General features: G+C 55.6%; 5 protein-coding genes across 7 annotated transcripts; 1 reads left to right on the top strand and 4 right to left on the bottom strand.

The window, feature by feature from the left end:
• The first annotated feature begins 14864 nt into the window (after positions 1 to 14864).
• IGLON5 (IgLON family member 5) lies at positions 14865 to 31358 on the top strand. Of its 2 annotated transcripts, none has more exons than XM_030847887.2 (8): positions 14865 to 14971; positions 23167 to 23245; positions 23942 to 24174; positions 26499 to 26618; positions 27932 to 28066; positions 28292 to 28412; positions 28998 to 29152; positions 29875 to 31358. In XM_030847887.2, exons 1-8 carry the CDS (start codon positions 14893 to 14895, stop codon positions 29961 to 29963), a joined length of 1011 nt encoding a protein of 336 aa, XP_030703747.2. In that variant the 5' UTR covers positions 14865 to 14892; the 3' UTR covers positions 29964 to 31358. The 2 variants fall into 2 exon arrangements, with proteins under 2 accessions (XP_030703747.2, XP_060145207.1); XM_060289224.1 differs by lacking the exon at positions 14865 to 14971 and adding an exon at positions 22172 to 22340.
• A 1958-nt stretch (positions 31359 to 33316) lies between these two features.
• On the bottom strand, positions 33317 to 42242 carry VSIG10L (V-set and immunoglobulin domain containing 10 like). Its single transcript, XM_030847842.3, has 10 exons — positions 41982 to 42242; positions 41115 to 41900; positions 40399 to 40692; positions 39956 to 40240; positions 38731 to 38985; positions 38035 to 38313; positions 37325 to 37618; positions 34755 to 34868; positions 34376 to 34530; positions 33317 to 33877 (listed from the first exon to the last, which is right to left on the bottom strand). The coding sequence occupies exons 1-10, from the start codon at positions 42073 to 42075 to the stop codon at positions 33806 to 33808; spliced, it is 2628 nt and encodes an 875-aa protein (XP_030703702.1). The 5' UTR covers positions 42076 to 42242; the 3' UTR covers positions 33317 to 33805.
• A 2638-nt stretch (positions 42243 to 44880) lies between these two features.
• ETFB (electron transfer flavoprotein subunit beta) lies at positions 44881 to 56851 on the bottom strand. Its single transcript, XM_030847843.2, has 6 exons — positions 56719 to 56851; positions 49510 to 49668; positions 49190 to 49348; positions 48400 to 48462; positions 46283 to 46441; positions 44881 to 45090 (listed from the first exon to the last, which is right to left on the bottom strand). Exons 1-6 carry the CDS (start codon positions 56773 to 56775, stop codon positions 44920 to 44922), a joined length of 768 nt encoding a protein of 255 aa, XP_030703703.1. The 5' UTR covers positions 56776 to 56851; the 3' UTR covers positions 44881 to 44919.
• Positions 56852 to 57545: 694 nt separating this feature from the next.
• On the bottom strand, positions 57546 to 58902 carry CLDND2 (claudin domain containing 2). The gene is made up of 4 exons (XM_060289261.1): positions 58734 to 58902; positions 58246 to 58383; positions 57909 to 58028; positions 57546 to 57654 (listed from the first exon to the last, which is right to left on the bottom strand). Exons 1-4 carry the CDS (start codon positions 58900 to 58902, stop codon positions 57581 to 57583), a joined length of 501 nt encoding a protein of 166 aa, XP_060145244.1. The 3' UTR covers positions 57546 to 57580.
• A 2149-nt stretch (positions 58903 to 61051) lies between these two features.
• NKG7 (natural killer cell granule protein 7) lies at positions 61052 to 61815 on the bottom strand. 2 transcript variants are annotated; one of them, XM_030847848.2, is made up of 4 exons: positions 61659 to 61815; positions 61436 to 61582; positions 61214 to 61348; positions 61052 to 61110 (listed from the first exon to the last, which is right to left on the bottom strand). In XM_030847848.2, the coding sequence occupies exons 1-4, from the start codon at positions 61813 to 61815 to the stop codon at positions 61052 to 61054; spliced, it is 498 nt and encodes a 165-aa protein (XP_030703708.1). The 2 variants fall into 2 exon arrangements, with proteins under 2 accessions (XP_030703708.1, XP_030703705.1); XM_030847845.2 differs by having other exon boundaries at positions 61062 to 61582.
• Between the last annotated feature and the right edge of the window lie 6046 nt (positions 61816 to 67861).

Genomic DNA, 67861 nt, shown 5'->3' with positions numbered 1-67861 from the left:
CTCTTTTTTTAAAAAAAATAAATTTATTTATTTTAGGCTACGTTGGGTCTTGGTGCGCGCACGGGCTTTCTCTAGTTGTGGCGAGTGGGGGCTGCTCTTCGTTGCACTGCACGGGCTTCTCCTTGCGGTGGCTTCTGTTGCTGCGGAGCACAGGCTCTAGGCACGCGGGCTTCAGTAGTTGTGGTGCACGGGCTCCGTAGCTGTGTCTCGTGGGCCCTACAGCACAGGCTCAGTAGTTGTGGCTCACGGACTCTAGAGTGCAGTCTCAGTAGTTGTGGTGCACGGGCTTAGTTGCTCTGCGGCATGTGGGATCTTCCCGGACCAGGGATCCAACCCGTGTCCCCTGCATTGGTGGAGGATTCTTAACCACTGAACCACCAGGGAAGTCCCTGTACCCATTTTTCTGATTTGAGAAACTACGCATCCGGAGCCTGTGCTCCGCAACGGGAGAGGCCACAACAGTGAGAGGCCCACGTACCACCAAAAAAAAAAAAAAAAAAAAATCAACAGCAAACCTTCCCCAAAGCCTACCACATTTATTTACATTCTTTATTTCCTTCCTTATGATTCTTCCAGTTAATTCAGCTCTGTCAGTTTTCTTGATACAGACGCTTACATCATTACATTTCAGCCATTCTTCTTTTCCAGTTTTCCATTTAAGGCTATAAATTTCCCTGTAAGCATGACTGTAGCTGACTCTCACAAGTTTTACTATAAAGTCTTTTATTATCTTTTGGTTTAAATATCGCGAATTTCCATTATTATTTTTTGACCCATAGAGGTTTTTTTAGCGGCATCAATATTTTCTAATAATCCTCTTATCTTTATTTCTATTTAAATCCAATAAGGTCAAAGAATATGCTATGCATGATTTCAGTTCTTTATTTCTTCGTGACAAAATTTTTGTTTAGTTTATATAAATAAATATTCCAATGTGGACTTGAAAAGACTATGCATTCTACGCTTGTGGAATGCAGTGTTTTATATAAATATTATATATATGTACATGTATATATGTGTATATATATATATATATATCCTTTAAAGCAAATTTATTAGTCATGTTGTTTAAATCTGCTCGAGCTGTACAGTGACTTCTGCCTGGTGCCCTTCCCTACACTTCATCTTCATCCCTGAACCCCTCTCTTACCTGGCTGACGTTTACTCATTGCTTAGGACTCAGCTCACAGCTCTTCCATCATGTGCTCCAGGAAACCTTCCCTGGTACCCGGGCTGGGTGCCTTTTCAGGGCCCTCATAGCCATCTGGGCCTTGGGGTATTAGCACTAAAGGTTTCACTCTGATATGACTAAGTGTGGATATCTTTTTTTGTCTGTTGTTATATTTGTTTGGCCTCTTTAATCTCTGCTTTGGTGTCTTTTATCAGTCCTGGAAAAGTCTCAAACATTCTTTCATATATGCCTCTGCCCTTTCCTTTCACTATGGGATTCTCATTTAATATTTGTCAAACCTTCTTTCTCTTTTTTTTCCCCTCTAACCTTGTCTCCTGTATTTTCCAAGGACATAGACAAGTAAACAAGTGCTGTGTTAGAGGCCGGCATAAGGAAGATACTAAGGGAAACTTACCCCATCTGTATCTCCTTATCCCTTGGGAGCAAGCATCAATACTGCCCAGAAATCCCTCAGCCTACCTCTAGTCAGCCCTTCCCAACATAGCACTCTGTCAGTACTACAAATGTTTTCCTTTTCCCCCCAACTCTCTTATCTCCTCCCCTCTCACTCTTAGCAATAATGTTTCCCTACTTCGCAGGAAAAAAGCAGCTCCCCAAACCTACAAAGTTATTTACCACTGGCACTGATGATTTGCTCCTTGCCCTTTTCAGAGAAAGAGGCATCCCTCTTCCCGTCCAAGGTTAGCCCTACCTCCTTTGCTTGGGAATCCATCTCGTCCACACTTCATTAATCATTCCTCCTGTCTCTTAAATTATCAATCACCCTCTCTTCACTGGCTCTTTCTCTGAATTATATAAGTATGTCCAAATCTCTCCCACCTCAGCCCCACAAACTCCTTCTACGTACCATCCAGTGTTTTGGGGTTTTTTTTTTTGGTTTTTTTTGAGAGAGAGAGAGAGAGCTGACGTCCACTTTCTGATTCTCATCACCCTCACATTCTCCAGTCCACGTCAATATGCTCTCCAGCACCATGCCCCTGAAATGACATTGTCTAAACCAACCAGTCATCCTTATTCTCAAAATCCAATAGCAGATGTTCTTTTTCTGGTTCACCTTTAAGTGACATTTATCACTGGGTGGCCATTTGTGATTGGCTCCTACCCAGTGGCTCCTCTCCGGAGAGAAGAAATACGGCAAAGCCATCTGCTGAAAGTGATGTGGGTGGGAGCAGGGGTGAGGGGTAGAGAATGAAGAAGACGGACAGTGTTAGGCGCGGTTAGGATAGCCACTGAGGAGAATCACTGGGATCTGTACAAGGACAAGGACAACACTTGGTGAGCAGCAGCAAAGGCCCAGCAGTGACTGGAGATTATTAATTTTTTTTGGAGATCATTGTTAGTGGCAGTAAGCGGCATTGCCCTGTGATGTTTCCTCCCACCAGTGGTCATCGGAAAGACAGAGTAGATGGTGGCATTGATCTAGGTTTGGGTCTTTGCAGGCAGGGTCCCATGGAAGGCTGATGGGGTGGGGGAAAGGGAGGCAGGGAGGCTGGAAGGACAGAGCACTTCAAGTGGGCAACCAGTTGTACCCTGTGGGGTTGGGAAGGAAGGGAAACCAAGAGGGTCTTCACAGGTGCTAGAGAACATGGTGTCTTGGCCTTGAAGTTTCCACCTGTGGGATCAAAGAAGAGGAACATGAGATTGGAATGAGAGCACAGGAAAGCTGATGGAGGAGAACCAGGGAGAGCATGGGGCATTGGGGTTCATATTTTCACAGGTGGAAATCTTTGGAGGATAACGGAAGCTTGGTGGTTACGAAGGGAGATAAGTCGCAGTAGTCAGAACTCTTCCAGTTGTGGGTGACAAGAGCTGAACTCGACACGTTCAAGAGAACTCGACAACAGTTCTGGTTGCTTTGTTGTCATAATCCCCCCGGCCCTACTGCTTAAGCCATGATTTTAAGCCATGATCGTTTTAACGTATCTTACAATTTCATGGATCAGGAATGTGGGTGGGACCCAGCTGGATGATTTTTCTGCCCTCCTGTGGCAGCTACTGAGGTCACGTGGTGGTAGTTAGCTAGCAGCTGGGCTGGGCTGTGGCATTTTGATGGGGACAGTCAGAAGATTGCTGGGCCCCTCCCCCTTTCCAAGGAGTCTCAGGGCCTCTCATCGTGGTCTCTTCCAAGGCGTACGTTGCCAGTCCCCTTTAGGGCTAGACCTGGAATTGACAGTGTCATTTCTGCCATATTCTTTTACAAAAAGTCGTAAGCTAGTCAAGATTCAAGGGGAGAGGAAATAAACCCCACCTCTCCATGGGAGGAGGGCCAAAAACTTACAACTGTGAAAAGACTAAGGGGACTCTCTGTACACTGATATGCACAAATATGCCAGGAATATTGAGAAAGAAAAGGGATGCAGAAGAGATTTCTCTAGGGAATGCCCTGATGGTCCAGTGGTTAGGACTCCGTGCTTTCACTGCCGAGGGTGTGGGTTCGATCCCTGGTCGGGGAATCCCACAAGCTGTGCAGCACAGCCAAAAAAATGTTTTTTTAATTAAAAAAAAAAAGATTTGTCTATAAAAAAAATTGCATACATATCGAGACTTTAGGGGGGCAGGAGAGAAGCAGAGGGAAGGCACAGTCATGAAGGGCCGCCAGGCTGGAGGGCTGGGGGACTTTGTGCCAGGGGACACCGGGGAGCCATGGGAGGGCTGTGAACAGGATGCTGGGAAGAGGGTCCAGGCCAAGAGAGTAGGGACTTGTATCCCCATTTGAGGGGAGGCGATGCTGCTCACAGAACCAGCAAACGGAGGGAAATTGGGTCTTCTGGCCCCCAGCCCAGGGCTCCTGCTGGGAACCAGGGGGAACTGAGCACAGCGTTAACCACGGGGCTCATTGCCTTAGAATGAAGATGCGTAAGTGGTGGGAGGAGAGCCATATTCCCATGGCCAATGAGGCCCTGATCTTCAAGAAACCAGAGCTGCTGGAGGAGCCAGAAACACCCAAGGAGTCTGAAGCTGAAACCTCACCTGCTTCTGTTACAGGTTAAGTCCCTGGGCTGGGCTGCTGCACAGCTGAGGCCACCAGAGGGCACTCGTTAGACACAAAGATTCCCAGAGCCCCCGGGTACCTGGCAACCGGCCGGGAGAACCAGGGCTCAGCCTTAGCAGAGCATCTGTCCGCTTCTTCAAGCCGAGGCCCCATTCCAGTAGCCAAGCCCCCTGTGCCCCAGATGGTGACGACCCTGAGGGGTCCCAGCCCCACCTGCTGCCCCGCCCACAGGCAGCCCTTGCCCCACCAGGAAAGGAGAGCAAAATCTAGAAAGGGGCTTATGAGTCCGCTTGTGCTGCCATAAGAAAGCACCACAGACTTGGGAGCTTAAACAACAGAAATTTATTTTTTCACTATTCTGGAAACTGCAAGTCCAAGATCAAGGTGTGGGCGGGGTTCATGCCTTCTGAGGCCTCTCCCCTTGGCTCGCAGACAGTCATCTTCCTCTTGTGTCCTCACGTGGTCATCCTTCGGTGCAGGTCTCTGTCCTATTCTCCTCCTTATGAGGGCACCAATCCTATTGGATTAGGGCCCACCCACGTGACCTCATTTCACCTCATCTCTTTAAAGGCCCTGTCTCCAAACAGAGTCACATTCTGAGGTGCTGGGGTCTAGGGCTTCAACGTACGGATGGGGTGAGGCGGGAAGGGACACAATTCAGCCCATGACAGAGGCTTCAAGGAGCTAATGGGATCCCTCCGTTTGTGGGAGACCCTTAAAGGGGAAGGGGCTTGCCCACGGCAGAGGGACGCCAGGATCTGTGTCTCCCACAGTCTAGGGCTCTTGAGAGCGAAAGAAGACCGCAGACACGTGAACTCCAGGACAGATCAAGCCCAGCGCGTGGCTCACAGCCGCCTAGATCCAGTGGCCCCGGGAAGACCTGCATAGACCCGCAGGGCAGGAGCGGCGGCTACCGTTCAGAAGCTAAGGCCAGAGGCCCTGCTCAGCATTCACCCATCCACTGGGCAGACACCCCCCTAGGCCTCCTGTCAGCCCACACACCTGCTCCCTGCCCTGGAGGAGCGAGGTCTGGACCGGCCTGAGTCACCCAGGAGCACAGGTGAAATACAAGAACCCTGTAGGGGACAGTACTAGGCTATGGACTGTTACCATGGCAGAGGCCCCATGGGGCCCTGTGAACCAGAGTGACAGTGGCCACCAACCACGTCCAGCCCCAGCATTCTACAGGGAGAGAAACCGAGACCCGTAGAAGGGAAATGAGACCCTATAGGTCTCTCTGCAGGGACTCTGGGGATACTCCCCATTCCCACATGGCAAACGGGGAAACTGAGGCTCACCGCGCCCCAGGCCACACAGCAAGACCTTGCCCTGCTCAGGACCCCTGGGTCCCTGGAACAGCTGTCCGGGTCCCTGATCATTTTCTCCTGACCTTATAAGCCTCCAGTGCAGAGGCTGCAAACTCAAGCCCACAGGAGCCAGGCAGCCTGGGGGGACCGCATCCACCTTGAGAGCAGGTGCCCCACCTGAAGGGGCCGCCCCGCAGCCGCCGTCTCCACTCCCACGCCTTCCACCACCCACCCGCCCCGAGCAGCTATAGGATCTCTATGGCCGGATCTGCGGGGGGGTTTTCCCCAGAGATCCAGATTTCCGTGGGAAATTTCTGGATTCAAACATGTTGGTAATCGAGACCGTGTTTTTTAAAGAACAGCATGGTCCCAGGAAAAGCCATATGTGGGCCTCTCATTTGCAAATCTCATCAGAAGCACAGACGCAGAGGGGTCTCCCTTGATCTCAACCCAACCCCTGCCAACAGGAGGTGTCCTTATTCAGAATTCAAACACCTCAGGCCAAGCGCAAACAGAACCCCGGGCTCAGGGCTGCGAGGATGAGAACGAATTCCCGGTGGAGAGGGAAGATCCAGGAAGTCACTCAGTCGTGCTGCCACAAACGTCCCCGGAGGCCTCCTGTGTGCCAGGCCCCGGAGTGAGGGCACGGCGATGAGTCGGATCCAGGTCCTTGCCCGCAACGAATACAGGTTGTCACAGCCTGCGTGGTCAGGGGCTGTGTACAGGGAGCCTCTGGGAGGGCGGGGGGCCGGCACTGGGGAAGGGGGGCTTGACCTCACCTGGGGAGCTGGAGCGTTGCCACCTGAGCTGGGAGGGGTGATGGCAGTCCAGGCACAGTAAGACACAGGATCAAAACCAGGGGGCTTGGAGCGCTCCAGCCAGGGCAGGGCAAGCAGAGTGTCTTGGCAGGGGGCAGACGACAGGGAGAAACAAGCCAGGAAAGGTGCCACTGGCTGGGCCTGGATGAGGCTCCCTGCAAACAGCCCTCAACCTTCACCCAAGCCACTCTCAGGCGAATCAAGGAGGGCTGTGCCTGGCCGGCTCCCCCCACCCTCCAGGACGAACCGGGTGGAGAAGCCAGAGCTGGGGTATTGCATTAAAAAAAAAATTATATATATGCAGCTTATGAGCTTATGACCTGCTAACTGGGGAGGCAGAAGCCACCCGTACGGGGCTGGCACATGGCTCCCTCAGCGTCCAACTCCCGCTTTGGGGAAGGTGCGGTTTCAACAGCACCCGCACAATGCTGAGTAGCGTCACAGGATTTTGGTGACTTACAGATCCTAGACGCAAGAGGGCGCGGTTGAGCCGGGGAAGGGCAGTCCTCCATCCCGGGGCACTGGCAAGCCCGAGATCGCAGGGTAGCAGCACCTATTACTTGTAAGGTGGTTGGGGCCAGGTCACTAACTGTTCACAGGCTTAACTCTAAGTGGTTATTTTTTTTTTATAAATTTATTTATTTATTATATTTGGCTGCGTTGGGTCTTCGTTGCTGCGCGCAGGCTTTCTCTAGTTGCGGTGAGCGGGGGCTACTCTTTATTGCGGTGCACGGGCTTCTCATTGCGGTGGCTTCTCTTGTTGCGGAGCATGGACTCTAGGCATGCGGGCTTCAGTAGTTGCAGCACGCGGGCTCAGTAGTTGTGGCTCGAGGGCTCTAGAGCTCAGGCTCAGTAGTTGTGGCGCACGGGCTTAGTTGCTCCGAGGCATGTGGGATCTTCCCGGACCAGAGCTCGAACCCGTGTCCCCTGCATTGGCAGGTAGACTCTTAACCACTGTGCCACCAGGGAAGCCCCCAAGTGGTTATATTAAAAGGTGTCTTGGGAAAAACAAAGCGTGAACTTATGGCGAGCATCCTACACTCAAGTCCTTATCTAATGTTCAGACTCCGGGTGTGAGCAGAGTTATCACACTATAAAACACCTAGACACAAGTGGGAAAAACAAAGGCATTTTCCTCAAAAGTTGTTTTTCTCATTGTAAGAACACACGTGGCAACATCCTTGAGTTCGACTTCAAAGACCCCACACTCCATCAGTTAGGGCCTCGTGGAGTCACGGAGACGGAATTCAGGAAAAATGAATTTTTCATTTTCCTCCTGAGTGGGCGGCAGGGTGGGGACAGCAGGGAGCCAGCAGCAGGTCCATGAATAAAGATGAGGTTGGAAAGTGGATCCTCTTCCAGGGCTAACCTTTTCCTCCAGAGTCAAGAGAGAGACACTAGAGGGCGCTAAGGGGTCAGGCACGGCTCCAACCCCAGGCTGTGTGACATGGGGCCAGGCACAGACTCTCTGCACCAGGATAAGAATCAAATGCTTGAAATGTAGTCGTGCACGGGGGGGGGCCCACGCAGAGGGCCCCCAGGAGCCTACAGCTCACCCCTTCTGAGCAGACATTTGCTGATGTCCACTGTTTTTCAACAATTCACGGGAAGGACTCACAGAACTCCGCAAAGCTCTCATACTCACGATTTATTGCAGCAAAAGGATAGAGATTAAAACTAGCCATGGGCGCTTCCCTGGTGGCGCGTGGTTCTAAGAATCCGCCTGCCAATACAGGGGACACGGGTTCAAGCCCTGGTCCAGGAAGATCCCACATGCCGTGAAGCAACTAAGCCCACCTGCCCCACATCTACTGAAGCCTGCGCACCTAGAGCCCGTGCTCCGCAGCAAGAGAAGCCACCGCAATGAGAAGCCCTCGCACCACAACGAAGAGTAGCCCCCGCTCGCCACAACCAGAGAAAAGCCTGCGCACAGCAACGAAGACCCAAGGCAGCCAAAAATAAATAAATTTTAAAAATTTACTTTGAAAAAAAGAGCTAGCCATGGGAAGAGCACGCAGGGCAGAGTCCCAGAGAGGCCAGGAGCCTCCAGTGGTCCTGTCCCAGCGGAGCGGGGAGTCTGCGTGATCTCCCAGCAGCAACGTGTGACAAGACACACAGAGTGTTGTCGACAAGGGGTGCTCACCTGAGCCTCGACGTCCAGGGTTTTATTGGAGGCTGGTTATGTAGCTCTTAGTTTCCAGGGCCACCGCCCACCAGGATATCAAGCTGATACCACATGACTCAAGGCATCTCCCATAAATCATACTGTTAGCATAGACTATCTGGTGTGGCCCCAGGTCCCCAGATAAACAAAGGCACCCTTATCAGGACATTCCAAGGGCTTAGAGGTTCCCTCCCAGGGGCCAGTCCTCTGTTTAAAATGGGCAGGGTTTGGACAACCCAGGCCTGCTGAGTTAACCCTTCACTGCACACCTGTCTGAGGCCAGTTGGAAGTGCAGGAGATGCAGGTGAGTCAGCCTAGATGAGGACAAGAGTATCCTCCTCTGAGAGATGATGGGACTCGGTGGTTTAGGCAGTTTAGTGCCGACCTCTGAGCCTTGGCATTTCCCACTCACAGGGCCCTTCCCTGCCCCTCCTACACCCCTGGGTTGACCTGGGTCCCAGTCTGGACAGGGGGAGGCCCGTCTCACCTCTGCATCCATGCAGTGCTCAGCACGGAGTGTGGCACCCGGGGGGCTCGGGGAAACATTTGCTACATGAGCAACAGAAGGAAGGAATGAGAAACAGTGAGGGAGAGACAGAAAGGTGGAGACAGAGACGGAAAGAGACAGATGGCAACTGAGGTGGAGAATGACAAGAAGGCGGAGACAGGGACATAAACCAGAGAGAAAGAAGGATGAAGGGGAGATGCACAGAGGGAGAGAAAGAGGAGATCACAGGAAGACAGATTTGTATAAACCTCCTCTGTCCCTTCAGGAGGTGATGGCAACAGCCATGATCATGGCACTGGCCAGGACTGAGTGACCCAAGCCCTCAGCCCTTATTCACTTAACCCAGCGGCCCTGCGGTCCGGTCATTGTGACCCTTTCACAGAGGAGGAAACTGAGGCCCAGAGAGGTTCAGAAGCCTCCCTATGGTCACACTGCAAACTTGTGAGATGGGAGCTAGGCCCTCGAGGATGAGGACGCTGAGCTTCAGAAAGGGGAGGCTCCTTCCCAGGGGCTCACAGCCTGAGAGGCAAAGCCAAGTCCATTCGGGTGCACTGCCGTCTCCTGGCTGCTCCTAGGAGCTGGGCCCATTAGGGCCACTTCTCCGCATCTCCGAGACAGGCTGGAGCTTGGTCCTCCTCCCCAGAGACGAACACGTTCTGGTGCCTCGTGTTTCCTCCCAGACAGGTGGGTCTCAACCAGGATCCATGCTGCCCTTCCCAGGGGACCGTCTGGGTTGCCACGACATCTAGTGCGTGGAGTCCTGGGATGCTGCTTAACACCCTTCAACTCACGGGGCAGCCCCCACCATAAAGAATCACCCAGCCCCAGATGTCAGCGATGCCAAGACTGAGAAAGCCTGTTCTAGAGGAATAGGATGGACCTACAAGCACATGTGTGTGTTACACATTTGCATGATGTACTTTGCTTCCTTTCACTCACAGAACACCACACCGTCTGTATCATTCACCTCACTCTTTACCAGCTGCCTATCAATGCATACAATGTATCAAACCAGTCCTTTGTTGAGTATTTAGGTAGTTTGTCCTCTGAGCACTGCAGACAATGCTACATTCAGCCGTTGGGCATGAATGAGAATACACCTGCAGGAGAAAATTCTGGATATGGACTTTCGAGGTTAAGGGTGAGGTACATAGTTTCCAGGGATGATGCCAACGTGACCTTCATAGAAAGGGAACCGATTTCACTCTTGTCGACAACTGCTATCGCCCACCTGGTGTGTTTCTGGGTCCTTTGAACTTTGCCTATCCAGTGTATGAAAAAACAGTATCTGTGGCCGTCAGAATCTTTATTTCACTTGTTAGGTATGAAATGAAGCATCTTCCACACTCCTGAACCTTCTAAACATCATTTTCAGGGGGCTTTAGGCCTCGACTGTGAAACCCCAACAGTGTTAGGACAGCAGGGGTCCTGGCCGGAAAGAGACAGCCACCTCCAGTGGGATTCCTAAATAGACTTTGTGATAAAGGTACCATTCACAGAGGTGCGAGCGGGGTTAGGGATACAGGGATGGTAAGGCTCCTAGGAACCAGGAACAAAAGGAAAAGATTCCTTCCAGGTTCTGCTGTGTCCTTGAGGAACTAGGAGAGAAATGGTGTCTCTGAGGCCTTATTGAGAACCGGAGCCGTGGCCAAGGGGCCACCTGACAGGCCCCAACGTAGGGCAGCGGGCAAGGACCAGAGCATTCTCCAGCCACCCTTCAGTGTTCTGCCTGTGCCTCCCTTTGGCCAGACCCCCCTTGAGGTCAAAGGGCAAGTAAGCTTGCAGGGTATGAGAGTTCCAGGTGCTCCACATCCTTGCCAACACTTACTACTATCAATCCTTTTAGCCATTCTAGTGAGTGGTCCTGATTTGATTCCCCTGATGACTAATGGTGTTGGGTATTTTTTTCAGGTGCTTATTAGAAATCCTCTTTCTGTGAAGTATTTGTCCAAGTCTTTTGCCCATTTAAAAATTGAGTGGTCTCTTTTGTTGTTGATTTGTGGGAGCTCTTTACATTGATATAGTCTGGCTATAAGTGCGTTATCAGGTACACATATGGCAAATGTCTTCAGCTGTGTCTACAGCTTTGAGGAATTCCTTTACTTTTTTACTTCTCTGCTTTTACTTCTCTATGTCTGTTTCCTCATCTGTGAAACAGAGGTAAAGATAAGACACACCCCCAGGGACATCGTAAGGCTTCAAGGAGAATGTAAAAATGTGCTCAGAAAGGTGCCTGCGTGTAGGAAGCGCTCATATTGTCATCAGGCCTGGGATGGGTCATTCCAGGAAGAGAGAACCCTGTCCTCAACCTAAGCCTCATCATAGTGAAGCCATAAATGACCTTTTGCCAGGACCCCAATGGATTTTGTACAGGGGTGTGTTGGTACAATGGCTCTCAGACAAAAAGTGCTGATTTGTAGTGTTTGCCAGTTGCCACCGTGTAAATACTTCCATCATGTCCAATTTCAGGCTAACCGTGGTTTAACATCCATTTTGAAAATTCCTGAAAACTTAACCATCAGTTCTCACAAATCAGTGTGGCACACCACCAGCTCTTACGCCACCTGGCTGTGTTACCGTAGGTGGGTCCCTTTCCCTCTCTGGATCTTCGTTCTCTCCATCTATCCAAATAGGGCTAGCAACTCATCAACCCATGCATACAGTACATATTTTCTGAGTACCTACGAGGTGTCAGTCACTGGGCTAAGCTCTGGAGATAAGCCTTGAACAAAAGCAGACAAAAACAAACAAACAAAACACCTGTCCTAGATGCTCGACATTGCTAATCACCAGAGAAATGAACATCAAAACCACACTGAGCTATCACCTCACGCCTGGCAGGATGGCTATCAGCAAAAAGCACAAATAACAAATGCTGGAGAGGATGTGGAGAAAAGAGAACTCTTCTCCACTGTTGGGGGGAATGTAAATGGGTGCAGCCACTGTGGAAAACAGTACGGAGGTTCCTCACAAAACTAAAATAGTACAACCGTATGATCCAGCAATTCTACTCCTGGGCATATATGCAAAGAAAATGAAAAACACTAATTTGAAAAGACACATGCACCCCAGTGTTCACAGCAGCATTATTTACAATAGCCAAGACATGGTAGCAACCTAAGTGTCCATCAACAGATAAATGAATAAATATTCATATATGTATATATACGAATACTACTCAGCTGAAAGAAAAAAGAATGAAATTTTGCCTTTTGCAACAACATGGATGAACCCGGAGGGTATTATGCTTAGTAAAATAAGTCAGACAGGCAAATACCGTATGTTATCACTTATATGTGGAATCTAAAACATAAAACAAACGGATGAGTATAACAAAACAGAAACAGACTGACAGATGTAGAGAACAAACTAGTGGTTACCAGTGGGGAGAGGGAAGGGGGGAGGGGCAAGATGGGTGGAGGATTAAGAGGTACAAACTACTACGTATAAAAGAAATAAACTGGGGCTTCCCTTGTGGCACAGTGGTTGAGAGTCTGCCTGCCGATGCAGGGGACGCGGGTTCGTGCCCCGGTCCGGGAAGATCCCACATGCCGCGGAGCGGCTGGGCCCGTGAGCCATGGCCGCTGAGCTTGCGCGTCCGGAGGCTGTGCTCTGCAATGGGAGAGGCCACGGCAGTGAGAGGCCCGAGTACCGCAAAAAAAAAAAAAAAAGGAAGAAACTATAGGATTATATTGTATAGCACAGGGAATATAACCAATAGTTTATAACTTTAAATGGAGTATAATCTATAAAAATTTTGAATCACTATATTGTACACCTGAAACTAATATAATATTGCAAATCAACTATACCTCAATTAAACAAACAAACAAAAGCACAAAACCCTGCCTTAGCAAAGCTTACATTCTGGAAGCGGGAGATGGAGGAGAAGGGAAGTGACTGGAAACAAACAAGTGAACACGTGAAATAAGGGAACGGTAAAGGCTATGGAGAAAACAAAACCGACGTCACAGAGAGCTGTTGCATTGCGAGTGGGGGTTACTTTGGATAGCATGATCAACAAAGGCTTATTTTTTAAGATTTTTTTTTTATTCAATTTCTTTATTTATTTTTGGCTGTGTCAGGTCTTAGTCGCGGCACGCCGTCTCTTCACTGTCATGCGTGGGCTTCTCTCTGGTTGTGGTGGTGGATTTTCTCTTCTCTAGTTGTGGCGCGTGGGCTCCAGGGCATGTGTGCAAGGCAGTTGTGGCTCAAAGGCTCTCTAGTTGAGGTGCGCGAGCTCAGTAGCTGTGGCATGCGGGCTTGTCCCGAGGCATGTGGGATCTTAGTTCCCTGACCAGGGATCGAACCCACGTCCCCCGCATTGTAAGGCAGATTCTTTACCACTGGACCACCAGGGAAGTCCCAACAAAGGCTTCTGAAAGGTGAGACCTGAATGATAAGAGTCTTGTGCCAATCTGGTGAGAAGAGCATTCCGGCAGAGGTAACAACAAGTGCAAAGGCCCTGAGGTTGGAACAAGTTGGGCTTGTTCAAGGAGCCGAATGAAGGCCACAGCAGCTGGAGTTGAGTGAGTGAGGCAGTGCAGTAGCATCAGCTGGTCTATGAGTTCAGTGCTTGTGGATCTGAAGGTGGAGGCCTAGAGACCAGGGCATTGGCTGCTGCCTTCAGAGCAGTCATCCAGGGGAGACGTGACAGCTCAGGGAAGGGTGGAGTGGGAAGAAGAGGACAGAGTAGAGATCTGTTTTGAAGGTGGAGGCTGAGCTAGCTTCTCTTGCAGACAGATTGGATTTGGGGGTTGGGGGGAGGAATAGAGGATGGCTGTGCTTTTGCAGTTAAACAGCCCCTACGGGGTGACTTCAAAACCTTCTGCCTCCAAGTGCCCCAGACATGGAGTAGGCTCAGGGATTGTCCTCTTGCCTCAGAGGCTAGATGGGGGCACAGGGGACAGGGATGCCTCACCTGGTGGGCCAGGAGGGAGGACTATACCCGGTAAATGGATGTATAGTGGGACCAGGAGGAAGAGCTAACTTCAGGTTGTTAGGGCACTGGGCTGAGCTAGCACCCTCCCCAGAATCTCCGTTATTCTTCTCAATAACCTTGAGAAATAGAGATGATTCCATCTTGCAGGGAAGACACTGAGATTCTGGGGAAAGAAGTGACTTGTCCAAGGTCTCGCCCGCAGCCAAGTGACTGAAAGAATGAGCAGTGGGGATTCTCCATACCTGAACCCTGGATTACCATCTCCCAAGGTCAGGTCCCCCCCCCCCGCCCCGTCTCTCCCCATTCCCCTATTATCCTGGGGACGAGGGTTGGGATGGACGGAAGAAGGAAATTTCACCCCAAAGTCTGTGTTATTCATGAAAGTAGATGGAGAAGCGGAACTATGTCCCACAGGAAGAGGGGGCTGGGAGTTCTGATTCCTGGGTCTGGGGCAGGTGGGGACTTGGGGAGCAGACTCCTGGGCCTGAGGGGGCTGGGGGCCGGACTCCTGGGGTTGGGGGGCCGGAATTTCTGGGTCTGAGGGAGGATGAGATTGGGACCTGAAGCAGGAGGGAGGTGGGCTCCAGGAAAAGTGTCCCAGACCCGGGGTTCTAGGGATCCGAGGTGGGAAGCCCTGTGGATCGAGGGGGCGGGAGGGGGTAGGGGCCGGGCCGCAGTAACAAAGGCCTCTCCCTCCAAAGAGCAACCCTCCTCGGCCCCGCCTCCCTGGCCCCCCGCCTCCCCTGATTGGTCGGCCTTCCTGCCCGTCAGCACCGCCCCCTCCCCGGGTCTGCAGCAGCTCCGGCCGCCTCGTCGCGCCCCCCCAGCCCCCTCCCCCCGCCCCCGCCGCCCCCCGGGCCGGTGCAGCCGCAGGCGGGGTCCCCCTCCCCCTCCCCCTCTCCCCCCAGGCCTCGCGCGCCCCGGACCGGCCCCCCCTTTCCCCTCCCCCTTCGCGCCGCTGCTGCCGCGATGCCCCCCCCTGCGCCCGGGGCCCGGCTCCGGCTTCTCGCCGCCGCCGCCCTGGCCGGCCTGGCCGTCATCAGTCGAGGTACCGCAGCGCCGGGGGCGGGGGGCTCGGCCGGGACTCCAGGGTCCCGGGCGGGGATTGGGGGCTGGGGAGGGCGCAACCCTGAGCAGGGAAGAGGAGGCCCCCGGACGCGGAGGTCTGGGCCCGGGGGCGGGGGCTGCATCCTCTGGCTGGGAAAGGGGTCCTCGGACGTCTGGATCCATGCCCGGAGGCGGGGGTCCGCGTCCTGGGGCCCGAGCCTGGGCCTAGGGGCGGAGGTCTGCTTCTCCGGGCTGGCGAGAGGGTCTCGGACACCTGGTCCCGGCCTGGGGGCGGGAGTCTGCGGCTCGGGATCGGGGAGGGAGATCAGAAGCTAAGTAAGGGTCCCCGGGCAGAATGTCTGAACTGAGTTGGTGGGGGTGGGAGGAGGGTAGGAAGGGGGATGCCCCGTCGGGGGTCTTCATCTCTGCGTGGAGAGGGTCCCGCAGGGGGTTCCTGCCTGAGGGCTGGGGTAGGCGTTTCTGGGGAAAGGTTGGGGGGATGGTGTCTTCCCAGGGTCAGTAAGAGGAGGGGGCAGGGGTGTCTATAGACCTCCGTCCCAGGGCCGGGAAAAGAAGGGGGTGGGGTCTGGTCTCCCAGCTGGGAAGCGGCTGAAATCCCCCAGCTGGGTGGTCTAGGTTGGGAGAAAGTATTAGTAGTTGGACGGTTGCCGTTATGTGGGGGGCAATGGAGCTGGAGATCCAAGAAGTTGGGGTGCTGGGCTGGGGACTCAGATGTGGAAAGCTCTGGCTGGATATTTGGGTTCGGGGCAGGACGGAGCCTAAGAGACGGGCAGATTGAGGAGGGAGGGAAGGGAAGGGTTAACACGGGGTCAAAGGGTTAAACTCAGCCCTCCCAGTGGGGGAGGGGGACTGGGGCTGGTCTTTCGTAGCGCAGGAAGGGGAGAATGGAAAGTGGGGAGGGGGGTGCTGGGGAGTGAACTTGGCAGTCTCTGTTTAGAGGACATGTAGCTGGATCTCGTGTCTCCCCAGCGGGCTGGCAACCTGGGGATGGTCCAGGAGATGCCCCCTGAGGAGAGGAGGGGAGAGCAAGGAGGCAGGGGGCAGGGGACAGGGTTAATTCTGTGCTTCCAGAGCATTCCCCCAGGCCCTGCTCCAAGCCAGGATCACAGAGTCAGGGACACACAATCGGGAACACCCTAGAACCCCCAACAGTCTCAGCGAGACAGCGACAGCTGCTCTCAGCCACCCGCCCACACACACCGAGCTCGCACAGCCACAGAGACACCCATCCCCCTGGTCTGACCCGGAGCCGCACCTGCAGACACCCAGGGTCACATAGACCCGGCCCTGCACACACAGGACACAGGATGCTGAGCCGGAGGGTCACTCCCTCCCTGGTGCAGACCGTCTGAGTGCCCCTCCCACTTGACCCGTCTGCATCCCTGCCTGTCTGTGTCTCTGTCTCTGTCACTTGTCTCTTTAGGTCTCTCTCACGTCTCGGCCATTTCCGGAGGCTCCCTGGCTCTGGGTGACATTCCGTTTGTCTCTGTCTCTGGGTCCCCTTCTCTCCATCCCTGCTGGGCTCAGCACAATTTCACATGTGTCCCTCCCCGCCTCTGGAACTGCGTCTCCATGTCACAGCACGTGTCTCTCTGCCTCTTTCTGGCCCCTGAGATGTACCTTGGTCCCCATTCACTTCTGGGAGCTCACGTCTCATCTCGCCCACTCATTTTCCTCCCTGTCCTTTCACTGTCTCTGGCTGTCTCCCGTTAGCTCTCTCTCTGTCTCTCTTCCTTCACTCTCAAGTAACTTCCCATTTCCTTCTACTTCTACTCTTCAGAACCCTAGAAATCACTGCTGTTCACAGGTGCTGGGCTGGGATCTTAGTGGAGCCAGGAGGTGGTCTGTGACCTAGGTCAAGTCCAGTCCCATCTCTGAGCCTTTTGTCCCCCATCAGAGAACTGCAAGCAAGGGGGATAGGGCGGGGTGGGGGATGAGCTGAGACGGGATTAGGGAGGCAGAGAGAGAGCCCCCCTCACCCACCCTCTGACCGTTGGGGCTGAGCAAAAGCCAGTGGAAGAGATACTGCATCTCCTCCTCTCTTTTATTCATTGGATGGTTTCCAGATTACGGGAGGAAAGCATCCACTGCAAATCTGCATAAGAGCAAACCCCACTGTGTCCCGCTCCCCCACCCTCCCCAACCCACTCTCGAGAGGGAGCCGGCGTCCCCAGCCTTCTCCCGCCTACACCGTCAGACACGCAGTTCAGCATCTGTAAGGGATTGGTTCGTTTGTTGATGTTTTTCCCCAGATAGAAACAAAATAAAGCCATTTCTCTGCAAAACTGGCTTTTTTTCCCCACTTAACTCTACCTCCCCAACATCTGTAGATATTATTCTATCGTTCCTTTTTTTTTTTTCCCCCTTAAATTCTTTATGCCAACACACACACACACATCCACTTACAAAAGCAGATGCTGCAGGAGATATGGGGTCAATTCTTCTGCCATATTACACGGAGTGGGGACAGGGTGAACCTGGGCGTGGGTGACCCCCCAGGCCCCCCCGGTTTGTCTGGACTGGGGGCGCCGCCTCATCGGCTCATTTAACAGGTATTTACTGAGCACACAGTCGCTGTTCTAAGCACTGGGAATCTATAAACACAGCAGTGAAGTCCCTGCCCTCGCAGAGCTTACATCCTAGTGGGATGGAGAGAGCTCCACAAACTAAAAAAAACCTCAGAAGTAAACAGCTAATTTCAGAATGTGACGATTCACGTAGAGAAAATAAGAATGACTCGGCAGGGCTTCCCTGGTGGCGCAGTGGTTGAGAGTCCGCCTGCCGATGCAGGGGACGCGGGTTCGTGCCCCGGTCCGGGAAGATCCCACATGCCGCGGAGCGGCTGGGCCCGTGAGCCATGGCCGCTGAGCCTGCGCGTCCGGAGCCTGTGCTCCGCAACGGGAGAGGCCACGGCACTGAGAGGTCTGCCTGCGTACCGAGAAAAAAAAAAAAAAAAGAATGACTCGGCAGACAAGTTGGCCTTGTGACCTCAGGTGGTGTCTGAGCAGCTGAGGGGAGTTCAGACTGAAAGGACGGGAGAAACCAGCCTTGGAAAGATCCCGAGGGAACGGCAGAGGCAAGGGCCCTGCGGTGAGAACCAGCGGAAAGGAACAGGCAGCATGTGGAAGGTTCCCGGGCTCTTGGCTCTGCAACCAGACTGCGGGCATCAGTGATAAGAAGGACTTGGGAGATCAGCAAAGAGGAAGAGGGCTCTGGGGGCTCCTCAGTGGCCGTTAGACCAGGCCCAGCCCCTTCTCACGGCTCTTCCCTGCCAAAGCCACACGGACCCGCACTCACATGGCCCCCACCCCTCCCTCCAGCCGGGCTTCTGCCACCAGCTCCCCAGACGCCCGCCACAAGTTCACACACACCCCTGGGCCTCGGGTTCCCCATCTGTGAGTTCTGGGATGCTGGAATCTAAGCATCCCCTGCATTGGAGGGTCCCATTTCCACCTAAGTTCCTTTGAGGGGCGGCAGGTGGTTCTTATCTCCAACTCAAGGTCACTCAGCTTGTTAGAAATCCCCTTCTCTTTTTTTTTTTTTTTTCTGTTTTTTTTTTTGTTGTTTGGCTCCGTTGGGTCTTTGTTGCTGCACGCAGGCTTTCTCTAGTTGTGGCGAGCAGGGGCCAATCTTCAACAAGCTTCTCTTGTTGCGGAGCACGGGCTCTAGGCATACAGGCTTCAGCAGTTGCGGCCCGCGGGCTCAGTAGTTGTGGCTCGTGGGCTTTGTTGCTCCGCGACACGTGGGATCTTCCCGGACCAGGGCTCAAAGTCGTGTCCCCTGCATTGGCAGGCAGATTCTTAACCACTGCACCACCAGGGAAGTCCCAGAAATCCCCTTCTCTCAAGAGAAGGGAATTCACCCACTGCAACCTTCATCCCTTGGTTTATCAAACGGGTATGAAAGCCACTGGTCTGGACTGGCAGAGACCCGTGTGGTCTGTCCCATCACCACTGGATCTCCCGCCAGGCTGGCACCTGCCCCGTAAGCATCCCATCACCCAACACACATAGAGCTGTTTGCAAGCATTTAACTAGTATTGAGCCCGTTGCTTGGGTGACCTCCTTTCATCCTCTCCCCCACAACCCAATGAGGGAGGCACGACGATCGTCCCCACTTACAGGTGGGGAAACTGAGTCTCAGGGAGGGGAAGTAACTTGTGCAACCCAGTGGCACAGCTGGAATTTCAACCCTGGCAGCCCGGCTCCCCGGTCCGTTCTTATAGCAGCCTGGTCATGCTGGCATGGTCGTGGCAGAGCAGATGCTGACAGCGCGTCTGTACATGCGTCGCCGACTCAGGGGTGGGTGCTGGGCATAGAGCAACCTACAGGCCAGACCTGCTCTGCCCCCCTCCCTCCACTCCCGGGGGACCGACACCGAACCGGGGGATAACAATAGATGTTTCTTTAAAAAGAAGGTGCTGTTAGGAACAGCTAGCATTTCTTGGGCCCTTTTTGCTTGCTAAGTGCTGAGCTAAACATTTTGCTTGCACGTTCTCATGGAATCCCTGACAAAAAACCCTCCGAGGGACGCACTACTGTTTTTCTCCTTTCTACAGTTGGGGAAACTGAGGCTCAGACTGGCCGGGGGTCACCCAGCCAAGAAACGGGGGGACAGACATTTGCTCTATCAGCCCAGACTCCTTACGGCTTTCTTAGCGAGTCTCTAGAGACCATCCATCCCCTCTACAAACAGTTCCCTGCTCAGAGCTAAGCCCAGCTCTGGGGGACACAACCGAGATTCAGGCCCTCAGGGGACTCCCGGCCAGGTAGGGAAGACACCCCTGGACACTGTCCCAGCTGAGTCAGAGGGTACGCAGTAGAGAGAGTGGAGACTCTCTGCCTTGAACAGTCAGGGAGGTCCTTCTGGAGGAGGGGGCATTTGAGTTGAGGTTTTGAAGCATGTGTAAGAGTCCAAGAGGTGGCAAAGCATGTTGTAGGAATCCATTTATATTCACTCATTCAACAAATATTTCCCAAGGCTTTCCAGGCCAGGCCCTGTGCTGGAAGATGTTGGGGATACAGACCTGCGTCAGACCCAGGCTCTGCCCTCAAGAAACTTATAGCTGGGACTTCCCTGGCGGTCCAGGGGTTAGGACTCCACACTTCCACTGCAGGGGGCACGTGTTCAATCCCTGGTCAGGGAACAAAGATCCCACATGCCACGTGGTATGCTCAAAAAACAAAAAAGAAACTTATAGTCTGCTGGGGGAGACAGATACAGTCACCACAGCTGTAAGGGAGGTAGTCCAGGCATTGTGGGAACACAGACTAGGGCTGGAGGGAGTAGGGAGTCAGAGTTTCCCAAGCAGAATTCCTGCAGAGGGGACCTCATGTGCACTAGCTTGTTTATTTTTATATTAAACATCTCTTGAGGCCTCCTGTGGACCAGGCGCTGAGCTGGGTGATGCTGGAGGTGGGGAGACCCAGGCCCTGCCCTGGAGAGGCAGCTGGGGGAGGCGGAGACCTCGGATCCACGGAGCCGTGGGAGCAGGGCGGGCGCTCGCATGGGCTCGGATGGGCCGTCTCTCCTAGGAGAGGCCCCCACGTACTAGGTCCCTGGAGAAGGAGAAGCGTTTTGATGGGAAACAGTGGGAAGGAGGGAGAGGGGAGAGAAAGTGGGAAATGCAGAGCTGGGCTACGCTAGGGGAGAGGAAGCAGGAGCGTGATGCCGGGGCCCCGGACTCCAGGGGGCCATGCCGAGTGTTGGAAAGATCCCTCTGGCAAGGAGTGTGCGTCTGTCTGTCTTTCTGTCTGCTGTACATATGATCAAGATCCTGCCCACCTCTGTGAGGTCCACTCCCCACCCCAGGAGCCCCGGGTTCTTCCCTGAAGTGGGGCACCTTAGACAGCTTCCTCGGCAACCCCCAGACTGGGGTTGTCCTCCTTGAACCCTGGACAGTGGCTGTCACAGGGCTGGGGGGAGGGGGGCAGGTGGGGTGATTTCGCCCCCTGGGAGGTATCTGGCAATGTAATTTTGGTTGGGGCAGGGCAGCTACTGGCATCTAGGGGGTCGAGGCCAGGGGAGCTGCGGAACATCCTACACCGCACAGGACGGCCCCACAATGATCACCCAGCCCCCAGTGTCAACAGTGCCGAGATGGAGAAACCTTGGTCTAGGATGTGTGTGACCGGGGGTGGCGGGTGTGCGGATAGGGCCGTGTGTGATCTGATCAGAGGTGACAGCGTGAGTGCACGCGCCCGATTCTTGGCCCAGGGCAGCCCCTTTGTATTTGAGAGGCTACAACTGTGTGGCTGTTTCACTGCACAGGCCGTATCTTCATGCACGACTTTCCAGGGTAGGGCGTGGGCATGAGCACAGCCCTCCGGCTGGTAGTGTCACTGACCGATTCAGCCTGTGTGTGTGTGTGTGTGTGTGTGTGTGTGTGAGAGAGAGAGAGAGAGAGAGAGAGAGAGAGAGAGAGAGAGACAGCCCTCCAGGTAGGGCTGTAACCGTGTAGACTTTGCAGCTGCGTGTGAGGACCCGCTGGTGTCAGCGTACCCGTGTGGGGCCGGTTGTGTATGGTGGGGCGGGTCAGGGTACCATGTCCCTCCGGTGGCGGAGAGGCGTGCTTCTGGGAGAGAGCTGCCTTTTCTAACTGACCTTCTGCTGGGTGTGTGTCCCGGGCTGCGTGCGTCAGCGTGAGTATTTAGGTCTCTGTCCCGCTGAGCAGGACCCATTGCCATGCGTGGGACTGTCTCCTGGCCCCGGGGCTGGCTCTGCGCATCCTTCCTGGACCCCGGTGACTGTGTGTGTGTGTCTGTCCCCTGGCCGCCCCCTCCTTCCTAGGGTTCTACGTGGCAGCATCCTCTCTGCACAGCTCAGGACGGGCAAGTCCCTTCCCTCCCTCCAGGGCCCTTCAGATTACAGGAGCGACTCTGGCCCAGGCGAGCCCAGGGTGAGGGGCTGCAAACCCCCAGGGCCTGGCGAGCCCACTGCACTGGCTCTGGCCCAGCCCCGAGGGCCTCTGGGAGTCGTTGGCGGGGCACGGGCAATTAACTCATTAGATTAATTAGGTCCTCATCCTGGGGTGGGGGCCAGGGCAGCCCTGTGTAGACCCGTGCGCCCTGGCGTCCAAGGTCATCCGGCCGCCTCCTTTCCCCTCCTGGTGCTGCCTCCATCCGCCGCCTCCGCGTGCCCAGCTCCCACTCCCTGGCCCCGGTCCAGCCGCTGGCCACGGTCCACAGAGAGATGAATGACGGGGGCGGGGGGAGGCGCTGCAGCGCGCAGGCGGGCGTGGGCATGCGCCCTCAAGAGCGTGCCCCACCGGGCACGGGCACACGGGGGAGTCTGTAGACGCGAGGCTCTCTGTAGCACGCCTCAGCGCATCCTGGGCGTCTGTGCTAGACGTGTGTCCGCGTGGATATTCGTGTCCGTCCGCGTTTGTGTGCATGTTTGCACTTGCATGTCTGGACGTCTGTGCACTTATGTGGGTGTCGAGGGTCTCCCTGAAGCGTGTCTTCCCACGTGTTTCTGAATTAATGTGTGTAACTGTGTGTATCCGTGTGCATGTGTCTGTTACATCCGTATATGTATCTGTGTATATGTGTATCTATGTACCCGTGAGTCTGTGAATATGTGCATGTGTGCCTGTGTACGCGGATATCTGTGTATGTATGTGTGGGTTCTTGAATCTGTGTGTATGTGTGTCTGTACACTGTGAACATGTGTGTGTGCCTTGTGCCATGTCTGCACGTGTGTCTGTGTACATGTGTATCTGTGCTTGTATACGTACACATCTGTGTGCACATCTGTGCATATCTCTTTGTATCTGCACATATGCAGTTCTGTAATTGTGAATCTGCATATGTCTGTGTGTGTGCACGTCTGTACACAGCATCTCTGAGTGTGTCTATGTATCGGTGTCTGTGTGTCTGTGTGCACATGCATGTGTGTTTGTGTGCTGTGATTGTGTGCTGTCTCTGGAGGTGCATAGGTTTGTGTGTCCCAGTCTGTCTGGGTCAGTGTGGGCTTGTGGGAAGGTGTTGCGTGTGTCTGCTCTGAGTGTGTCTGCCATGTGTGTCTCTGAAAACAACAGTGAACGTGTATGCCGGGGGGTGTGGGAAGTGTCTGTATCTGCAGGGGTGTGTGTGTGTGTGTGTGTGTGTGTGTGTGTGTGTGTGTGTATACAGATGTGTACAGTCCCGCCGAGCTGAGCTGCCCTCCCTTCCACAGGGCTGCTGTCCCAGAGCCTGGAGTTCAGCTCCCCTGCGGACAACTACACAGTGTGCGAAGGTGACAACGCCACGCTAAGGTAGGGAGACCCGGACGGTGCTGCCCCTTCACCTTCCTTGGGGGGAAATGGTCCTGATCTCCAGGCACAGCCCACACCTCCCCATCAAGAGAGAGGTCATTGGGGCCCAGCCTCTGGGCCCAGGCCCACCCCTGGGCCTCAGTGTCCCCATCTGTCAAATGGGTGGAGGAATGGTGACCACCACCTGGGTTGCTGTGAGGATTCAAGAGTCTGTACACACGCCCTGAGCTTAGAGAGCCTGGCACACTCTGCCTGCTCGGTGAGAGCCGGGGTTACACACCCCAGCTCTCTGCCTCCCCAGTCTGGGTCTGTCCCCCTCTCTCTGGATCCCTGTCCCCTTCTCTCTGGGTCTCTGAGCCCCTCTCTCTGGGTCTCTGTCCTTCTATCTCTGGGTCCCTCTCCCCCAGTGTGTCTTTCCCCCCTCCTTTTGGGTCTCTGACACACAACGATCACTCAATAAGCATCAGCTGTCATTCTGTTGTGCACTTGGGCTCACAGCTCTCCCTCTCTGAGGCTCAGTTTGCCCACCTGTAAAGTGGGTGCAGTCACACCTGCCTCCAAGGACTGCAGTGGGAACTGGAGATGCAGTGGGCCTTCCTCCCCCCCCACCAAGCCCCCGTGACGGGGGACCCTGGAGGGCCGGGGGGGGTTGTGTGAGAGAGAAGAAAACCACCCTGCCCTCGTCCTCCCCGCCAGCTGCTTCATCGACGAGCATGTGACCCGAGTGGCCTGGCTGAACCGCTCCAACATCCTGTACGCGGGCAACGACCGCTGGACCAGTGACCCGAGAGTGCGGCTGCTCACCAACACGCCCGAGGAGTTCTCCATCCTCATCACCCAGGTGGGGCTGGGCGACGAGGGCCTCTACACCTGCTCCTTCCAGACGCGCCGCCAGCCGTACACCACTCAGGTCTACCTCATCGTCCACGGTGAGCCCTCAGCTGCGGCCCTGGTGGGGGTGGGCGGGCGCAGGGGACAGGGGACCCTCATGTCCTTGCCGATCCCTGGGACACCGCCATGGGAAGGCAGACACACACCCTGCCCTCACGAATTCCAGCCAAGCAGAGGGAGGGAAAGTCACAGGCAACTTCTAGGGCAGGAGAGCCACAGGGCCGAGCGTGGACTCGGAGGAAGACCGCATTCATTCACTCAGCCCTGTTTACGGAGCACCTGCTACCTGCAAGCATTGCTCCGCGGGCTGGGGACAGAGGAGGAGCCAGGCAGGCTGTCCCTGCCCCTTTGCAGGTGACTTTCCAAGGAGAGGCAGCTTCCCAGACATAACGTCTGAGCTGAGACCTTCAGGTGGGTGCAGGGCTGGTCCCGGAAAAAGAACAGCACGTGCGGGGGCTGGATGCGCAGAGTGGGAGAGGTGGGGCTGGAGAAATCCACGGAGAGGGCAGGAGGCTGCCTCACGTGGCATCAGAGGTGGTCTGGAGTGCAGGGAGCACTTGGAGAGACAGGACCACAGGGACAGCCCAGCGGGGCCGTGGACAAGCCCCGACTTGAAGCCAGATTCCTCCAGGTTCCAAGCTCACCGCCACCACCCAGGGGCTGAGGGACCCAGAGCGAGCCGGGCGGTCTCAGACTCCGCATTTGCAAAACAGGGATGACGCTGTCATGTATCAAGTCCAAAACATCGTCAGCTGGAAGGGGCACCTTTATTTTATGCCTGGCTAGAAATGGGGAAAAAAACAAAACAAAAAACCCCTCCCAGTGAAACACTGGCGTCCTACGCCATAAAGCCATCCTGATTGGAGAAATGGGCACACGGGTGGGTGGAGGTGGGAAACGCCCCTGGGTGTTAGAATTGATGAGTAGCGCAACATCAAACCCAGAAGGCAGTAGTGAGGGTTTAATGGGTTAATTTTTGCCAAACACGTAGAACACTGTAAACTTACACACAGGAAGCACCGTACGAGCATTCGTTAAATAATTTTTTTAATAGTAATACTAATCAATAAAAATAGAGATGGGGAAGGAGGAATTCAGGCCAGAAGATAGAAAATAGAAACCAAGTTAGGAGGAAGGTGGAGAGAGACTGAGAAGGAGTGATGGAGACAAGGCCAGCAGCTGGGGAAGCAGCCAGACCCAGAGGGAATGGAACACACAGGATTGCTTCCAGAAAGAGGAGTGTCAGCTGGACCCCTGGGTCTGAGGGGAGAGGGGCCGGGGGCCTGGATCCTGGGTCTGAGGGGGGCGGGGCCGGGGGCCTGGATCCTGGGTCTGAGGGAGGAGGGGCCGGGGGCCTGGATCCTGGGTCTGAGGGGGGAGGGGCTGGGGGCCCGGATCCTGGGTCTGAGGGGGGCGGGGCCGGGGGCCTGGATCCTGGGTCTGAGGGAGGAGGGGCCGGGGGCCTGGATCCTGGGTCTGAGGGAGGAGGGGCCGGGGGCCTGGATCCTGGGTCTGAGGGGGGAGGGGCTGGGGGCCTGGATCCTGGGTCTGAGGGAGGAGGGATTAGGGGCGGGGACTCCTGGGTCTGAGGGAGGAGGAGCTGGGGGCCCGGACTCCTGGGTCTGAGGGAGGAGGGGCTGGGGATCTGGACTCCTGGGTCTGAGGGAGGCGGGGCCGGGGGCCCAGACCCCTGGGTCTGAGGGGGGAGGGGCTGGGGGCCTGGATCCTGGGTCTGAGGGGGGAGGGGCTGGGGGTCTGGACTCTGGGTCTGAGGGAAGAGGGGCTGGGGGTCTGGATCCTGGGTCTGAGGGAGGAGGAGCCAGGGGTCTGGACTCCTGGGTCTGAGGTGGGAGGGGCCGGGGGCCTGGATCCTGGGTCTGAGGGGAGAGGAGCTGGGGGTCTGGACTCCTGGGTCTGAGCGGGGAGGGGCTGCGGGCCCAGACCCCTGGGTCTGAGGGGGGAGGGGCTGGGGGCCTGGATCCTGGGTCTGAGGGGAGAGGAGCTGGGGGCCTGGATCCTGGGTCTGAGGGGAGAGGAGCTGGGGGCCTGGATCCTGGGTCTGAGGGAGGAGGGGCTGGGGGCCCAGACCCGTGGGTCTGAGGGGGGAGGGGCCGGGGGCCTGGATCCTGGGTCTGAGGCGGGAGGGGCTGGGGGCCTGGATCCTGGGTCTGAGGGGGGAGGGATTAGGGGCGGGGACTCCTGGGTCTGAGGGAGGAGGAGCTGGGGGCCTGGACTCCTGGGTCTGAGGGAGGAGGGGCTGGGGGCCCAGACCCCTGGGTCTGAAGGAGGAGGGGCCAGGCCTGGATCCTGGGTCTTGGGAGCCCACATCTGGCCTCTCACTGACCTTCCCTCCGGCCTGCAGTCCCCGCCCGCATCGTGAATATCTCTTCGCCCGTGACCGTGAACGAGGGGAGCAATGTGAACCTGCTCTGCCTGGCCGTGGGGCGGCCGGAGCCCACGGTCACCTGGAGGCAGCTCCGAGGTGAGGACCCCACCCCTGGCCGAAAGCCCCTTCCCCCACTCCGCAGTCTGGGCCCCTCAATTCCCCATATCCCTAGCTAGATACCCAGGATCTCCCATGACCCCCCTCCCTTGATTCCCCCGGAACCCTTGTGATGACTGGATTTCCCCCTCCTACCCTGGCCCTGCTATTTCACTGGAAGACCCCAGAGCCTTGGAGCCTTCCCCACGTGCCATCCCAGGCCTGGGCGTTTCCTCCAAATCACCTCCTAGATCCCAGCTTGCCCCACATCCCCGACCCCAGCAGCCTCAGTCTCTTTCCCCCCAGCTCACAGGATTCTCCTGGATTCAGACCCCTAGCACTAGATGGCCAGAGCCAGGTTTCAGCCACGGCCCTGGCCCACGCTCCCGTCTCCTGCTCGCATCACTACATTTCTACCAGATGCCTTAGGCCTGTGGTTCTCAGAGTGTGGGCCCCAGACTGGCAGCATTGGCGTCACCTGGAAACTTGACAGAAATGCACACTCTTTGGCCCACCCCAGAGCTCATGAGTCAGAACCACCCCTCCCCACATCACCACCACAATCTGTCTGAACAAGCCCTTCAAGGGATTCCAGTGCTAGGGCTAAGAACCATGGCTGCCCCCAAACAGAGAGCCAAGGGGCCTGAAAGGGACATTCCAGGTCCCAGACATCACCCAGTCCCCTTCTACCTAGATCTCTACTACCATTTCCCAGATCCCTAGATCCTTACTCACGGGGTCTTTGGAGACCAGTTGTGCCGATCGGTAGATCCCTTGGGACCCCAGAACCCAGTAACTAGGTCTCAGGTCCTTGGATCCTCCCCTAGTGGTTCACCTGAGCCCCACAGTCCGGGGCTCGAGTCTCTGGATCCCCGGATGCTCTGAGTCCCAAAGGGTCTCCTGAGCCAGCGCTCTGTCACGAGACCCCAGATATCTGGATTGCTGACCCCAGTCACCAGATCCTGATTCCTTGGGCCCCGAGGGCTAGATCCCAGAACTCTGGATCCTCCCCACTGGGTCCTGTGAGCTACACGATCTGAGTTATGGACTCCCAGATCGCTGTATCCCCTGAACGCCCCCAATTCTAGGACCCTCCCCACTGGGTTCTAGTTACTAAGCCCCAGATTCTCATTCTGTGCCCCACCCCTAGCAGGAGATCCCAGGCCCGGCAAGCCCCTCCCCATTCCCACTGACCCGGGCACTCCAGGCCCTGCGCTGTCCGCCCCGCTGATGTGTGTCCGTGTTGTGCCCGTGTTGTCCCGTGTTAAGTGTTTGTGTCTGGCCCCGCCCCCTCCCCTCCCCTCCCCCCACAGATGGCTTCACCTCGGAAGGTGAGATCCTTGAGATTTACGACATCCAGCGGGGCCAGGCCGGGGAATACGAGTGCGTGACTCACAACGGGGTTAACTCTGCACCTGACAGCCGCCGCGTGCTGGTCACAGTCAACTGTGAGCCCCCCTGGCACTGGGCACGAAAGCGGGGCGGGTCCTGGGTCCCTGGGGATGAAGGGTGTGAGGGAGGAGGAAGGGGGTGAGTCTGCGCGAGGAAGGAGTCTTTGTGGGGGGGGATGCTGGAGACCTGGACTCCTGGTAAGGAGAGAGGAGCGGGCTGGGGGTGGGACCCCTTCGTCCGCACCCGGCTAGGAGAATTCGCTGACCCTGGTCCCTCACCAGATCCTCCGACCATCACGGACGTGACCAGCGCCCGCACAGCCGTGGGCCGGGCCGCCCTCCTGCGCTGCGAAGCTATGGCCGTGCCCCCCGCGGATTTCCAGTGGTACAAGGATGACAGACTGTGAGGACGGCACCGGGGCCGGCCGTGGTGGTGATGGCGGGGGGGGGGGGGGTCCTTGGTCCTTTGGACCGCGGGGAGGGGGGCAGAGGGAGCAGAGTACTGGTTCCTGAGAACTTGAGGGTCCGGCTTCTAGGTGTTGGGGTCCTCTGAGCCCCAGGAAAACTGTGGTGGCTTACTGGAAATTTGGGTCCCAGAATGATGAATGCTGGAGCCTGGTCTCCTCCAGCTCTTCAGGAAGAAGGTCTGGGATGGGGGTCGATACTGAGGATCCGGCAGAGAAGTTTTAGGGTTAGGGGACCATTACATCTGGGGTCTAGCGGGGCCTGGGTGCCCCTAGTGGTCGGAGGTACACACTGAGAGAGTCCAGTGTCCCTGAGGGGCTAGGCTTTCTGGAGAGGGGCGTCGGCGGGAGTGGCCCGAGGGAGTGGCGCTAGAACCCGAGGCTAGGGGTCGCTGGGGTAGGGAACAGAATGTAGGGTCTCCAGGGAATCGGGGAGCCTGACAGTCAGGGGGTTGGGCTTTCCGCCTGGAGAGGGCCCCGGGCCGGGGTCCTGCGGCCTGGTCCCTCACCCGGATCCCCGGCAGGCTGAGCAGTGGCACGGCCGAGGGCCTGAAGGTGCAGACGGAGCGCACCCGCTCGATGCTTCTCTTCGCCAACGTGAGCGCCCGGCATTACGGCAACTACACGTGTCGCGCAGCCAACCGGCTGGGAATGTCCAGCGCCTCCATGCGGCTCCTGCGTGCGTCCCTGAGCGGCAGGAGGGGCGGGGCCGGAGCGGCGTGGGTGGGGCCGGGGCTGAGTGGGCGGGGCCAGAGAGGTGGAGATGCCGGGCCGACCCCAGACTGTCCCCGAACTTAGGAAAGAGACGCACCCTCGACTGAGCAAGAAACCGATCCCTTCTACAGACACATTCATTGGGCGCCCACTAAGGGCCAGGCATTGGGTGCTCGGGACACAGCAATGCACAAAGGAGCCAAGGTCTAGGGACTTGCACAGCTTACAGTCTAGCAGTAGTAGAAACGCAATAAACAAGTAGACACATAAGTAAAATGAAAAGCCAACGAATACATACACACATAAATAAGCAAAAAAAAATCTTGCATATCAATAAGGGCTACAAAGAAAATAAATAATAGAATTGGGGATGGTAGCATTGGATAAGCTCATCAGAGAAAGCTTCCTGGAGGGGGTAACATTTGAACTGAGACCTGAGTGGTCGGGAGAAGCCAGCCCGGCCAAGATCTGTGGGGAGAGCTTTGCAGGTGGAGAAGACAGTCATCAGCCAGACGCTTAGACTAAAACAGTCAGAGGACAGGCACACGGAGTGAAAGAAAGCCCAGAAAGGTCCCCAGGAGGCATCCTCAGACCACACCCTCAGAGCAGAGACAAGACGCTCGGGAGAGACACACATGGGGTCTCCCCACTCTGGGCCTCCTCCCCTGACCCTCTCTCTTTCCCCAGGCCCAGGATCCCTGGAGAACTCGGCCCCAAGGCCCCCAGGGCCTCTGACCCTCCTCTCCGCCCTGGGCTGGCTGTGGTGGAGGATGTAGGAAGAACCCAGTGCCCTGGAGTCCCCCCGCGGGCGGTCTGAGGCCGAGAGCAAGAGGAGAAGGGGGAACAAGCGCCGCGGGTCTCGAGGGGGCAGAGGAGCTCTAAGAGGAAAAGGAAGAGAAGGAGGAAAGATCTTTACAGAACCCATCACTGTGAGGGATAACGCAAAATTATGCATCTTTCTACAGCCATTCTCGCCACTGTTCACCTTTCCGATTGTGACCCATCCCCGGCCACCCCACACCCGTCTCTTAGCTCAGGCTGTCAACTGGATCGCGTGTGTGTAGTGGGTGTGAGCGTGAGCCTGCACGCGCGTGTGTGCATGTGTGTGTGTGTATGAATGGGTGGGAAAGGGAGCTCAGCACTCTTCCCTCTTCGACACCCCGCACATCCACTGCCCCCAACCTTGCTGTCTCTCACCTCTGGCTAGAGGTAGGTATGGGGGCTTCGTGCCGGAAGCTGTGAGGAGAGGTTTTCCAGGCTCCCTGCTTTCCCAATATATGCATTCACACCACCCGCTCCCCACCCTGTTGATAGGCTGTTTCCTGGGCAGGTTGGGAGTAGGCAGGGCCATCACGCTTGCCTGCCAAGCTGTCACTCAGCCTCTGTGAGCAGGTGCACGACCTCCATCTTGGCTCTGGGCCTCCCTGCTGTCAGCCGGCTGGCTGCCTGGAGCCGGAGGCCCCATCACTGGCTCAGCGGCCTGAGACCTTCCCACTTTTCCTGTCCCTCCCCACCCTGGACTTTCTGGCCCCCTCCTGGGCCAATCGGTGCTTCCATCCAAATGTCAGGCTGGTGCCTGTTGTCACCTGTGTGTCTCAGTGCTTTGCCCTACCCTGCCCCCACTCCCCTCGACCACCTGCAGCGCCAACCAGCTGCAGCTGGCCCACAGGTGTGGGCTTGCTGGGCTACCACTCCCTGGCCTCTCCACCGGCTGAACCTCCTAAAGGCTGACCTGACCACCCTCACACACACTCAGACACACACGCACACACACACACCAGCGACTGTGACCAGCAATAGCCCCCCGGCTCCAGCTGTCCTGTAGCTGGTGACCAGCTGTAGTTCCCCCCAGGATGGGCAACTGTTATCAGGAAGGGGCTCTGATTGTAGGAACACCCCGCCCTGGCACACCACATCACACAAGGTGGGGGAGAGAGAGGCATCAGACATCCTGAGCCCAGACCAAGATGCCAAGTCACCAGCTCCAACTCCCGGGAGACCCTCTATAAACACCCACCCTGAACTACACCACCCAGAGCTTGGGACGGGGAGAGAGGGCAGAGCAGGGGCAGAGGGGCAAGGGGCAGTGACTGTACCTCAGACGGGGGCGTGGACCCCATCCCACATTGTCTTCCATTCCCAGGGTCCGGGGGACAGGGCGGGCAGGGGGAGGGGTGCAAGGGAGGGGGGGCGGGGGGCCCTGGGGGCCGTGTGTTCCAAGTCATGGGGAGTGTTGAGACCACCACACCAATAAACGCCTTTTTCCAAAGCCTCCGCCTGCAGGTGTCAATGTCATTAAGGATATGGGTGAGTGGAGGGCAGAGTTGCGGTCATGGGTGGTGCCTCCCCAGCGTCACTTCTGCCCTCCCTTTTCTCTCTGGTAGATTTGCAACTGACCCATTTGCAGAGGTGGCACGATTGGCTTAAGCCACTCAGCATAGCCCGCTTCCCACTGTGACTGGTTCAGAGGTGGGCACGTGACCCAGCCAGCCCACTGAGAGAGTGAACAGCAGAGCTGTGTGGATTTCCTAAGAAGAGACGCTCTTCTGCTGCCTCACGCGGCTCAATGGCGTGAAGTCTGGATCTGCAGGGTTCCTTTTCCCCACCGCATGGAGAGATCTTGGGTCTATGGGGATAGCCACGGTGGGGAAGACAACACGTGGAGCCTGAGAATGATAGAAACACTATGGAATGCAGAGTGGAAGGTCTAGAGAAACTGGGTCCATGTGACATCACTGGAGCAAGTGGATCAAAACTTAACCTGATGCCCACATTCACTTACATAAGCAATAACATCCCATGTATGTTTAAGCCAACTCATGTTAGGTTTTCTGTTTCTAGTGATTAAAAAGGAAATGAAAATTCTAGCTGATACAGATGTAGAGAGTCCAGGTATCCAGGACCCCAGCCACCACCTTTTTAAAAAGATCCAAGGACTGTATTTCCTAAAGGCCTCTTCCACCCCAATCTTTAACCAGAATCCTTTCCTTCCTTGAGACAGACGCTGGTTGCCTGTACTTTAGTTGTGGCCACTTTCCTCTTTGCCCACCTCCCACGATACAGGCTGAGATATTTGGTTGCCCAGCCTCCCTTGCAGTGATGTGGCCAGTTTTTGCTCAATGAGACGTAAGGGAAGTTTACTGTTAGGCTTCCAGGAAATTTGTTCCCCCACTCATGAGAGGAGAGGAACGCTGCTCCCTTCCTTTTGTCGTCAGATACAGTTGCGTGAAGATCTGAGCTGCAGCAGCCATTTTGCTACGTGAGGCAACATGCTGACCCACTGAGGGTGGCAGAGCAGAAGGACACAAAGTACCCAGGTACTTGATGGGGTCACTAAGTTGCTGAGTCAGCCTGAAACCACCTACCTCCATCCCTTGCCATCATTTATTTTGTTACTTACAGCCGAAAGAATCTTCACTGATGCACTCCTTAAATTTCCAATGAGAAACCCAGGTGGAAAAGGAGGCCATCCTGCTGGGGATGGTAGCGGCAAGCCCGGTCCTTCACTGGCCCCAAATACTTGATCAGTCAACAAATATGGATGGCCTGCTGTGCACCAAACTCTGTGTTAAGCGCTGAGGATAACGACACGGTCTCCACCTTCGTGGAGCTCCCGGTTAAGAGGGGGTCGGAGGCTAAACAAATAGTTATGTGTTTAACTACGAGGAGCAGGTGGTTCAGGGCCTCTGGGACCTAAACCCGTGACTGAGGCACGTTAGGGTCATGGGTTAGGGAAGGGTCCTCTAAGATGGTAACGGTTACCTTTACACTTGAAAAATGAATGACATAGGGCTTCCCTGGTGGCGCAGTGGTTGAGAGTCCGCCTGCCGATGCAGGGGACGCGGGTTCGTGCCCCGGTCCGGGAGGATCCCACATGCGGCAGAGCGGCTGGGCCCGTGAGCCATGGCCACTGAGCCTGTGCGTGAGCCTGTGCTCCGCAACGGAAGAGGCCACAACACTGAGAGGCCCGCGTACCACAAAAAAAATGAATGACACAGAGCAAAGAATGTTGCTCCAGGCACAGTACACTCTGGGAGCAAAGGCCTGGAGGCAAACTTAAGTATGGTGGAGAGAAGCAGGGGTGAAACTTCTGGAAGGGAAGGTCAGAGAGGCTGACAGAGGCCAAACCACAAGACTTTGAAGGTCATGATGAGGAGTTTGGACAATATCTGAAGGGCAACGGGCAGCCATAGAAGGGCTTAAAGAGAAGAGGAACGCGATCTGATCCAAGATGAAGACCCCGGGAGCTGGATGGAGTGTGGCCTGAAGCAGGCAAACGTTGACATAGGAAGACCTTTCTAGAGAATGGAGGCAGGCCGCCCTCTCCAGCTCGGGGCAGCACAGCAAGCCCTCCCAGTCGGCCACAGGTCCTTGACTGCTTGGAGGTTGTGCAGGCCACACTGTTAGGTCAGCAGGAGTCTCTCCTAGCCCAGAAGTCCCATCTCCTTAGCTGCACAAGTACAAGGCGAGTCTTCTGCGCTGAGAGAGGGAGACAGGAAGTCCCACCTTACGGGTCCAACCTTCAGTCACAACAGGACAGGAGGTCCCCTACTGCTGCTGGAGTGAAACAGGAAGTCCCGCCCCAAAAGTTCTGCGCAGAGCAGGCCACTAGCCCTGGTCACACGTGCGTGGCTGTCCGAGCAATCTTGGGGTCCCCACGTGGAAAGCTGACTGTCCTCGGACCAGAGGCCTGGAAGAGAAGGGAGGGAAGGGGGACAACTTCAGGGGTTGCCCTGGATGTGACATAACTCACCCTTTTCTAGAGCTAGCTCGCACCATTCCAAAATTAGCTGAGTTCCCTCCGTTTGCAAGGAGGAAAAAGTGTCTAGCCACCCTTGGGAGAGATAAGACATGCAACAACCCAAATTTTATGGGGAAGAAGACGTTCTATCCCACTTCGGAGAGAAAATGGAAGTTTTGCCAATTTTTATGGAAAAGAATGAAGGCGTTTTCCTTCATTTGGCAGAGGGGGGAATTGGAATTTCGCACTTCTTTTAATATATATAAAAATTGGATGGGAAGTCCTGTCCAACTTTTATATATTAAAAAAAAAAAAAAAGACAGGGAAAATCTACCGATTTTGTAAACCAATAAGAAGAGCTGGAGGAAGAGAATTCAAACCATCTCCTCTGACTAAAACACAAAAAGTTCCACCCCCATTCCAGGACACTGGGGCACCCACACTCACTGGGTGGGCCCTGGTTGGGCTAGGGTCCTCCAGAGGAACTTCGAGGGGCAGAGGCTGTGGGGTCTGCTCTGGGGTCACGCTCTGCATCTTATTTTCCGGTACGGTGAATACAGGGGTCAACCTGGGCGTACGCTTCTTTCTGTTAGGAGTCTTTCCTGGGAAAGGGAGGAGGAAGAGAAATAGAAGCAGTTGATTGGCTGCTCTGACACCCCCACGCAGTCAACGGCAAGGGAAACTGGGCTGAGAGGTGGAGCCTTACGCTGATTGGCTGATATGGAGGTAGGCAGGCAGGTTGGATGAGGTAACTGCTGCTGATTGGTTCAGATGCTGAACCAATGGGACTCTTTGTAGGGAACCTACGACTCGGTCACTCACTCACCTTGAAAGCGGCACAGATAGCAGATGCCCAGGATGAGAAGTGCTGCCAGGAGTCCCAGGCCCAGTAGGGAGCCCAGGACGATGCCAGCGATGGCCCCGGGGCCCAGGATGGGGCCTGGAAGAGACCAAGAGAAGGAGGATAAGGAGAGCGGGGGCCAAATCTGGACCTGTTTCCTGAGCCCCCTGCCTCAGCCCCCCGTCAGAACCCAGGAATCTGGGACCCCAGCACTCTCAATTCATTTAACATTTCCTTAGTGAATGTGGTGTGCCTGGCATTCTGCCAGGTGGTGAAGCTCTGTTGGTGAGCAAACGAAGATACCTGCTATCGCGAGGGTTCATTTTAGGAGGAAATCAGAAACGAATGTGCAAATAAATAACATAATTTCAGATTGTGCTCAGAAGAAAAAATCAATGGGCTATGATAGAAAATATGGAAGGGGAGGTGACATTTAGAAAAGTGGGTGAAGGAAGGTCCTTGAGGAACATCTGAGCAGAGACCTGGGGAGTAAGGAGCCGGGCATGCTAAACAGGGGGAAGGGTGTTCCAAGCAGGGGGAACGGAACATGCAAAGACTCAGAGGTAGGAAAGAGTTTTCTGCGTTCAATGAAAACTGTGGGTGGATGACACAGAATGAAGGTGGAAGAGGTAAAGGATGAAGTTAGAGGGATTAACAGGGGCCAGAGCCTAGGCACGAAAGGCTTTTCAGCAAGGCGGCAACAACGTGATCAGATTTGCATAACTTCGGCTTCTACCTGGAGAATGGATTGTAAGAGGGCAAGAGGGGGCATAGAGAGAGCAGGTAAATGGCTGCTGCAGTCCAGGCAAGAGAGGATGGTGGTGTCTGACCAGAGTGTAACGGAAAGAAGTGGACGGATTGGGAAAGCATTTCAGAAGGAAGCGACGGGACCCTGCTGGTATTTGGGATGTTGGAGGTGATGTCAGCACTTGGGTGGTGCCCTGTCCCAGGATGGGAAGACTGGAGAGTTGGTGGGGGGTGGGGGGGAGGGTGTAGTTTGGGAGAAAAAAACCTCAAGAGATCTATTTTGGACATGTAAAGTCTGGAATGCCAGCTGGACATCCAAAGTGAAGATGTCAAGTCTGGAGTTCAGAGGTCTGGGCTGGAGATCAGACATTTGAGAGTCATCTGAGTATTAATGATATATAAGGTGATGAGAGTGGACAGGCCACACTGGGGAGAAATATAGGTGGAGAAGAGGGCTGAGGGCTGACACATCCAATACTTAGAAGTTGGGGAGTGTTGCTGGTTGAACTGTCTCCCCAAAAAAGATACAGTGATATCCTAACCCTCAGTACCTGTGAATGTGACCTTCTTTGGAAATAGAGTCTTTGCAGATGTAATCCAGATAATATGCAGAGACTTCTTTTCCAAAGAAGGTCATGTTCACGGGTACTGAGGGTCAGGACGTCAGTATACAGTAGTTCCCCCTGCCCTTATCTTCAGGGGATACATTCCAAGACCCTCAGTGGATGCCTGAAACCACGGATAGTACAAAACCCTACGTATTCTATGCTTTTTCCAGCATCACTACTCTTGCGCTTTGGGGCCATTACTAAAATAAGGGTTACCTGAACGAAAGCACTGACATAGCGTGACAGTTGAGCTGATAACTGAGACAGTTTCAAACAGGCAGAATACTCCGGACAGAGGTGTGATTCACATCCCAGGTGGGATGGAGGGGGCCAGCGTGAGAGTCCACCACGCTGCTCAGGCACGCAATTTAAAACTTACGAATCGCCGATTTCTGAAATTTTCCATGGAATATTTTCAGACCACGGTTGACCCCTGGTAACTGAAACCTCAGAAATCAAAACCGAGGATAAAAGGGGACTACAGTGTCTCTGGGGGGAGACACAATTCAACCAATCAAGTCGAGATGAGATCATGAGGGTGGGCCCTAATCTGATAAGACTTGTGTCCTTACAAGAAGACAGAGGCGGGGCTTCCCTGGTGGTGCAGTGGTTAAGAATCCGCCTGCCAATGCAGGGGACACGGGTTCAAGCCCTGGGCCAGGAAGGTCCCACATGCCGCGGAGCAGCTAAGCCTGCGCGCCACAACTACCGAAGCCCACGCGCCTAGAGCCCGTGCTCCGCAACAAGAGAAGCCACCGCAATGAGAAGCCCGTGCACCGCAATGAAGGTCCAATACAGCCAAAAATAAAAACAAATAAATAAATAAATTTATATTTTAAAAAAAGAAGACAGAGGCACACACAGGGAGGAGGAGGCTGTGGGAAGCTGAGGGCAGAGACTGGAGTGGTGCCAAGGATTGACCGTCACCATCAGAAGCTAGAAGGAGGCAAGCAAGAAGGCTACGCAGAGTCTCGGAGAAAGCACGGCCCTGCAGACACCCTGATTTCAGACTCCTGGCCTCCAGAGTTAGGAGAGATACACTTCTGTTGTTTCCAGCCACACACTTCATGGTACCTTATTACAGCAACCCCAGGAAACTAACACAGAGAAAGAAGGAAGATCCAACAAAACAGACTGACAGGAGGGAGCCCACGACAAGGGCTTCTCAGCCCAGGACGAAGCCCAGCGGCTCCAACTCACCGGCATAGCAGACCCGGCTGTCGGATGGGGTCCCTGGCTGGAGCCCCAGAGTGGGCAGGATACGAAAGACGCAGACCTGGGGCTTCTGAGGAAGGAGGGGCACCACAGCTGAGCGATCCCGAGGTCCGAGGGTGAGCAGGGTGGTCCAGTCCTTGGACATGGTGGCTCTGCTCAGGTCAGGGCTCTCCTGGGCCTGGATCTGGAAACTGCTAATCAGGGCCCCTCGCTCCACATCCCAAGTCAGCACTGCTGCATGCCGGGTTCTCTGCAGCCTCCATGAGGAGATAGAAGGTCCTGGGGAGGGGGCGGGGGTGGAATCAAGGTGGGGGTTGGATTCATGGGTCCTAGCAGGGAGAGGAAAGGGGGCCACGGGCCTGGACTCCTAGGTCCCAGGCACAGAGGGTCTGGAGACCCCAACTCCTGGGTCTAAGAAAGGAAGGGACTGGGGGCCCAAACTCTTGGGTCTGAGGGTTTCATGGAAAAAGTGACTGGGGTCCAGGATTCCCTGACGGGTCAGGGATCTGGGGGTGGGAGTTCTAGGGTCTGGGGTCGGCGGAGGCCAGGGACCAAGATTTCTGTGTCTGAGGGAGGAGGGAACTGAGGGCCTGGGCTCCTTGGTCTGAGGGAGGAACAGGCTGGAATCCCAGTCTCCTGGGTTTGAGAGAAGAGAGGGCTGGAGGACCTGGGTTCCAGGAAAGGATGGGGCTCACCAGTGAGGGTGATCCTGTCGGTCCCAGCACCCAGCGCCCCACTGCACATCACGGAGTAATTTCCCAAGTCCCAGTTCAGGCTGAAGTTGCCGATCAGGAGCCTCTGCCCATCCTGGCTGAGCAGCAGGTGCCCGCGGCCTCTGGAGGCCAGGGGCCGCCCTTCCCGGGACCAAGATGCTCGAGAAGGGGGGCCACAGCCAGAGGCCTGCAGCGCCACCTCCACCTTCCCTGACTGTGTCTCCTCGACCACCGGATGCAGCAGCACCTCTCGAGGGGCCTCTGTGGGTGGAACAAACCCAATCAAGAAAGAGAACAGGTCCTGTGCCCTCTGATGAATCTAATAGGGCGCCTTAGCCAAAAGAGGAAGATCTGCCTTTCACCCCCTCCCTCATTCATCCATCTGATTTCCTTACAAGGACTTAGGAAGCTCGTGAGACAGGCCAGGCCCTGGCCTGGGGACTCATATTATTCTCAACGTGTATTGCTCTGAACACGTGGGAAAGTGTCAGCCCTCTCCGTCCAGGAAAGAAATTTTGGCCCCGCCCCTGCTTTAGGTATAGGAAAACCTCCGACCTTCTGTAGGGTTAAAGATAGAGGAAATCTCTCTTCCTGTCGTTGGGAAGTCCCCTTTTCTCAAGTTCTAGTGGAGCAAAGAAATAGCCCCTCCTCCTCGGGAAACAGGAAAGAAGCTCTCACCCGGGGTGACAGTGCAGGTGCGCGTGGTCATCAGGTGGCGAGCAAGGCAGGTGACGGGGACGCCGCTGAGCCGGGGGTGGGCGGGGACAGCCTCCAGGAGCACCGAGGACACCGGTTCCGCCTGGACGCCTTTGGGGAGACCCTGGAACTGCAGGGAGGCGGCAGGGACCCCGCCGGGCCACGAGCAGCGGAAGAGGAGGACGCGATCCCCAGGACCCCCTTCGACTGAGCACTGTGGGGACCCGGGGGGCAGATCTGTAGAGGGGAGGGAGAGCTCAAGGGGTCAGTCAGCTCTCTCCCAGCTCCCCTCGAGCCCCGCCTCTCGCGCGTTCACTGCACTCCTTCTTCACCTGGCCCCGCCCTGTAGGCACTGACCCTGCCCCGTTCTCTTGCAGACCCCGCTCCCTTTCCCCGGCAACTCCTGGGCTAAGTGGGCAGTCGCAGCCCCACTGACTGCCCCCCTTTCCGAAGGAAACTTCATCCTCCCACACTGATCCCTGTCCTTCCAAACGTAACCCCGACCTTTTCTCTAGCTCCACCCCTTCTACCAGGTTACTTTGGCCCCCTCTTTTTTTTTTTTTTTTTGCGGTACGCGGGCCTCTCACTGTTGTGGCCTCTCCCGTTGCGGAGCACAGGCTCCGGACGCGCAGGCTCAGCCGCCATGGCTCACGGGCCCAGCCGCTCCGCGGCATGTGGGATCCTCCCGGACCGGGGCACGAACCCGTGTCCCCTGCATCGGCAGGCGGACTCTCAACCACTGCGCCACCAGGGAAGCCCTGGCCCCCCTCTTTGATTACTCCACGAGTCGCCTCTTCCTACTGAACCCTCCCCTTTTCTGGACATCTAGAATGATTCCACCCCTTTCTCTCGTGACCCTGCCCCCTTTCCCAGGTAACTTCTTTCTCTTGCTGATCCCACTTACTGGCCCAAGCAACTTAGTCCCTTTCCTTGACTACTCCTTCATCCCCAGGAAGCTCCGCCCTCTCGGTGCTGGCCCTGCCCCCTCTCCTGGCCATCCTTGCTCCTCCCCTTCTCTTGTGCATCCCCCCCCCCGTTCCTTCTACTGGGATCTCCGCCCCTCCCTGCCGGTCACGCCCCACCATGCTCTTTCCCCCCGCCCATCCCCCCCCGGGTATCCCAGTCCCTTGCTGGTTCCGCCCCTTCTCCCGGGCATCTCCGCCTTTCCTGGCTGGCCCCGCCCCTCCATCCACCCCGCGGCTCTCACCCGCCACAAGGAGTCTGAGCAGCGAGCGGCGGCGGTGACCGGTGCGCGGGTTCGCAGCGAGACAGGCATAGGCGCCGCCGTGGCCGGTCCGGACCGAGGGCAGAAGGAGGCGCGGGCCGGCGGGCACCGCGGCCTCGGCCGGGTCGGCCAGGCTCCATGTGATGTCGGCCGGTGGCCGCGAGGCGGCGGTGCAGCGCAGGGTCACGTTGCTGCCCACGGTGACAAAGAGGGCGGGGTCGGCGTCGCGGTCGGAGGAGACAGTGATGACCGGCAGATCCGGGCCGTCTAGGCGGAGGAAGGGGGTCGGAACCGCGAGAGTCGGGGTCAACTGGGACTCCTCCAGGATTTCCGGAGACTGGACCTCCAGCCCTCTCCTCCCCAGGGACTCCAGGAGCCTGAGCCCTCAGATCCCTGTCCCCGACCGGAGGTACCGCCGCACTCACAGAAAACACTGACGTTGGTCGCGGCCTCCGCGTGGCCGAAGGGGCTGTGGACGCGGCAGGTGTACCGGGCGTGGTCGCTGCGCGTAGGGCGCGCGATGAGCAGCTGGTCGCCCTCTACGCGGATCCGGGGTGGCTTCACTCCCGCAGGGTCCCCTGCCTCCAGGACGCGTCCGTCCCGGGTCCAGCTCAGCTCCCCGCGACCCGGCCTCCACCCCACACAGCGCAGCCGGAGCTCCGCCGCCCCCTCCTCGGTCTCCGGGGCCTCAGGCTTCACCGACACGTTGGACACGGGCTCTGGGAGAGGGGGAACGGACTCAGGACTCGGTTCTCAGCCCCCTCGTCCCTTAGCACCAGGGAGCCCCAGCCCCCTCCACCTCTTACACCCAGGACTTCGCCCCAGCCGAGGCCCCCTCTTAGCCCTCCTCTTAGCCCCAAGAGTCCTCTTCTTCTCACAGACCCATGAGTCTGAGTCCCCAGCTCTCCCCTCTCTGGGACTTGGGAGTCCGGGCTCCCAGGAGTTTTGGTCCCCAGGTCCAATTTCCCTCAAGCACCTGTCTTGACCCCCAGCTCCTCTTCTCCCTCCCTCCAGCCCAGAAGTCCTCTCTCCCCTGTCTAGGAACCCCTTCCTCTGGGGCAGGAAACACATCCTCAGAAGAGCAGTAATTTGCCCACAGCAGCCCCTGCAGCCAGCACTCTGGACCTCAGGGCCCACTTACCATATACACGCACAATGAACTCCCACATCTGCCGGGAGATCCCGGCCCGGATGACCTCAGCTGTGTAGACCCCAGCATCCTCTAGCTGGGCAGAGGAGAGTTCCAGACTCGCTTGGGTCTGGTTAAATCGTAGGCGGCCTTTGTACGTGGGGTCCAGGCTGATGAGAGGGGACCCTGGCCCCAGGGCCCCAGCTGCCAGCACCTTGGAACCTTGGCGCCAAACCACCAGAGGGGAAGGGGGACCAAGGCCAGGAACTGGAAGCAGAGGCAGCTGGATTGTGGTCCCCACCAGCACCGCAAGAGGGCCCCCCACTTGCGGGGATAAGCTTGAGGCAACTTTGGGATCCGCATCCTCAGGGGAGAATTTTGAAACTGGGGTCTCCACAGAGATGTTCGTATTGGGGACTTGCCTGTTGGAAGCTGGGGTCTTAACAGAGGAGGAAGGCTCCGGGTTTGGGGCAGGAACTCGAGAACCCGAGGCATGAGGAACTACTTTGGAACCAGGTTTTCCAGAGAAGGAGTCCAGCTTCAGCTTTTTGCCCTCAGCAGAAACAGTGGACCGGAAGGACCCGGGCACGTCCTTCAAATTCAGCACCTCAGGAGACCGTTCAGAATGAGGGATATCAGCTTTTGAACCTGGAGACTGATCTGGAAATTTCCAGCTGGGGGGTTTGATGGAGGGAACTTTCAAACCCGGGCCCTGGGAAGATCTTTCTGAGTCCGAGGAGAGATTGGTTCTCTGAATTCCTGAAGAGGCTTTGAAGGCGAGGACCCTTACTCCCGAGGCTGCAGAGGAAAAAGAAGGGAGGGAGTTGTTGGGCTGCAGAAAAGGGAAATGGTGGGCAAGGGGCTGGGTGGGGGGCTTACCCAGCAGCAGGAAGAGCAGCAGAGCCCGTGAGGTGCCCATGGTGCCAGCTGCACCCGCGAGGAAACCGGGGCAAGACCCAGGGCCTGCACCCATTCCTCCCGGGCTAGACGAGTCCAACAGGACGGATAGCTTCCTGGGCGGGGAAGGGAGCCAGATCCAGTGGGAGGTGCCAGGATCCCCCACCCAGATAATATGGCTGAGACACCCACCCCACCCCACTTGTCCTCATCAGCTAGTCCCGACTGAGGGGAGGCCCAGCGTAACCCCTGCACTCCCCACACCCTGGGGGCAGACGGTGAGACTGGAGTCCCAGCTGGAAACTTAGTAACAAATTTGTGGAGGGGGGTGGGGGGGTGAAGTCAGGAAGACTTCCTGGAGGAGGGTCAGCTGCCCTTTGAGAGAGCACCCCGCCCCCAGCCTCCTGGCGTCTGGTCCACTCTGTCCTGCCTACATCTTCAAATACCCATGTCTGACCCTGCTCCCCCTCTGCTCTCCATGGTCCCCTGTTGCCCTCAGGGCCAAGTCTCAAAGGGTTATCTTCCACCCAGTTCCCTCTCCTGAGAGCCGGAACTGTGTCTCCTCAACCCCCAGGTCTTAACATGCCCCATGTCCCACTAAACATAGAGTCTTCCCTCTAACCCCACCCTCCTGCACTCTCCATCTCCAGTGTGGCTCCGCCATCTAGAGGGATGCTGGGAGCCTTCCTCCCTTGTTCCTTCCCCTCACGGCTGTCAGTCTCTGGATCCCACCCCTCCTGCCCCCTGAATCTCTCTGCTCCATCCCTTTCTTTCTACCAGCCAGACCCCAGCACAGGCCTTGACTTCCTCCGTCCGCTTGCCTAGCCTCCTCCCTCCAGTCCGTGGCCCCCCAGATGGTCCTTGAGTCTTTCTACCCCCCCGAGTGGCCCCCTCCCTCACAGCCCTCCTGTGGCTCCCCAGCACCTGGCCTTGGAAGACAACCAAGTTCCTCATCAGAACTTCCAGGCCCTGCGTGGCCCAGACCCACCCACTCCTTTCCCCCTCCAGCACTTCCTCTTTGAACACCCTGCCATTCTTAGGCCCTCTCTCCCCTCCCAGCCTTGGCCGGGACAGTTTCCTTTGCCTGAAAGCTCTGGCTCACTCCCCCACCCCCTCCAACCTGGCTTAACCACAACTTGTCCTTCAAGTCTCACCTTATCAAGAACCAAAATAATAATTACCCATTTGCTGTGGTCCAGGAACTGCGGGGAAGAAGGGCATTAGGCTGAACACTTCCGAATGCTCTGAGCTGGGTGTTTACAAACAAGGATACTAGGCTCAGAGACATCATGGGACCTGCTGGAGGTTGCACAGCCAGAGGGAAGAGCTTGGTCCACAATGGTCAGGCTGCTCACTCCTCCTGAAAGCTTTCCCTACCACCCCATGCTAATAATGGTTAAAATACAGAGTAAGCATTTTCTGCATGTCGGATATGGTTGTGAAGATGCTACATTAATTACCCTTCAAAACCCCATGGGAGGACTTCCCTGGTGGTCCAGTGGTTGACTCCGCGCCCCCAGTGCAGGGGGCCCAGGTTCGATCCCTGGTCAGGGAACTAGATCCCGTGAGCCACAACTAAGACCTGCGCAGCCAAACAAACAAATAGATATTTTTTTAAAAAAACAAAAAAACCCATGGGGTAGGTTTTGTAGCTTTAAAATGGTTACAGGGTTTCCCTGGTGGCACAGTGGTTCAGAGTCCGCCTGCCAATGCAGGGGACACGGGTTCGTGCCCCGGTCCGGGAAGATCCCACATGCCACGGAGTGGCTGGGCCCGTGAGCCATGGCCGCTGAGCACAGGCTCCGCTTAAAAAAAAAAAAAAAAAAAAAGGTTACAAATCCAACCCTCCTCCTACTAAGAAATAGCGTCTATCTCCCCCTCCCTTGGATCTAGGTAGGCTCTGTGACTGTCAGACCAAGAGAGTACAGCACAAGTGGCCCTGTGCTAGTTTCTGCATCTAGGCCTTGAGAGACTGGCATACTCCACTTCCCACATTATAGAATACTCCCGCTGGGACGCAGCTGCCATGATGTGAGGAAGCTCAATCATCCCAGTGGAGAGGAATCATGGTCCCTGGCCAACAGCCAGCTCAAGTCAACATCCCCAGCCAGCTTGCCAGGCACATGACTGAGGCATCTTGGACACGCCATTTGAGCCACCCAGGCTGATGCTACGTGGAGGAGAGGCAAGCTGTCCTCGCCAAGCCCTGCCCAAATTTCAGATTTACAAGCAAAATGATTTTTGGTTTAAGCCACCAAGTTGTGGAGAGGTCTGTCATGCCGTGACAGACAACCAGAAAATGGGTATTATTACTAACTCCACCTGATGGAGGAAGAAAGCCAAGCTCAGAGAATAGGAACCTGCCAAAGGTCCTCTCAGAGCCAGCGACTGGCCAGGCTGGGAGCTGAACCCAGGGCCTTGGGCTCTAGACCCCAGGCCCCCAACCACTACACCAAGCTCTTACTATTTCGATCGTCCACATGAGGAAACTGAAGATCAGAGACAGGAAGTAACTCACTCAAGATCTCACAGCTGCTAAGTGTGAGGGTGAGGGTCTAAAATCACTATGTCTGGCTCCAGGCCCCCGCTCTTCATCCTCACACTAGGTTTTGACTGTCTGTTGCTTGTCTGTCTCCCCAACCAGGACCAGACCTTCCGGCCTCATTCCCTCTTGCGTCCCAAGTCTCAACAAGGGCCTGGCACCATTGTCTGTGCCCCCTTCACCATGGAAGCTCCTCACAGGCAGGGGCCGGATGTGACTCCCCTGGCTCCCCAGCGTCACCCAGCACAGGACCTGGCACACAGGAGACTTAAGTAAATGTTTGTTGAATGAATCAAAGAATGGGTTTCTGGGGAATGAGTTAACAAAGACAGACGCCGCAAGAGTCATGGTTTTATTGCCGGGTTTCAGGGAAAGGGCTCAAATGCGCCCAATCTCCTTCAGCTTGGCCACCAGGTCCTCTGTGGTCTCCACCTTGACACCGGCTGTGCGCTGGGGTGGGTCTTCCACGCTAATCACGGAGAGCTTGGAGGTCAGGTCCACACCCAGGTCCCCAGCCTTGATCACTTCGATCTTCTTCTTCTTGGCTTTCTGCACATGGGAGGCTCACGGTTCACAGGGCTGCCCAAGCCCCTGCCCACACTCCTGCAGCCCCCTTCCATGGGTGCCACGTCTGCAGAACCACTCCCATTGGTTGAACCCTTCTGGACCTGCCCACTGGCCAGGGCACACGTGACCTCTTACAGGGCCACACCTGGTGTGGACAATTCCTGCTGCCTGGGATGCCCTGGGGAGCCCTCCTATCGCGGGAGCCCACCTTTAGTCAACCGCCGTGGGAAGTCCTTCACTGGCTGGAACGGACTGGCAAAGTCATTCTTCTCGCAATAATAACTCAATAGACTTTTGGCCAAGATGACCAATTGTACTCTCCCTGTTGGCTGAGATGATGACTCATTGAACCCTCCCTATTGCCTAGGATGACACACGGAAACCTTCCTACTGGCTGAGATGACTCACTTGAACTCACCTACTGGCTGAGACGACTCAATGAACCCTCCTTGTTGGATGGAATGACATACTGAACGCCCCCTGTCAGTTAAGATGACACACGGAACTCTCCATTTTGGCTGAGATGACACACTGAACTCACCCTATTGGCTGAGATGACACATTAAACGCTACTGGCTGAGATGACACACTGAACTCACCCTACTGGCTGAGATGACACATTAAACGCTATTGGCTGAGATGACACGCTAAACCCTCCGTATTGCCTGAGATGATACATTGAACTCTTCCTATTGGCTGAGATGACCCAATGAACCCATTCTAGAGCCATGATGAACAGTGAACTCTTCCTGTTAGCCATGATGGCCTAAATGCTGCCTTCCTGTTGGTAATGATTACCAGGGGAACCTTCCCTGACAAAACCAAGATGACTTAATGAATCCTCCTTATTTGGCTAAGAGCACACAGTGAACTTTTCCCATTGGTTGGAATGAGAGGGGAACCCTTCCTAGAGTCCAGTGAAGCCTTTCTATTGGCTGAGGTAACCAGCAAACCCTCCCTGTTCGCCAAAACAGCCACTGCCCCGCAACCTCGAACTCTCACTATTGGCAGAAATGATTCAGTGAACCCACTCCGTTAGTGACCGGGTGACCCCTTCCTTTGGAGGAGACGTCTCTTGGGTCCTCTCTCCTCCCACCTGACCACCAGGGAGGCACTGGGCCTGCTGCACTCACCCGTCCCCAGGCCCCCAGTGGCCCACCTGCCAAGCACTCACCATGATGTTGGGCAACGTGGCGTAGCGGGGCTCGTTGAGCCGCAAGTCAGCGGTCACCACGGCAGGCAGCTTCAGGCGCAGGGTCTCCAGGCCCCCATCGACCTCCCGCTCCACTTTCACCTTGTCCCCTTCCATCGTCAGCTGGGAGGCAAATGTGCCCTGGGGAGGGACAGCGTTGGGGGAGCACAGGTGAGGTTAACCCAGTGCAGGCACAGAGCAGGCCACTGCTGAGTGCACAGCACACGGATGGGCCAATGAATGAGAACAGAAGTGGGAGTCCCGCAAGGTGACCTACAGACATCAAGCTTAAAAACAGGAGGAAGCCACAAGAAGGGAACTCAAAACTCCAGGGGAGGGTCTTTCCTGGGACCCAGGGTGTAGGTCCTAATGTCCTGAACCTGCCCGTTGGATCACCCTTCCTTAATGATAATGAACATGTATGGAGTTTGGGGCACTGTTCTAAGCGACTGTATTAAGTCATCAGATCCTCACAGGAACTCTATGAGGTAAGTGCTATTATCCCCATTTTACAGATGAGGAAAACTGAGGCAGAGAGAGGCTCAAAAATGTGTCCAGCCTGGTTCCAGGCTCCATGTCATGGACTCACGTGCCCACCTTTCTGTCCCCAAGAGCTCCCTTTGAGGTCCCTCTGCTGAGCCAACAACAGAGCCTTCTGTGTACCTTGATCCTCGAAACATCCACTGGGGCCCCCTCAGCACCCACTCTCTGGCCCAAGGCTCCTCTGCCCTTCGGTCCTGAACCACCATTTCCCGACGTGACCTACACCCTCTCTGTCTAACCAACCTGTTCTCTCCGTTCACTTATTCACTGGACAAATCTTTCAGGTCTTAGTTGGAATGTCCCATGAGCCCGGCTCTGGGGATGCACCATGAACACAACCGACAAGGACCCGGCTTTGGGGGGCATTTATCCTGCAATGAAGACCACCGGTAATCAAGTAAATACACAGTGGCCACTGGCCACACGTGGCTTCTGAGCATGTGAAATTTGGTTAGTTCCATCGAGGGAGGGATGGAATTTTTCATTTTATTTCATTAATTTACATTTTAAAACCAATAAGCAAGATCCATTATCATGATTGTGGTGATGGTTTCATGGGTGTGTAACACGTGTCAAAGCTTACCTAACTGTACCCATTACACGTGTGCAGTTTATTGTACAGGTCAGTTTTATCTCAATAAAGCTGTTAAAAAAAAAAGGATACTTGATGCAGTTATCGGAAAACGTTTAAGTCTGTTTGGAACAAGTTGGATTCGTGAATCCGCTTTTTCAACAATGAGTATTAGGAATCTAAGTATTTCTTATGGAAGTTGAGCATGTGGATTGAGATGTGCTGTAAATATAAAATACAACACTGGTTTTCGACGACCTCGTACCAAAAGCCTAAAGAATGTAAAATAACTCAGTATTTTTTTTTCATTTTTTCTTTTTCGGCCACACCACACGGCTTGTGGGATCTTAGTTCCCCAACCAGGATTGAACCTGGGCCCTTGGTAGTGAAAGCAGAGTCTTAACCACTGGACCGCCAGGGAATTCCCAGCTCAATATTTTTTCTATTGATGACATGTTGAAATAATATTATCGATCTATTATGTGAAACAATATAGGATTAAAATGAATTTGGCCTTTTTTACTTTTTTAATGTAGCTGTGAAAAGCTTTAAATGACCCACATCGCTTGCATTTCTATTGGACTGGAATGGGAAATGGGGGGTTGGGGAGGGGGCGTGAGTACTTTCATAGACAGTGGGCAAGGCAGGCCTCTCCGAAGAGGTGATATCTGAGGAGAGACCTGGTGGGGAGTGAAAAGCCCTGAGGAGATCTGAGAGAACTCTGTTCCAGACTGAGGGAACAGTCAGTGCAAAGGCCCTGAGGCAGGGATGAGTGGTGTGGTTGAGGAGCAGCAGGCTGGGGAAGCGGCATGTGAAGGCCCACACCACGTGGCCTGGTGTCCTGGCTGTGCGCCCCTCCTTCCTGCCCACTGGAGTAGCCATCCTGCTTTACACCTGCCTCCCTCCAGAAGGGCAAGGACAGGGGTGGCTGTGTTCTGAGCCCCCAGGCCTGGCCTTCAGCAGATGCTCCCCACTCCGGCCTCACCTGTGGCCAGTCCAGAAATCCGGCTGTCATCTGCCCTGTCTGGTTACAATCATCATCGATGGCCTGAGTGGGGAAAGAGAGAAGACTGTACACTGATGGAGCGTCTCACGTACCATCTGGGCCTTTCTCTAGAATGCAGGCTGGCAGATGTTTTCTCTAATGGGCCAGGTCTCTGTCACAATCACTCAGCTCTGCTGCTACAGTGCGCGAGCAGACACAGACAATAAGTGTCTATGTAAACAAACGCAGTAGCATTTCAACAAAACTTTATTTATAAAATCAGTGGTGGCCATGGACCACAGTTTGCTGACTCCTGGTCTAGAATGATCCCATGCCCTCACTTGGGCCCCGAGATAGGCAGTCACTCGTCCAGGAGTACATGAGGGCACCTGGCATCCCAGATGCCAAATCTTTGCCCACTGTCTAAATAATCCAGAGGCCTCTCTCTAGCCAAACCCTACGCCAGTCACACTAGGGAACTAGATGAATGGCACCTGGGCCAATGAGAACGTTTTATCCCTGACCCCAGCGATTGGTTCAGGGATGGGCACGTGACTCCAGCTGGACCAATGAAGTACCAGCTCTAGAAGCTCTGCTGGAGTCCTTGGGAAAGAGATTCTTATTTTCTCTTGGGTTTGTTAGGCTGGTGGGATGTGAGCCTGGAGATACACAGAGTGACGCCAAGACAGAGGAGGGGGTGTGGAGCACGTGGGACTGGATCCAGCTGTGCCTGAAGCTTGTTACCTAACCTAATGAGCTTGCTGTTTGGCTTCACGATTCTGTCACCTACCTGCTTGCCCAGCAGCACCAGGTCCACCTTCTCCTTCTCTGCCAGCTTGGCCAGGACCCGGGCCACCTGCAGGGGACCCAGGCGATCCACCTCGGCAGCCGGCACCTCCACGTGGATGCCTCGGTCTGCACCCATGGCCAGAGCGGTGCGGATGGTCTCCTGCGGAGCGGAGAAGGGGCTTGACTTGGCTTCTAGCCCTAGGGGGACCCAGGAGCCCAGTCTCCAGCCCTCCTCCCTCAGACCCAGGAGTCCAGGCCCCAGTCCCTCCTCCCTTAGACCCGGGACTTGGGGTCCCAGCTCCTCCCCAGGCCCCCGAGCACCTGGCACTGGGTAGGCCCGCAGCTGACGGCAATGACTTCCTTCACCAGCTTCTTCTCCTTGAGCCGTACGGCCTCCTCCACGGCGATCTCGCAGAAGGGGTTCATGGAGTGCTTCACGCCATCCGTGACCACACCCGTCCCGTCGGACTTCACCCGTATCTGCTCAGCCAGGAGGGGAGGTGGCAGGGTCAGGGGGAAGCGGGCGAGAAGGCGGGGGTCGGGAGGGGGCGGTGGCCGAGACACCAAGCCTCGCGCAGGCTGGACGGGGACCACAGGGACCTGGAAAGGGGCAGGGCCTTGTCCAGGGTCCCCCAGCTCCAGGGACAGAGAGGGTTAGAATTCACAGACGGGTGGAGGTCACCTTCTCACTCAGACATTCGCTGAGCGCCAGGGACGTCTGCCATGCTCGTCCTACTCTGTGGCTGTTCCTCGGGCCTGAAAGAGTGTCTCTCAAATTTTTCTTTACCATAACCCACTGCGAGAGGTGCATGTTACAACATCCCCAAGTGTATTATAAATTCACGCCACACATTTATACATTAACGTAAATACCAAGGCAATGTCAGGTTCGGTGATCGATGCTAACCCTTCCGTTATACACCATACCCTGACATTTTCTGTTCTTTTTTTTTAAACCGCCAGCCTGCCACATGGTTTTCCTGACCGGCACATGGTTAAGATCGAGTCTGAGAAACACTAGCATTGAAAACCTCTCTGCCAAACAGGCTAAGGTCAAGGGCAAGCAAACCTCGTCTACCGCTTTCCTCCCACGGCGAGTCTTCACTGAACACTGGCCCCGCGCTGCATTCCTAGGCGCCGCCGTGTGCGAGGCAGACAGGTCTGCTGGCCCGGGAGCTCCCGGTCTGGCACAGCGGGGCATGGCAGGAACAACCAACTACTGCTTCTGTTAGTTTCCCGAGGCTGCCGTGACGAATGACCACAAACTTGCTGGCTTACCGTCTCACAGTTCTGGAGGCCAGAAGGCCAAAATAGGTTTTGCCGTGAAATCAAGGTGTCAGCAGGGCTGCGGTCCCTCGGGAGGCTCGAGGGGAGAGTCTATTCCTCGGCTTCTTCAACTTGGAGGAGCTGCCAGCATTCCTTGGCTTGGGGTGGCATCACTTCACCCTCAGCTCTGTGCTCCATCTCCGTGCAGCCTTCTGGTGTGTGTGTGTGTGTGTGTGACGAAACTCGACTCCTCTCTTATAAGGACTCTTGAGATGGCATTTAGGGCCCACCTGGGGAATCGAGGAGAACCTCCCCATCTCAAGATCCTCAACTCAGTCGGGACTTCCCTGGCGGTCCAGTGGTTAGGACTCCACGCTTCCACTGCCAGGGCCCTGGGTTTGGTCCCTGGTTGGGGAACTAAGATCCCACAACCCACACGGTGCAGCCAAAAAAAAAAAAATCCTTAACTCAATCACATCTGTAAAGACTCTATCTCCAAAGAAGGTAACAGTCACAGGTCCCATGGATGAGGAACTTCATAGCCCAGGGGGGCCACTGTTCCCCCCACCATCCTCTTGGTAGCAAACAGGGATGACAGCATTGGCCACTGCAGGAGCATCCCGCAGGAGCCCTGTTCTAAGCAGTCACGTCCTAACTCATCAATCCCGGCAACAGCCCCGTGAAAGAGGAGCCGCCGCTGTCCCTGTGGGCAGACGAGGAAACTGACGCTCCGCATAGAAGCACCTGTCCCAAAGCCACACGGCCAGTGAGCAGTGCTCTGCGCCCCAAGCACTCAAGTCCCCTCTGTACCACCTGACAATTCCTGAACGGGGGTCCAGGAGCTGTGAGACAGCACGATCGGGGCCCGACCCAGTCTGATGTTGGAGGCTATCAGGGAAGGCTTCCCTGAGGCAGTGGCACTTGAGCTGACCCTGAAAGAGGAACTGGCATCGAGTAGGTGAAGTGTGAGGGAATGTGCTGGGGGTGTGGGAGGAGCATGTGCAAAAGCCCTGAGGTTCGAGGAGTCCCAGGAGGCTGGTGTGGCCAGGGGAACACAGTGTGCTGTCAGCGAAGCTGGCAGGGGCTGAACCGGGGTGACAGGCACAGTAACAGATCCTCAGGATGCCCATATCCTAATCCCTGGAACCCGTGACTGTCACCTACATGGCAAAAGGGACTTTGCAAAAGTGATTTAAGTTTAGGATTTGAGAGAGGGAGATTATCCTGGATTATCCAGGTGGGCCCAAAGTAACCACAAGGGTCCTTACAAGTGAAAGAGGGAGGTGAGAGAGCGTCAGGGTCCAAGAGAGCAAACGCTAGACTGCTGATCGAAGACATAAGAAGGGGCCACAAGCCAAGGGACGCAGGTGGCCTCCAGAAGCTGGAGAAGGCCAGGAAACGGATTCTCTTCTTGAGCCTCTGGAAGCCATGCAGCTCTGCTGACCCCTTGATCTTAGCCCAGTAGACCCATTTCAGACTTCTGACCTCAGAACTGTAAGAGAATAAATCTGTGTTGCTGTGAGCCACTGAGTTTATGGTAACTAGTTACCGCAGCAATAGGACACGAATTCAACTGCGCAGGGCCCAGCAGGCCATGCCAGGGAGCTGGGTCTTGATCCAAAGAACAAGGAAAGGTAAAGAGGTGAGTGGATCCAACTTAAGTTTGTACAAGGTCGTTCTGTATCTCGGTGTAGAAAACTGGAAAAATGGCAAGAGCGGAAGTGGGGAGACAGCTGGGCAGCTGTTGGTCACCGAAATAAGAGATGACAGTGGCTCAGACAATCCAGCCACATGTGGAAGTGGATGGACTGGAGAGGTCTGTGGAGGTGAAACTGACAGGGTGCTGGGGGCAGGAGAGGGAAGAGTCTAGCAGGACTCTCGGGTTTCTGGTGGGTACATCAGTCCAGCGGGGGAGGATGCTGAACTAGGCTCTAGCCTGCGAGAGAGACTGTCAGAGAAGCCTGGCTTGGGAGCCTGCCTGGCTCAGGACCTCACCTCTTTCTTCTCCTTGGCCGGAGCAGACCTGGGCTGACAGCAGGGACTCTCTCTCTCTGCGACTATTTCCCTGCACCTGTTTCTCTGGGGCTGAAGGATGTGGTTGTTCCTCCCATCCACGGGACAGAACTGAGATGGGAATGTGGGATTCAGGCAGGGGTCCCCCAGTCTGGCTGCACCTCAGGGGCCAGTAACATTAAGGAGGAAGAGAATGAGGAAAAGGACAACTCCCACTTTCTATCACTGTTACTTCATTTTGAAAAAGTCACCTTAGCACCAACAGTAAGGCTCAAACCCCAGAACTTAATAAATGCACTTTACAGAAAAAGCCATGGAGCAAACACCATGCACTGAGTCCATGTTTTTTTTTTTTTTCACTAGAACCTGGGCTGGGCATGTCACCCAGGATTTCCCCAGAATTTCCCAGACACGCCCCTGGCTCCATCCCTCACCTCCTTCCCTGGTCATCTTCCTCAAACTGCATCCCTCCTAACTCTTCCCGCCCCCTTCCTCTGTTTCTTTCTGGAGCAGGCCTGCCATATGACATATGCTGTACTGATTAGCTGTCTTCTCCCCAGCAGAACGTCAACTCCATGAGGACAGGGATTTATGGGTATTTTGGTCATGACCGTATCCCCAAGGTCTAGAGCGGTGCCTGGCATGTGGTGGATGCACTGGAAATATTTGTCGGATGAATGAATGAGAATTTGCTCACAAGAGTAATGCATTAAAACCTGCACCTGTCCGTTCATCAAACACTTACTAAACAGCATGGAAACTAACAGGCCAAAGCCCTGTCTTTCATGAAAAAAAATAAAATCCAAGATAGGAGTTTCCCCTTTATAAATAGGAAAGCAGCCCATCAGTGTAAGGCCTCACTGGGAAGCCAGGGGGCCCAAGAGAGGGCCTCAAGCCTGCTCCGGCCCTGGCAGGACTCTCAGCCCCAGACTCCTGACCCCCAAGGAGGAAGGGTTGCGAGCTCTCCAGCACCAGGGGCCCATGCCAGCTCACCTTCTCCGGGGAAGACCTTTGAAGCCTGAGTTGATTTCAAGCTTCAAAAACACTGTTTAGTTAAATTACGTAAGTCGGGAAACCACGGTTGGCCTGAAAAATCAGTGATGATCCTTTTTTTTTTTTTTTAATAACGATGTTTTATAAATTGAGGGAGATGATTCAGTGAAGCTTCCAGGCTTTCTCTCTAAAGGTGTAACAAATTAACTCTCAACAGAAACAGCCAGAGGGGACCTCCCTGGTGGTCCGCTGGTTAAGACTCCGTGCTTCCACGGCTGGGGGATGGAGGAGCATGGCTTCAACCCCTGGCTGGCCGCGTGCCACAGAGCGCTGCCAAAAGAAAAAATGAAAGAAGGAAAGAAAGAAACAGCCAGAAACAGGAGGCAGGCAACCTCCAAGGGCTTTACAGGTGTTCACTCATTTAACCATCCGGACAGCCCAGGAGGTGGGTTACTGCCACCGCCATCCTCATTTGCTAGATGGGTCAACTCAGGCACAGAGAGGCCAAGCAGGTGACCATGGAAGGCCTCATAGACAAGGTGACTTTTTTTTTTTTTGCGGTACGTGGGCCTCTCACTGTTGTGGCCCCTCCCATTGCGGAGCACAGGCTCCGGACGCGCAGGCTCAGCAGCCATGGCTCACGGGCCCAGCCGCTCCTGTGGGATCCTCCCGGACCAGGGCACGAACCCGTGTCCCCTGCATCAGCAGGCGGACTCTCAACCACTGCGCCACCAGGGAAGCCCGACAAGGTGACTTCTGAGGAAAGTCTGGAAGGGAGTGAGGAAGCAATGCTGGGAACACAGAGTTGGGTCAGACCTTGCACACCACCACCACCCCCTCCCGAAAGGAGCGGCCAGTCTGGGGGCAGGGGGTGACAACTGGGCAAACAGAGGATCTCAATCCAGTGTGGGAAGGGCTGAGATGCAAGCCCAGGGGGCTGCAGGAGCACCCAAGGACACATCAGGGTAGCCTGAGGGGATGGGGGGGCGGCGGCTTCCTGGATGTGGCGATGCCAGGTAATCCCTACACCCTATTACAATCAGTGGGATCAGAGTTAGGCAGGACAAAGGAGGGATGAGAAGCAGAGGGGGGAAGCGGGGAGCTGTAAGGGCACCCAGGCAGAAGGCACAGCAGGGGCAAAGGCCCAAGGCAAGCAGCAGCCGGGTTTGTCAGGAAAGTATGAGCAGCTGGGAGGCACAAAGGGGTGATGGAGGGCCAGGGGGCCAGGGCTGGACCACGAAGGGGCTCGAGCACGTGGCGGAGGGGCTGGGACTTTGTCCTCAGGGTGCTGGGAGTGGCGGCATGAGCGGAGGGGCCTTGGTCAGCCCTGGGGGCAGGAAGCCCCCCACACGCAGGCTGGGAGGGGATGGACTGGAGGGGAGAGACTGGGGAAACAGGAGGAGACAGCGGTGAGGGTTCAGGTAGAAGAAGATGAAGCCTGAACTGCTGCAGAAGAGGGAGCAGGGCAGAGAGATGGAGAGGGCAGGGGGGACAGGGCTGAGAAACGACAGGCTATGGGAGACGAGGGAAGGAGGGCTGGGGTGGCGTCTGGTTGGTGATTAAGGTAGTTAGCAGCGTTTGAATCACTTGTTTCAGACACATCCAGGGAGATGCCCTGGGGCACCGTGGGAGGGGCGGCCCTGCCAACACCGCGAAAAAGGACAGGAGCTCATGTCAGGAGGAGTTCACACTTCCCCATTTGGCACAAACACCAGAAGCACCCATGGGCCAGGTCCTGGGCAGCGCAACGCTGGGACCCAGAGCTGAGTCACATGTGAGCCTGTCTGGCGGGGGAGACAGATATGACCCCAGACATCTCAGGCCAGGGCCCAGGGCTGCGGCAGAGGGGGGCAATGGGAGCCCAAAGGGACAGTCAGAATGGGAAGGAAACCAGAAGAATTGGGTCCCAGGACCCCAAGACGAGCCTGTCCCCCAAACAAGCAACCCCCCTGCCACACACTGCCAGAGCTGTCATTAGGCCAAGTGGCTGTTGAGTGAGAGCAGGACTTGGTTGCATTCTGACCTGACGGCGGCTACAGCTGCCTAGCCGGGTGATCCGGCAGCCAACAGCACCTCCACAGGCGTGTCCTCACCTGTCCAACAGGATTAACAATATCTAAACAGGGGAATTCCCTGGCGGTCCAGTGGTTAAGACTCTGCACTTTCACTGCCGTGGCCAGGATTCAATCTCTAGTTGGGGAACTAAGATCCCACAAGGCACGCAGCATGACCAAAAAAAATAAAATAAAAATCTAGACGGTATTGAAAGGACTGAATAGGCTCATCTCCATCAAGGACCCGGAACGCTGCCTAGTGCACAGTAAGGACCCACTAAATGTGGGTTGTTAATGATGCTTAAGTTTTCATGCGAGGGTCAGGCCTCCAGGCCCCGTACTGGGCAATGCTGGGGACACAGAGGTGGACTCCTGGTCTGATGGGCATTGCGGGGTGGGGACATACACGGATGGACAGTCACTGCCTTCAGTCTGGTTTAGGCCAACTACTGAGACAAAGTGGCTTGAGGGACTGTCTCTGATTTATCTCTGTCTGGACCATCTTCTGTCTGGGGGCAAGTCAGGCCCTCAGAGACCTTGCCCTCCACCCCTCTCATGGAGGGTATGCTCTCATGGAGCTTACCATAAGCTATACCACCAACTTGTCAGACTGGTTTTCATCTCTAGCAAACACACTTCTCCCTTCCCAGCGTCTCCTCACTTGCCCTGGGGCTGTGATAGCTTCTGGGTTCCCATAGGACCTCCATGACAGCACTTTTTCTGTGCTGAACAGTCAACTGAGTGTGCAATGCAGCCGAGTGGGTGAAAGCCTGGATTGTGTGCAAAGCACTAGCTGGGATGAGGAGTCAGAGGGATCTGGATAGGAATCCCGGCTGTGCCCCTTCCCAGCTGAGTGACCCCTCTGCGCCTCAGTTTCTGCGTGTGTTAAACAGGAACCACGGCTCCTCCAGCAGGTAAGAAAAAGAGAAGGTAACTCGCCCTGCACACAGTTCTCAAGACAGTGAGTACAGAACTGGCGGAAGGGGAACGGGGTCATGACCCAGAAGGGCTGGGTTTGAATGAAGAGGGATCGGGCGTCAGAACCGCTCAGTTCTTGACCTTTGCCCTCAGGTGTGACTTTGACGTTTGAGGGAAGAGCTGCAGAGGATCAGAGGTACCAGAAGACCCTCATACAGTGTGCGCTCTTGACCCCGGAAGTATACGGCCGCGGGGCTCAGGGAGGAGGGAGAGGGGGCCCGGTCACCTTCACGGCGAAGTCGATGACCCTCTTGACAGCCACAAGCGCACGCAGCTCCGCCATCTTCCCTCCGCGGCGACCCGCCGGGTCAGTCCTCACGCTCGGCCTCACGGTCCGGACGCCCCGCCCCCTGTCCGTCTCTGCGCCGGCGCCCCGCGCCACCAGCCAGTCAACCGCTGCGGTGCCCGCCTCCCCGCCCCGACAGAGGACCAATCAGGAGGCCTGAGGGGAGGGCGGTGCGGCAAGCGGATGCGGGCCAATGGGGAGAGGATCCTGGGGAGGGAGGCGGAACCCGGAGGGGAAGGGAAAAACTGCTTTGTGAAGGGGGCGTGGCCGAGAACTAGGGGAAAGGTCTTGCGGGGGAGGGAAGCGCTGCCAGGGAGGAGTTTCAACGAGTAGTCCTAAGCTTTTCCCAGTGCCCTAGGATTAGCCCTCTCCCCTAGTTCCGCCTCTCTTACTCGCCTCTCCGAGTCGCGGTGCCTATGTGTCCGAGTCCCCCCATTCTCTCCATGCCCGTGTTCCTCATCCCCTCTATGATCGTGCCTCTACGTTCCCCCATATCCGTCCTCCCCCGTCCCTGTCTCCACTTTTCCTCCATGTCTGTGTCCCTACATCCTCTCCACGAGCCCTTGTCCCCTCCTGACCCCACTACCCCCTGTCCCTGTTCCCATCAAAACTCTTGTCCTGTCCATGACCGAATCTCCGTTCCTGTGTCCCCCCATGTCTCCACGTTCCCTATAGGTTCGTGTCCGTACTTCCTCCCTGAGCCTCCAGGTACCCCCGTGTCCGCGTCCTCAGGTCCCCCAGAAAGGCACGTGGAGCCGCGGCAATGGAAGCAGTTCCTTTATTCTGCCCCAGGCAGCTGCGGTCATAAGCACACGGGGAATCCACTGATGGCATCTGTGCTCTGCATGATCATGTCCGCCAGCAGAAAGCAGAAGCCTGGCGGGAAGGGAACGGAGGGCGGGTGGAGGAGGGTGAGTCCTAGGGCGGATGGTCGGGAGGGCCCCGGGGACTGGGGTTTGGGGCTCCAAGGGCGTTTCTGTCGGGTCCACGGGAGCCCAGAGTGGAGTGTGTTCAGGAGTCCCTGGGAGGTCATTGTGGTGTTTCCTGGGAGGACAGCTGGGGAGTCTCTGCAGGGAGGGGGGGTGGTCCTCGGGGCAGTCTCCTCTCCACCCTCTCCTTATCCAGGTTACCCGCGAGAACAGAGAAGGGTAAAGCCAGCCACCCCGAAAAACAGGACCAGGAGAGGAAGACGTCGTTTTTCCCTGCATTCTTCACTGTGTAGCCTGTCATGGCGATCGGCTGCAGCAGGCCTGGGCCCCGCCCACCCGCCAGGTGAGGGTGGCCAGGGGGCTGCACCCAGCCTCACCCTGACCGCGCCCACCGCCTCAGACCACGCCCTTCTTGCTCGCCCTCCCGTCCCTGCTCTACCCCATCTCCCTGGCCCCGCCCCTGACCCCGCCTCTTTAGCTCCTCCCCCTCGGGGCCCCTACCTCCTCCAGCTACCAGGCCCACCCTATGCCATCTCACCGCAGAGGAAGAAGATGGCACTCGTGCTCCGGCCCCGCGAGTCGCCCTCCTGGCACAGAATCCGCAGCCCCATCACCAAGCCCACGATGCTGCAGCCCGCCGCCAGCACCATGCACGCCCCGGTCACCGCCAGCATGGCTGGGGAGAGCGGGCCGCATCAACCCCGCTGGCGCCGCTCCTGGCCACCACCCCCATCCGCCGGCTCCGAGCTGGGAGCAGAGTCAGGGTTTTGGATGGGGACTTGGAAGTTACATCGTGAGCGGCGGTTAATGTTGCAACAGGGAGGCAGGTCCCCGAGTTGGGGTTCCTGGTGGCCTGGTCACGGAGGGACAGCTGGATCTTAGGCTGAAGTGGAAGGGCTGGGGGCGGGGACACCGCAGGATGTGCCCGGCTGTAGTGTCAGGAGAGGGGGCCAGCTGTGGTCAGTGCTGGGGGGCTGTCTGTCCAGTAGGGGGGGAGGGTCTGACAGCTGGGCGGCGGGGCCTCACTCTGGCAGGAGATGTTGGAGCAGGTGCCCCCGCTGCACTCCTGCCACAGGCCACTGTGGCCCCCAGAGTAGCGGATCCAGTAGTTGGTGGCCATGGACAGAATGGTGAGGATGTTGGCCAAGAAGCCCAGCAAGGTGCCCCCACTTTGAAGGCTCCGCTTCACCCCCATGCCAGGGAGGCTGCTGCCGAGGACCACACATGCAGGATTGGCCAACACTCCTCCCACCCCCAGGTCCCTGAGACTCCCTTCTGCATGTCCCTCCATATCCCAGATGGCTACCCCTGCACCCCGGCCTGGTGCCCCTACTTCTGGGACCACCCCCCTCAGGCCCCTCCCAGACCCAAGACCACCTGCCCCCTCAGGCATCACTGCTTAGGAACCTCTGCCTTCCAGAGACCTCCATCCCCCAGTTGATGTGACTTTGGCCTGTCCCTTGCCTTCCCCACCACACATCCACCTAAATGACTCACCCACAGCTCCCAGGGCTTCTCAGACAGAGCCCAGAGGGTGGGGGAAGGGAGACTGGGTCTCTGTGAGGCAGCAGGAGTTCCAGAACCCCCTTCTCTAGTGGCCATTTAAAGAGATAACCACCCACCCACCCATACACACACACACACACACACACACACACACGCACACACAGAAGCAGCTCTTCTGGCAAACTGACAGCTCAGAGTCAGGTGGCAAGTCTGGGGGACCCTGAGGGCCATGACATGGTAGCCCGTGTCCTAGAAGCTGCTCTTCCCTTGACCCCATAAGCTCTCCTGGTCCCCAGCTCTCTGTGCCCTCCCAGGCCCCCAGGCAGCCTCCTGCCCCTCCCTCTACTTCTCAAGGCCGGTTCTCCGGGAGAACTCCATTCTGCATCTTCTTGCCAGGTGAGCTCCAGTGACCACTGATGCTCTGAGGGCATCCCACACTGCATCTCCAGCCCAGGTCCTCACCTGCTTCTGACCATCTCCCAGACCCTGACACCCAACCACATCCCCATTGATCTCAGCATCTTCCACCAAACCAGGGAGGACACCATCACCCCATCCAGCTAGTTGGACCACACCCCTGGGCACTATCCTCGCCCTCTTCCTGCCCCTCACCCTACAAAGCCCTTGGATCCCTGAGTCCAGTTCCTCCCACCCCCTGAAACTTTCTGGCTCCTTTCCTCCTTTCCCTCTCATGCCCTGGCCCCAGTGCACCCTTGTCCTGTCTCATGTCCCACCTGTTGGATTGCCAAGCTCTTCTCTCCCCTTCAAGCCTCCCCCATGGGCCCCAGAAGGAGTTTTCTGGCACCCAGGCCAGACGCTGTCCCTCCCCTGCTCACACCTTTAGCTCTCCATCACCCTCAAGAGACAGTCAACTGCTGGGCTAGAGGTGCTGCCTCCTACCCGCCTCTCCATCCTCATTTCCCCTCCCGCTCACCTTCTACAGTGGACCACAAAGCACTATTCTCCATCCCCTGAGAACTCGCAGCCTCTCCACGCCTTCACCTTAGGGTCCCTCTGCCTGCATTACCTTCCCTCGGTATTTAGGTGTTCCCTAAACACCGTCTCCCCAGAAAGCTCACCTCCACTCCACACCCCTCCTCCAGACACAGCCAGTCTTCCTGCCACACCCGCCCTGGGCTCTGCCTGCCCCCACCGGACTTGGAGCCCCTGGTGGGCGGGGCCTGATCTGACTCACCTCAGCGTCCCCAGTGGGAGGCCCAACAGAAAGGATGCACTCAGGAAAAGCCAGCTGAAAGAGTGAATTTGTTCTTTTTCTTTATTTTTTTTTTTTGGCTGCACTCCGCGGCTTGCGGGTTCTTAGTTCCCTGACCAGGGATTGAACCCGTGTCCCCTGCAGTGGAAGCACGGATTCTTAACCTCTGGACCACCAGGGAAGTCCCAAGAGTGAACTTATTAATGAAATGAGGAAGGCGCGCTAAGGGTGACAAAATCAGAAGGGGCAAAAGAAAAGAGCTAAAGGGAGAAAGACAAAGGGAAGAAAAGAGATAGAGGATGGAGAGACAAGGGCCCTGGGGCCAGGCCCGAGCCCACACTGGTTCCCACTCTGGTGGGAGCATCTCTAGGGCAGGGCAGGTAGCAGGATTGACTCCTCTCTGGGTGCCCAGTGTCATCCGCCGTGGAGCTGCAGTGTCACTGGCTTCTGTTGTGGTAGCGTTAACCTCAGAATAACCAGATCCCAGCAAATTTTTGTTGAACGAATGAAGACACAAAGGAAAGAGCTTGCAGACGCTGGGAGTCAGGGCAAGAAGGAGAGCCAGCTGTCTTCATGGTTCCTGATGACGCCTTCAGAGAATGGGGCGCCAAAGCCGTCCTGTGGTTCACATGGCCTCATAGCCAGGCTGGTGGGCCCTGTAGTGAGCTCCCAGACTCAGGCCACCTGGGTTGGCAGAGAGAAGTTAAACCCTGGCTCCTGCCCTGCTCCCTCAGAGCCCCCAGCTGGGCCCCTATCCACCCCTGGAACTCCCCAGGGCAGCAGTCACCTGCACAGAGAAAGAGGACAGTTGAAACCCAGCCCAGGTAGAAGGACCAGGAGAAGAAGGAGTCGATCTGGGGGTGTCCAGGCTGCTTCCACCGCTCGATAGTGTAGACCACCATGGCCACTAGCAGGGAGAGGGCTGGGGATGGAGACAAGAAGGATGGCTCAGCCCCTCCACGAAAACTCACCAGGTCCCAGCGCCCCAAGCGCAGCCCGGAGTCCTTACCTGCGGCAAAGGCTATGAAGGTCGAGACAATGGGCCCGCGTCCAGGGGCAGACAGTGAAGGGATGCAGGACCTGACCAGAAAGCTCACAGAGATCAGGCCCCACAGGACAGCCAGAACGCAGAAGCTCTGTGTCACGCGGATATAGCCTGCTCAGAGACGGGACCGCTAAGTGCCCGTCCTCTCAGGCCCTTCCCCACCCCAAGAGAGACCGCTCCCCCTTACCTTCTACTGAGCCCTGATCTCCCCTTGGCCAGAGGCCCGAGTGAGACGAGGAGCTGGGCCCCTCGGCCACAAACCAGAAATTCGTGCTCAGAGCCACCAAGAGAGACAACAGGCCCAGGGAGCTAGTGAGCAGGGCCAGGGACCGGCAGGGCTCCATGGGGGCGAAGGCTGGGTTTCTGGGTCCCGGGTGATGAAAAGCCTGGTGATCCAGATTCCTGGGTCTCTGAGAAAGGAGGAAGCTCTGCCCCCCGGACTCCTGGGAGAGTCAAGCAGTTGGGGCAGCTGGGGGACCTGTGGTCCTTCAGATCAGACTAGTTTGGTCTCACCCAGTTCGTGGCGGCTGACTCGTCACACATCCTCTCTTCCCGGCTTGCATCGGCACCCGCCCCCCACCCCTCGAGGTTCTCCTCACAGTATATGGTGGGAGGAGGGCCCTGGAGGTGTCACATTGTCAGTGGTTTGGGTGGGTGGAGTGTGTCTCTACAGACGTTTCCATACCTCCTGCCCTCGGAGCCCTCCACACCAGAGGGGGCTTCCTGTAAGAGGTGAGAGAGAGGCTTGGGAGGCCCAGAGGTGGGGTGTGGTGAGTGAGGCCAGGGTGTGAGTTCAATGGGAGGGGGAGGTGTAGCCAGAGGGGACCGTTGGGGGATGCATCATTCTTTCCTGTGGGTTCTGCAACCTTCCGTTCTGGCAGACGGGGGCCCCAATTCTAGGGTCTCCATAAAAGGAGGGGGAAGGAGGCTAGGATGCTTGGGGCTGAAGGAGGAAGCTGCTAGGAAGCCTAGACTCCAGGTCCTGAGCGTGGGGACACAGACTCCCGGCTCCTTACTTAGAGCTTATGCCCAGGGCAGGTAAACAGCGATGGCAATTCTGAAAGTTTGTGGCGGGAAAACACGCCCACATCCTCATCTGATACATGAGTTCACACTTAGTGCTGTTTCGAGCAAGGCTTTCCGTCTGGTGTGCTTCATCAACACGATCTGGGTTTCTGTGGTCGGGGAGCGGGAGTTGGGGGTCAAGGATGTCAGTGCAGGACTTTCTGGCCCTCCCCTCACAGCAGCATCAGGTCTGGGCCCCACCTCAAATAGAAGGTGAAGGTACCACAGCCCAGGTAGAAGGCCCAGACAAACTTGACCTCTACGAAGCAGGAATGACCTGGGAGAGGACTTCTGTCCCGCAGATGAACTGAGCTAACAGTCCCAGGACAGCTGGCGAAGGGGAGAACCAGAGTGGCCCAGGAGGCTCTGTCCTCTTGCTTGGTTGGAGACTCCAGTTTGCAGGCCCCCATCCTTCTCCCAGATGCTCACCAGTGGGGTAACTGGCCGCTCATGAGGACAGGCTCCCAGAAGGGGATCCAGGTCCTGAGCAGCTGGGGTGCCACTCCCAAAACGGCTCCTGTGATTAGCTGCCGGACCAGCTTCGGGAAGTCTCAGCTGAGGGCACATGGTGATCACATGCACAGAACCCACCTGAGATCTTTTTCTCTCTCTCTCTTTTTCTTTTTTGGCCTCACTACATGGCTTGTGGGATCTTAGTTCCCCAACCAGGGATTGATCCCGGGCCCTCGGCAGCGAAAGAACGGAGTCCTAGCCACTGGACCGCCAGGGGATTCCCCCATCTGTCATCTTGACCCCATCCCAAACCCAACACCATCCTGACCGCAGGCAGCTCCAATCCCATCCTTAGCCCCATCCCTACCCTCCAACCCAGCCCCATTCTCATTCCTAACAACAAATTCAATCCCATCCTTTTATTTATTTATTTTATTTATTGGTGTGTGTGTGTGTGCCACACCGCATGGCGTGCGGGATCTTAGTTCCCTGACCAGGGATTGAACCCCAGCCCCAGCAGTGAAAGCGCTGAGTCCTAACCACTGGACAGCCAGGGAATTCCCTCAGTCTCATCCTTAACCCCAGTTCCAATTCCAAACTCCAGCTCCAACCCCAAATTCAACCCATCCCAATCCCCAAACCTAGGGGCTTCCCTGGTGGCGCAGTGGTTGGGAGTCTGCCTGCCGATGCAGGGGACGCGGGTTCATGCCCCGGTCCGGGAAGATCCCACATGCCGCGGAGCGGCTGGGCCCGTGAGCCATGGCCGCTGAGCCTGCGTGTCCAGAGCCTGTGCTCCACAATGGGAGAGGCCACGACAGTGAGAGGCCCGCGTACCACAAAAAACAAAAACAAAAAAAACGCCAAACCTAACCCCAAAACACAACCCATTTCTCAACCCCAACTCCATCCCTGAATTTAACCCCATCCCTATCTTCTCACCTAACCCCATTCTTATTCCCAAACCCAACTCCAAACTCAACCCCATCCCCAAACCCAAACCCATCCTCACCCAGATGCTTAACCCTCTCCTCACATCCATCCCCACACCAGATGGCATTTCCAGTCTCAACTCCAGCCCCAGTCCCACCCCCACTTCCTTCTTCATACTTCTCCCCGACCCTGTAATTCTTACCTCAATCCCAGCACACCCCCTCCATTTTTTTTTTTTTTTTGCGGTACGCGGGCCTCTCACTGCTGTGGCCTCTCCCGTTGCGGAGCACAGGCTCCGGATGCGCAGGCCCAGCGGCCATGGCTCACGGGCCCGGCCGCTCTGCGGCATGTGGGATCTTCCCGGACCGGGGCACGAACCCGTGTCCCCTGCATCGGCAGGCGGACTCTCAATCACTGCGCCACCAGGGAAGCCCCCTCGTCCATTTTTTATCTTCATCCAACCTCCAGGTCGAAGCCACTGGAGGACTGAGAGCAGAGGGGGGACATGATTTGAATCATGTTTTAATAAAAATTCCTTTAAAAGTCTAAAAACAATAAATGCTGGGGAGGGTGTGGAGAAAAGGGAACCCTCCTACACTGTTGGCGGGTATGTAAATTGGTACAACCACTATGGAGAACAGCATGGAGGTTCCTTAAAAAACTAAAAGAAAAAAACTGAAAAAAACAAAAACTAAAAAAAAACCTAAAGAACCCGCTTCCCTGGTGGCGCAGTGGTTGAGAGTCCGCCTGCCGAAACAGGGGACACGGGTTCGTGCCCCGGTCCGGGAGGATCCCACATGCCGCGGAGCGGCTGGGCCCGTGAGCCATGGCCGCTGAGCCTGCGCGTCCGGAGCCTGTGCCCCGCAATGGAAATGGAAGAGGCCACAGCAGTGAGAGGCCCGCGTACCGCGAAAAAAAAAAAAAAAAAGGACGTACTGTGTAGCACAGGGAACTCAATATTCTGTAATAACCTATATGGGAAAAGAATCTGAAAAAGAATGGATATATGTATAACTGATTCACTTAGCTGTACACCTGAAACTAACAGAACATTGTAAATCAACTATACTCCAATATAAAATTAAATTTGAAAAAGAAAAAATGAAAAAAAAATCCTTTAGATACTGTGTAGAGAATGGACTGCAGGGGCAGGGTTTGGGTGGGGTGTGGGTAAGGGTTGAGGCTGAGCTGGTTAGAAGTCTGTGGCAATAAGCCAGGTGAGGCATGATGGTGGCTGGGATCAGGGGTTAACCATGGTTGAACGAGAAGGGGTCCAATTCCGAATACATTTTTTTTTTTTTTTTTTGCGGTACGCGGGCCTCACCGCTGTGGCCTCTCCCGCTGCGGAGCACAGGCTCCGGACGCGCAGGCTCAGCGGCCATGGCGCACGAGCCCAGCCGCCCCGCGGCACGTGGGATCCTCCCGGATCGGGGCACGAACCCGCATCCCCTGCATCGGCAGGCGGACCCCCAAACACTGCGCCACCAGGGAAGCCCCGAATACATTTTTAAGGTGGAGCCAAAACGATGTGCTGATGAATCAGATGTGAGACGTAACAGAAGGAAAGCTATGGAGGGTGATCCCAATGTTTCTGGCTTGAGCAGCTAGATAAAAATGGACTTGTCGGGCTTCCCTGGTGGCGCAGTGGTTGAGAATCTGCCTGCTAATGCAGGGGACACGGGTTCGAGCCCTGGTCTGGGAGGATCCCACATGCCGCGGAGCAACTGGGCCCGTGAGCCACAACTACTGAGCCCGCATGTCTGGAGCCTGTGCTCCACAACAAGAGAGGCCCACGCACTGCGATGAAGAGTGGCCCCCGCTTGCCACAACTAGAGAAAGCCCTCGCACAGAAACGAAGACCCAACACAGCAAAAATAAATAAAATAAATTAATTTTTTTTAAAAAAAGAAAAAAAAACCTTAAAAAAATTTAAAACAAAAATGGACTTGTCATTTACTAAGTTGGGGGAGACCATGGGAGGAGCAGATGCGGGGTGTGAGAGAGTTCAGGAGCTCAACTTCAGATATGTGAAAACTGAGATGCCTCTTCTTTTCAGGTGGAAATGTTGAGTAAGTAGTTGAAGATACGAGTCTGAAGTTATAACATCATTATTATTGCTAGAGTCAGCCGCTATAAATATGATTCCTGGAATAAGTCTCAGGAAATATTTCTACTTAAATAGGCCTCAATAAATTATAATTAGAGAAGAAGGCTTCTGTTGCTATTATTACTAGAGGAAGCCTCTATAAATATAGTATTTTGGTTATTTGAGGAGGTCCCAATAAATATTTCTAGGGAGTAAGCCTCTATTAATATAACAGTTCCTAGCCTAGGCTGTAATAAATATTCTTATTGTTGGAACTAGCCTCCCTAAATAGTCTTATCATTTCATGATAAGCTTTAGTAAATCTCATGGCAGTTGGCACGAGTTTGTTGAATGAACTAATGAATGAGTGAGTGAAGAGAAGATCAAAGTCACGAATGATGGATGAAGAGGCAGTGCAGGACGAGGTGCAGATCAGACTTCTGGTGTTTCTCCCTGGAAGGGTCCATCCAGGGAGGGGCCAGGAGGTTGGGAGAGCCAACTGGAGATGGCACGAGTGGGCAAGGAGGTTGTTTTTCCACAGTTGTTCCTTTTTTTTTTTGGCTGCGCTGGGCAGTTAGCATGTGGGATCTGAGTTCCCAGGCTGAATTCGCTCAGTGGCGTTCTGGAGGGCTCCGAGGAGCTCTGGTTGTCTCAGCACAGAAAGAATTCAGTGAGAGGCAAAGTGATGAGATAAGAAGCGATTTATTAGATTATGAGAATAGGATGCTTGTGAGGCTTACAGGTGGGTGGGCGAGAGGGTGCCTCCCCGAGAACTTAGTGGGCTCCTGTTTTATAATCAAAGGAAAAGTGGGGAGGGGGAGAAGACCACCTCCTTCCTCATTCTTGAGTAGACGTCATGCTTCCATCGTCAGCTCCGCCTCCAGGTTGGGCAGGGGAGTGTTTTTGTCCCTACATGGTCAAGCCAGGACTGTCATGGCACTACGGAAAAATTATTTCAAGTCTCAGTACAATGAGGGTCTTTCACTTTGAAATATCACCTTTCCATAAATTATTGTCTTGTATGTGTGCAGAGAGAATGTCATGGGGGTTACTGAGCTCACTGGGCAGGATGTGGGTCTCACGCCACCATTGCTTTATTGTTTGGGGCATGGCTCATGCTTCTGTTGCTTGGTTTTGTGGTTAAGCAAACCTGCTTTCTTAAGTGATCATTAACTTATAGGGGTCTCCCATACTTTTTCTTTACTTACAATCCCCTAGTGTAAGTAAATCCTCTATTTAACTAATCCCCTATTTAATTACCTACTTTGTCCCTTTATTCTGTCCCTATCACGACCAGGGATAGAACCCATGCCCCCAGCATTGGGAGTGTGGAGTCTTAACCACTGGACCACTGGGGAAGGTCCACAGATCTTTTCATTTATCGTGTTATCCTACTGTGATATTATGTTTTATAATAAATATATATTGGGTCTTTGTCCCCACTTCTGGCATAGGGATCCTAAAACTCTTGGGATTTCCTAAGTTGTGAGAGGAAGGGGAACCAACCACATGATTAGAGGGTCAGAAATTGCAGTCCCACCCCTTGACCTCCTGGGAGGGGAGAGAAGTTGGAGATTGAGTTCAACCACAAATGGCCAATGATTTAATCAATCATAACTATGTAATGAAGTCTCCAGAAAAACCCAGAAGGAGAGGATTCAGAGAGCTTCTGGGCTGGTGAACACGTGCTTTCTGGGGGAGAGTGACCTACTTGGAGAGAGCATGGACGCTCCACACCTCTTCTCACTTACCTTGACCTGTGAATCTCTTCCATCTGGATGGTTTTTGTTTGTTTGGTTGGTTGGGTTTTTTTGCGATACGCGGGCCTCTCACTGTTGCGGCCTCTCCCCTTGCAG

This window comes from Globicephala melas, chromosome 19, assembly GCF_963455315.2.
Source record: "Globicephala melas chromosome 19, mGloMel1.2, whole genome shotgun sequence".
Lineage (NCBI taxonomy): Eukaryota > Metazoa > Chordata > Mammalia > Artiodactyla > Delphinidae > Globicephala > Globicephala melas.
Note: the sequence above shows the minus strand (reverse complement) of the source record. Positions and strands in the feature narration are given on the sequence as shown.

Coding starts and splice junctions, on each gene's coding strand:
- CLDND2 (XM_060289261.1), bottom strand. CDS start 58,902: ATGGGGGTGAAGCGGAGCCTTCAAAGTGGGGGCACCTTGCTGGGCTTC. Junction 58,384..58,733: donor CTCCAACATCTCCTGCCAGA/GTGAGGCCCCGC, acceptor CGCTCTCCCCAG/CCATGCTGGCGGTGACCGGG. Junction 57,655..57,908: donor ACCCTTCTCTGTTCTCGCGG/GTAACCTGGATA, acceptor CCTTCCCGCCAG/GCTTCTGCTTTCTGCTGGCG.
- IGLON5 (XM_060289224.1), top strand. CDS start 22,187: ATGACGGGGGCGGGGGGAGGCGCTGCAGCGCGCAGGCGGGCGTGGGCA. Junction 23,246..23,941: donor GGTGACAACGCCACGCTAAG/GTAGGGAGACCC, acceptor CCTCCCCGCCAG/CTGCTTCATCGACGAGCATG. Junction 28,067..28,291: donor CGTGCTGGTCACAGTCAACT/GTGAGCCCCCCT, acceptor GTCCCTCACCAG/ATCCTCCGACCATCACGGAC.
- VSIG10L (XM_030847842.3), bottom strand. CDS start 42,075: ATGGGTGCAGGCCCTGGGTCTTGCCCCGGTTTCCTCGCGGGTGCAGCT. Junction 41,901..41,981: donor GCTGCTCTTCCTGCTGCTGG/GTAAGCCCCCCA, acceptor TTTCCTCTGCAG/CCTCGGGAGTAAGGGTCCTC. Junction 38,986..39,955: donor GCTCAGACTCCTTGTGGCGG/GTGAGAGCCGCG, acceptor TCCCCTCTACAG/ATCTGCCCCCCGGGTCCCCA.
- NKG7 (XM_030847845.2), bottom strand. CDS start 61,815: ATGGAGCCCTGCCGGTCCCTGGCCCTGCTCACTAGCTCCCTGGGCCTG. Junction 61,583..61,658: donor AGATCAGGGCTCAGTAGAAG/GTAAGGGGGAGC, acceptor GTCTCTGAGCAG/GCTATATCCGCGTGACACAG.
- ETFB (XM_030847843.2), bottom strand. CDS start 56,775: ATGGCGGAGCTGCGTGCGCTTGTGGCTGTCAAGAGGGTCATCGACTTC. Junction 48,463..49,189: donor TGGTGCTGCTGGGCAAGCAG/GTAGGTGACAGA, acceptor TTCCCCACTCAG/GCCATCGATGATGATTGTAA. Junction 45,091..46,282: donor CCACGTTGCCCAACATCATG/GTGAGTGCTTGG, acceptor TCCCATGTGCAG/AAAGCCAAGAAGAAGAAGAT.